This window comes from Petromyzon marinus, chromosome 29 (assembly GCF_048934315.1).
Source record: "Petromyzon marinus isolate PM22_M1 ecotype Great Lakes invasive population chromosome 29, UKy_Petmar_22M1.pri1.0, whole genome shotgun sequence".
In the NCBI taxonomy this organism is placed as follows: Eukaryota; Metazoa; Chordata; class Hyperoartia; order Petromyzontiformes; family Petromyzontidae; genus Petromyzon; species Petromyzon marinus.
The window spans coordinates 1,152,329-1,217,402 of NC_133695.1; the positions used below are offsets into that span (position 1 = coordinate 1,152,329).

Here is a 65,074-nt window from a genome sequence, read left to right on the forward strand (position 1 = left end):
ACAACAACATCGATCGCATGAAATTCCGCTCTGCGCAATCAGTCAATCGTTACTTTAAAATGTACATTCGTACCGTGAATTTTGTACATTGTAACATTTTACAGCAGAAATATGATGCATTAAACTTCGTCAGCATTTGTAAAATGAAATGTTGTGCACATTATAATGTTTTTAAAATAAAAATCGTATCACGCGATCACATATGTGAAGGTGTTGCGCAGTGGTGTAGTAGTTAGCGCACTGCGCTATGAACACGGCGATCTGAATTCGATTCGTGACCATGGCTAACATCAACGATAAGTAACATCTAAACATATCTTGGGCTCATCCATCACCAACCTGCACTCACCAGCATGGTGAAGTATGGTCAAACCACCCCCATGGCCGATATCACAGTGCGAAGCTTCATTCAGCAGTGGATTGACAAAGGGCTGTAGATGATAATGCATTATTACATTATTTAGGAGTATGTTCTGCAAACAAAGACTCACAATAATGCATTCCAAACCAACCACACTCGGTGCCTTCTCGAATATGTCAGCAAGTGACCTAAACTAAGTATTCTGTGTAAACACGGGCGCAAACACGGCGATATTGTCACAAGCAGTACGAACACTGTACGAGTTTGGTTAGACACATAAATAAAAATCAGCGGCAGTCATGCAAAGACGTTGTGTAAACGAATATACCCATTATCGAAGAGACCTGGGTTTTTGATCCCACTCTAAAAAATATGGTTGCTGTGACCCCATGACCACTCTCATGTTCAGTGACGCAAGTGAACTGCGTACATCTCCTCTCTGTCGTATGGCTGCGTCAGTGGAATATATATACCCACCGCGGTTCACGCCATGCATCACATCGCTGAAAGCTACAGTTTTGATTGAGGCCCCGTCCGACAACAGGGCAGAAATGGCCTCGTTCACGCCAACATTGTTGGTGCTGTACCTGACAGCAGGATATGTTGCAGCTTTCCCTTTTTACCCACCCATGGGTGGCTTTACCGATCTGAACCCTAAAAGTCAAGACGTCAAAGATGTGCTGGATGAATTTATTGAGAAGACAAATGAAGAATCTGAAAACCCAAACTGGGAGAAGATAGACACGATCTTCAAAGTGAAGAGAGAGGTAAATATGTTTCTGCGTGGTTGTGGTTGAATATCAGAACGTTGGGGGCGGGGGAAATAAACTAAATGTTGATTAGATGATGTATTACGTTCTAAACATTTATTTATGTTTTCATCACCAACACAGGACCATCAAATACAGAAAAGGGAGGTTGGTCATCAAAGATTTTCCCACTATATTTCCCAAGCCACAATCTCGGAAAATAAGTGAAAGGGTTGGTGGGAGGATGGGGGGGGGGGAAAGAGGGATACGAATAGTAGCGGCTAATGGATGAAGGGTTGTGTGGCAAGGTTCGCGTGAAGGAGTCAGGTCGAGAGAGAACAAGAGGGGACCGTGTATTCGATGACACCGCCACAGCGATATCTGAGACATATCCTCAGGTGTTTAAAAGTGGAAACTTGAGGTTTCTTCGGTGAAGTCACGTAGAAGGGAAACAATAAAAATATGTTTTATTATAAAAAAATAAAAACAGATTTAAATCAAAAGTTTATTCGGTGGTCGAATGTAGGGAGTGACAATGATCGACCTTACTGTACATTGTTTTAAATAAAATATTTTGTTGCTCTGCCTAATTAACAAATAACCAATGTTTGATACTGTCCAATACTTTTGTAGGAAATCAAGTTTTTGAGCTTTTTATATATATATAAAACAGCACTTCTAATAATCGGCTTGAAAGTTAATTCACGTGTAAATGATGAGAAAACCCAGAATAATTAAACCACAAAAGGACACCTCTCAAAATTATTCCTATTCGCAGCAAACATCCTACTTGGGTTGTTTGTCCAATTCCGTTGTGAGAATTCTCATCACGTGGGTGTAGATCAGCAGCCCACCTGTTGCACTGCAAGCTCACTGCAAGTTGACGTCTCATGCATGTGGTGGCACACGCCTGTAAAATAATGATCTGCACCTCCGATTAGCACGGTTGGCTACTTATGGTACTAAACAAGGGCAACATACATACACACCACTGTGGAGACAGCAGCGAGGGTTGGTGGATCATAGAAAGATGTTGTGACGCTTTGTGAGCGTCAAGGAGGCGCCATACCCTGGCTCGCCAGGAGAAGGCAGTGCAACAAGTGGACTAATCGCCATCTGTTTCCATCTGTATGGTGAGAGGGCGTTGTCTCAGAGTCATCTGGTTTCCGCCCACACGTATAATAAACACTCGTCATTAATTGGCTGAAAACATCTCGATATAAAAACCCCAATCGAGGACCCTCCTGAAACAGAGTCCGATGACTCAGTTTGGCTTTCCTGGATGGATACATAAGTACTGTACATGATATTATACAAATCGCCGGATTGCTGGTGCTGTAGGTGTATGCCATCCCCACCTCGAAAGATGCTGATGGGCTCTGCAACAACCAGCACTGTTAAAGCTTTAACAGATTCATAGGTCACGTGTTTGTGCAGTTGAGCAAGGCCATGCAAACGGAGCGCAGTGCCAGAGATAAGCTGAGAAACTAGAAGTGTTTTGGCCTGCACTGCGGTGGCACTTGCACCCGTAGCTTCAAAATTATTCTCAAAATGTGATGCGCTAACGCATGTTTATTTCAGCCAAAGTATGTTTATAAATGAAGTAGCGCGTGTAACTAAATGTCTACAAAACTCGTAAACGACAAGAGGGTACGTAGATTGTTGCAGCTATTAGGATAAATCGTATTCTTGGTTCTTTCGGTAAAGTCACGTCGAAGGGAAACAATAAAATAAAACAATAAAATTCTCACGACGTTTCGACTGCAACACAAGCAATCATCATCAGGTGTGAAAACCACAGCAAGAAAATTGGTTTTCACACCTGATGATGATTGCTTGTGTTGCAGTCGAAACGTCGTGAGAATTTTATTGTTTTATATTTTTCTGATTTTATTGTTTCCCTTCTACGTGACTTTACCGAAAGAACCAAGAATATGAATCCCTGCAGTCACGAAAGCTTTAAATCAAAAGATAAATCGTGTTTGTGCTTATTGCCCTCTGTGTTGTAATCTTCTGTAAATGTCAGTGCATGTATAAGCGTGTCTTTGTACAATGCCCACTAGGCATGATTATTCTCTACGTGTGCTAAAATTGCCAACAGCCACTCCTGCTCTTTCTGAATGCTACACTTTGTGGTGGCTGTAAAATGTATTATTATTATCGTTATTTGGTATGGGGGAGAGTTGATCAGAAACGTGTATATGTTCATGTCGAGTCGTGGTTGGTGAGTGAGCCAGTGGACAGCATGGGGAGAAATGGACAGCTTCAGAAATGCTGCCAGCAAATGATAGAAGCAGGCCAGTGGCGTTCCTATGTTATGATACACACATCGACATACACAGACATTCATCGACTCGTATGCAGCGGTGTCACTATGTGGCCCGTGATTTGTGAATGGTGAGCACAGTGGTACTGTGGACTATTAACTTCCCATTGGTGTTAGCTGGATCTGCTGTTCAATGTCCTAATTCGGCTCAATAGAGACCATTTATGGGGTTGTGACGTGCTGCGCAAGTAGATAATGATGGTTATTGCGAGCTCGTAAACATGCATGCATGTGTGTATGTGTATATGTGTGCGCGTGTGTATGTGTGTGCGCGTGTGTTTGTGTGTGTGTGTGCACCTTTTCACAGTTCATCTATGAAATTCACTACAAGGCCACAGTCAGATGGCGTGAGACAGAATGCCCGAAAACCAAAGCGACAACTTATTGTGCCACCTACAATAAAACAAATGTTGGCAAGGTAACAATTAGAATTTCAGGTTTCGCGTTTGATTGTATCCCGTGGGCATGGTCTCCATCTACAACATCGTAAACACAGCACTCGCCCAGGGCCACCGATGTCGATAAACAAGAACCACACAGTGCTCCTTTGAGCATCGATGCAACATTCATTTGCAACCTTTCATTTTACGTAACAGATCAGAAATCAATTTTGCCTAATTTGAAATGAACAAATACCATCAAAGATGTACACAAAACTTGCAACGACACGAGCATAACATACAGCGACACCCGGAATGCTATGAAGCAGGCTTTGAGATGAAGTGTCTAAATAATTAATGTGTCTGTGGTTAAGGATCATTAAACACTTTTACAGTTCAAATTAACCATATTTCATCATAGAGCAAATATGTTGTCTTTAACTTTGCATTTTAATTTATAGTTCTAGAGGTTAAATTCATTCATTTAAATAATATCCTGGGATACAAACATATTATTAAGCTAAATAATGCATTGCTTCAATAAATGCAGATCGCTGGATGTTTTTTACGTTAAAAGCTAAACTCAATGTAATTAATTAATATATGGGAATACTTCTAGAATATTCGATTATTTATTAATAATCCTGCACAACATATTGGCAAACAATTCATTTCACAGAGAATTAAATGAATCTATAAATATTGATTTTAAACTTTCGTGACTGCAGGAATTCATATTCTTTGTTTCTTTCGGTAAAGTCACTTAGAGAGAAAAAAAAACATTAAAAAATATAAACATCAGGCGCCTGATGATGGTTTTTATAAGAATCAAAGAATATAATCTGTAAATAGTTACATATGTATTTCTTTGTTTATTTTTGGAGGCTCATCTGTGTGGTCATGGTACATTTTCCTGTCAGGTAGGAATATTCTACAAACCTAAATTAGCCAGCATAGATAAGTAGGGTAAAAAAAAGTTCCACAATCGTAGCGCAGCAGGAACCACCGCCCTTAACAGCCTACAACTTTGGTTTCACAAAATCATGATGTCGGAAGGAATGTTGAAGGATTAGAGGGTGTTGATAATTTAGCTCCATCTAATTACTGACAATTAAAATCTTGTGAAACTGGAGATATCATTGAGTAATATAATCTGGGATATAGCCATTAAACAGTGGTAATCTTTTCTGTCACAAAGGGAGAGATGAGAGTAATTATAGATGAGTGGATTTTTGGTCTCTCTGGGAATCAAACATAGTTTTAGAATTCAAGAATACCTCGGAAAAGAGACCTATGATATTTACTCACTTTTTACATGGAAATGAAACATCTCAACACTAAATTCCTCAATCCTTTCATTAAAAAAGGGAGACGATTTTGAAAACCATGAGCCTCCTATGACACGCATATAACTTATTTAGGAACATTATGAGGAGATGCATAATGGCCACATTAGAAGTCAACCAGCCGTGTGAGGAAGATGAATTTAGAAAAGAATGATTGATCTTCCATAGACAACATACATTCTATCACTCGGATCCCAGAAAAAAACACAAGCACCATTGTGTACACATCGGCACAACTACACATTGAAACAATCTAGACTCCATTTACCATTCAGCCTAATGTATAACCTTGATCAGAATTAGTTTGTCCATCAATGTTGAGGTTATAATTGTACTGGATTTCTTCTGATATTCATAAGAGAAAAATTGCACTTGCCCAAGTTTGTCTAAAAAGCAAAACTAAAACCCAACGACCCCAGGTAACTAAGTTGCCAACCCTACAGAAACAAAAAAAACCCTTCACATTTTAATGCTATCAATTTTTTGTCAATTTTAATTTGTCAGATGTTCCGCACACGTGGAATGAAATTGCATAATTGTTGTATTTCGCAAACATTCGTTGTGATTCATGTTTGACTAATTTAGTTATCTGATATGAATGCAAATGCTTTTGGAAAATATCTTAAAATACTCTGAACACCTTTTGAATTTGACTTAAGGTGGGCCCACACCAGAGTTGAGAGGAGTTACCCAACCAAATTGTGCGAATTAATTGCCTGCTCATCTGTGGAGATCTTTGATGACTGAGATGTCCAAGTATAAGGGATACAGTTGCATGCGAGTTACGCACCTGATTGATCTGGAGTTCGACCCGCCTTAACACTTCGACAAATCTTAATCTAATATGATATTTGTAGAGCACCTTCACTAAAATAGCGTTGTAAAAATTGTAAATGGTGTTCTTCTACATGTTCTATATCGGTTTTGTTTATACGCTATGATGTTTTGCCCGTTTGCCATATCTGTTTAAACCCAGATCTCCCTCACAAGAGAATGTTGGTCTCAATGAGCTCTTACCTGTCAACAAAATATGCAAGTGTGTGTAACTTGCAGAACATGTTCATATAAACAATCTCTTTATTGCTTTTTCAGTCCTACATCTGCGACCTGGATATCATCTTGATGCCATGGAAAAACTATTTCTCATTTTCCAAGTCCTGCTATTAAACGCGCTTAGTATGGTAACTCATGAGACAGCATCATTAGCCTGGGCTGCTCACTGCGTCATCACTGCTCATTTTACTGGAAGAGGTCTCCCTTGAAATAGACTCCTGCTCTCAATGGGTTCATACCTGGTGTAAAGGTCTACTACTTTACTATATTAGTTTATACATGCTAGTTGCACGTGCTCTTTGAAGTCTTCCATGCCAGACCAATAGTTCAATTTACTATAACTGGGCGACCAGCTACAGTATGCCAAATTGTTCCATACTGACACAACATTACCTCGGGGACTTAAAGAAGAATCTTTAAAACAATTAAAAGAAGAGGAAGAGTAATACAAGTTTGAATTGAAATTAACTGAGCAAACCAACAAATCTGCCGACCCAGCAAAGCTGCTCTGTCCTCTTTGCAATCCATTGGACGAAAGTAATGACTGTGTAGATGTCTGTGACTACAGGTCATTCTCCACATGCATAGTATGACCAAACCGAAAGAATATCTAAGTCAACCCCCTGCGAAACCTCCAAGTGACTTCTTGACCGGAGAACGATACAGATAAGCAAACCATTGCGATTAGTCTGCAAGATGTTTGTTTTTTTGTATTTCACCAACGATTAATTCCTCATGAAATTAGGGAATAGAGACGATGCAATGAAATTAATTCTGAGAATGTGCAATAAAAATGTACTCCAAGCGTTAAAGAGTGAACAGAAAGCCAGATACGTTAAGATCAATTGTGAGTTTTAAAAAAATATTATTTGGCATAACCAAGGGAGTTCAGTGTGTTTTAAAAAATACAATTTTCATTAAATTAACTATTATAGCTGGGTCTGGCATTTTGATTAAATCACTATTTATACCTAGCCAGCCTAAAAGCATGGTTTTGTGCTAGTTGTAATGTGGTTTTAATGACAAATGACCTACCACATATGATTTTCCTTGTGTTACTGAGGATTAGCAGTGACGGACAAGGTGACATTTTAGGCGATGGATGTTAAGCTATGAAGGAGGCTCATTGTCTGAAACATTGCAGATTACTGATATTACAAAAAAACACACATACCCATATATTTGTTCAAGAAAAAAATCGACACGTTAATGAACGCCGCTCTAAAGACGAAAATATGTAATAGGCGACGTTTAAGACCAAAAGCATTATGCTAAGCATATACAATATATATCGAATATATGGGTGTGTTAAGTTTTATGTAAATTGTTTGTGAAATTGTTGCAATTGTTGTAGCAAGCCATGCACTAAACAAAGCTAGAATGTCCATGCATCGTGTAGGAATTAGGTGTGTATATGTACAAATTTTGTTCTTTCTATACAGTACTGTAAATGTTTATGGGGGGAAATGTGAAGCAAAAATTTACTAATACACTTATGACACAACGCTCAACATTCACATACATGCATTTTTACAAAATAAATCTGAAAATACAAAAACTGTTTCTCAATTCCATTTACTATACTTTAGTTTTCCAAAAAAATATTCATTTTGAGAAATATCTTAACTTAGAGCGACTAATTTATTACTGCTCTAACGTAATCGAGTACATTACAAACAATTTTGCAGGATATTCTTGGGTCTTTCGGTAAAGTTACGTAGATAGGTTCAAAGAAAATAACAAAAGTAGGACAAAAAGCAGCCATCACTTAAACTGGTTTAACTTGCTAAATTATCATGAAAATGAAAGGTTGATTATTGTGCATAGATAAAAAAATGTTTGGTCTTTTTTAGTGTCATTACAATTGTGCTATTGGATTGTCATGGAATATAAATGAATACTGTAGTTCAACCTTTTACATATATCCTTTTGCAATGATTAAACACACACATTCTTAAAGATGTCTTTCAGGTTTTTTAAAATTTTATTTTAACCACCAGTCATATATTCTTGGTTCTTTCGGCAAAGTCACGTTGAAGGGAAACAATAAAAAATATATAAAACAATACAATTCTCACGACGTTTCGACTGCAACACAAGCAGTCATCATCGGGTGTTCGTGTTGCAGTCGAAACGTCGTGAGAATTTTATTGTTTTATATATATTTAATTATTTTATTGTTTCCCTTCAACGTGACTTTATCGAAAGAACCAAGAATATGAATCACTGCAGTCACGAAAGCTTTAAATCACCAGGCATATGTTAAGTATAGCGGGTAACACATTCATTCGTGCACTTCACTATGAACCCGGCACCCTGATTTTAATTCCTGCCCATGGCAAACGTCAGTGGAGAGTGCTATCTGAACTGGTCCTGGGCCCCTGTCCACTAGCCCACACTGACCATTGTCACGAAGTACTGCACGTATAGTGTATTGTCAAACAACACCCAAGATAGGCCTTCGTCCAGCAGTGGATTGACAAAGGTTTTAAAGCGTCAACGTAGAACTGATCGTAATACTGCATATCAATTAACTGCTGGTTAGGGACCTCATCGTGCTGAGCAAGTCGTGGCGGTCATTTTACCATGCTGTACAGTACTTGCCAATGTTGGTCAGTGCAGTGTGGACCTGGGAACATAGAAGTGTAGTCCAACGTATTTTGTCGCACTACCCTCTGCTGTCCACCATCTAGCCCCGTAGTCTATGACAACTTGCGTTTTTTATAGATGGTAGTCACCTATCCAAGCTCAACCGTACTTACTCTCGTTTCTGAGATTTCGTCATCGGTGAAAATGAATAGAGGACACTGGTCTGGACAGCACTTGCAATGAATACATTGTGCAATCATTCGGGATGTTATTTATTTTCGGGGGGGGGGGGGGGGGGGCACTGCATGTTGATGCACGAATGAAGGGACTCTGTGATCCAAATGTTGCAACTTTGATCACGAAAAATGGAAAAACAAGCACCCGAGGAGGATTCGTTATTTGATGTATTCCACCAAGGTCGTGATTTATCTCTGTGGCAGCCACGCCACATGTTTCAAGCTGGAGCCACACCGATTCCCTCAAAGTAATTTCAAGCGGAGTGATAAATGTGCCTTTTTGTGTAAGTTACGTGTCAAAAACAATAATCACTCTCGCTTATGTGTCTGCTGGAAACGATGATAAATACTTTGCCAATGGCAGTGCACGACATGTTTTTCTGCCTTTGCACTTTATATTTGAATGCAATTGTATTGCATTCAAATATATTGCATTCAAAGTGTATGTTCGTGCTATGGAAGGTTATGGCAAGATGCAGGATTATAAATAAATAATATTGTTCTGGAAGGATGCACATGTAATAAGTAATTACATTGAGGTTTAGCTTTAAAAAAATCAAACGATCTGCATTTACTTAAGCAAGTCATTATGTTGCTTCATAATATTTATGTCTAAATTTATTATTTAAATGAATGCATTTAATCTCAAACTATTCATTAAAATGCAAAGTTAAAGACATACAATATATTTCTCTGTAATTAAATTACTTATTGGAACTGTAAAAGTGTTGAATAATCCTTAACCACAGAGAAATTAATTCTATAGGCACTTCATCTCACAGCTTGCCTAATAACCTTAAGGGTATTACTGTATGTGACGTTGCAAGTTTGTGTACAGCATAAATACAAACGGCCAAGGTCATAAAACAAAGTTTTGCTTCATATCTGGAGATGCATTAATGCACGCTTGTGAATATTTGTGCTGCATCTTTCTATTCTTACAAAATCTGTGACATGATTAGAACCTATTACTTATTAATTTCCTAGTTATTGTAAAACTCTTATTGACCATATAAAGTCCAGTATCTGTAGAGTTGCTCTCCCAAAATCTGAACCAGTCACGGAAACGCTGCATCCTCCATCACCAGCCTGCTCTGACCAGCGTGGTGAAGTATGGTCAAACAAGACTCATGACCCGACACACGACGTGGGGAGGCCATAATCCACCAATCGTTTGACAAAGGGCTGTAGATTATAAAATTATTAACAATTAACAATCTTTTTGATGGAGCTCACATCTCTAAACACAAACAAGGGTTCTTCAGAAAATGTTTTAGAAAATGTTTTAATTAAACATGTCACTCTGTTGTTAGTTTCGTCCACCTGCCATGAATAACTTAAAAGTATAAATACAAATGTAATGGATATGGTGCACAGTGCTACGAAGTGTTACCGAGTAGAGACTCATATCAGGAGGGTCTTGCTTAGGATGCGCGTAGTGTTACCACCTGTCTTGACTTTTCCAAGACCTTTCTACTCCTTTGTGTATTAATACACAACTAATCATACACAGCTAATAATACACAACTAATAATACACAACTCAAGACAATGCATTTAGATCTACTTCTATCCTGATAACAGTGTAGCGAGATATTATTTTCTACATATTTTCTCGTTGTTTTGTACCTCAGAGGTAACACCTTCGATATTTGGCCAAACTTTTGTTTTTTTTTTACGTGGAAGGAAACCAGTGTGAATAAAGAAAAAGCAATGCAAGTGAGGGGAAAGCAGTCAAATTGTCGTTCTTCCACACAGGCACCTCGTTGCCCTGCTAGTGCAGGTTATCAAACGCAATGCAGTATCGTGCATGCCCATAACTCCATCTCTGCACGACCCACCAACCCTCAATAAAAGTTCGTAACAATACGCCAGGGTACAAGTCCTTGTGATACCCATAGGTAACTGTGTCAACCATTTCTTGCCATTTTCCAACAGCGCCCTTCCCAAATACTTCTGCGCAAATATACAACAAAGGTACCTTTCAACTACAGCATTCCAAGGATTCTATGTCCGTGATATAGACGCCTGCAGCAATGTTTATAAAGCCTGCTAGCACCTTGACGGAAAGGGGACAAAATTATAAAAATCTTGAACGTTAACAGCTCGGCAAATGTGCCAAAAATATGAAGCCGATGCTTAAAATGGTGAGGCCACGTGTAGTATATTTAAATGTATATAATTGCTATCTGCTAGTAGTAATATTACATGAAGTATGTTGCTGTTTTGGAATTTATTGCATGACAGTGTATTTAATTCTTTGCATGTAAGTCTTCTTTTTCCTGGAATTTTCTCCACTTATTTTGGGTATGCCTTCCTGGGCCCTCTCTATCCACTCGTGCCTGTCCTGGGCCATCTCCACATCTTCTCAAGTCCTGCATGTGCCCTGGGTTCACCACTTCAAACAGCCCCTTTCCACTTCGGCCTCTCGGTCTCCACCCTGACGTTTCCTTGTGCATCACCTTGTATCTGATGCTGTTTTTCTTTCTCATGACACGTCCTAGCCATAAATTCGTACCAAAACTCTTGCTACCGACAATGCTTATAAAATATTTGCCTAAAAATATAAATCCGTGCCAAAGTGTGCAGTTATTTCCCCACTAGTAGCTTTAGTTTTTTTGGTACATTACTGTGATTAAGTAACACAAAACTAATAGATTTGATACCACTGTACAACATAAAAAGTGCTGCAAGCTAATAAATAATACCACATAGTTTTTAAACTATACTCATTACACTGGTCAGTGCTGGATTTAAAGGTGTGCACCACCACTTCCAGGCTGATGAAAAATATTGTCCTGTAATGTCTGTGGTAAGTACTTGTATTGTACGATTGTAAACTGTATTCACTCTAGCACATGGAGACACATTGATTTGAATGTGCCTCTCAACTTAAAATAGCAAATGCATAACAAGTGGAACGTGCTGAAATGTTTCAGCAAATTCAGATACCTATTTATAAGGTCATTATCGGCTTGACCACTTACAGTGTAATTACGGCTTGACCACTTACAGGGTAATAACTTTGACCATTTTAATTGCATCCGACATTCATGTTAAGCTGAATGACGTAGGTGTGTGCGTGTGTACTTGACGGGGAGGTTTGACTTTGAAAGCAAGACTCCTCCCATAGAAGTTGCGCTTCATTCATTTTGGTGCAGTGTCAGGAGGCATGCCTCCATTTTGGAACAAAAGGTCAAAAAGGTCAAAAATCGAAATGTCTTCACTTACCCGAGTGCTGTAAAGTTTGATGACTGTCGCCATTCTTCCGGATTTACACAATTGCCTGGTGGTGTTAGCAACGCTGCAATTAAGATATTCTTGGTGAAACCCATGGAAAAGATTACATTCATTTTAGCAACGGTCTCGACTGGGAAAAGGTGGCCCTAAATATTGACAGCAGAGAGGGTTTTACAAATACACAATTGTACATCATCACATTAGTGTACATTAGTGGCTGGGGAACACATTGACGTGTTTGTGTGTGTTGTAGCAGGGTTGTGATATTGTTATATCTTGCACAATAAAATGTACCAGTATTGTACACATATACTACAGTACTGTACTCTATGATGCTAAACGAACACATGTAAGCGGTAACGTGCTGTGACTTTACCTATTCGTTTAGCCGGAAAGTTATTCTATGGTTTTCACTACTCTACATCATTCTGCTCGTACTTTCAAAATGTTTTGTTAATTGATAACGAAGCTGATAGGATCACAATTCCCTCTGTCAACACTCTTGCAGCCGCAATTTCTGATACTGACATGAACTAAACATGTCAGGCTTCTAACATACCCATTAAGCAGACACATTCTGCATATTCAAATAAAATGGCCCCACCAAAATCGGGGTAGGGTGAAGCTTTAGAAAGCTGAAATGTGTTACAAATGTGGTGGGGGTTCATGCTTTTACTTTAGCGTCTTAATTTGTATTTAACTTGTCCCCCCCCCAAAAAAAAAAAACGGGGGAGGTGAGGTAACTCGCATTTCTAGAAGAGCTGAGATTTTCAACGAAAGACACACTTTAATGTAACGTTGAGGTCAAAAGAACGATTTCTGTAACGCAATGAAAACTTATGAAAGTTATGAAAACAGTTAAGTGGATATTTTTGTGATCAATCTGTGATTTTCTGATGTTGCGCTGTCACTCCGTCTAGTTCATGCCGTGTTTACCTTCATAATACACCTCTTTTACTGTATTTGTAAAGTAATGTAATAGCACAACGTGTTGGGCCCGAAACTATGTTTTTAAAATATGCTGCCAACTATTGAATAATTATGTAACATAATTTTAGGCCAAAGTTAACTGCAGTATGTCTCGTCTTTCTCTGCGGGGTACTTGCGCTACTGAGAAAGTACTGCGTGGTAAACCGGAGTTGTCTTCAGCACTTCTATGCCGCTATTAGATGCGAATCGTACGCGCCGTGAGCACAAGCAGACACATTCATTTGACAAGAGTTAATTTCACCGGTCAAAGCCTTCCTGGTTACGTTTGACAAAAAACAAGTCCCACGGGTTTGAAAAGTTTGAGCAAACGCGGGTGGCTTTTTGTAATGTCACACCTCGTCCGTCCACATATTTGTTACTGGGCGTCTTGATGTTATCAGACTCGGCAAAGTCAACCGGCTGACGTGCGCCTACGACGCGGCGCTGTTCCAGGAAGGCTCCGTGGCTTTAGAGCACTAAAACCCCCACGGGCTCGCGCTCCGCACTTTAAAAAAGGGGCTCTTTCATTTCCTGTAATAACACGACGACGACCAAAACACACCACGAGCCCAGCAAAGGCGAGCGAACAATCCGCCCGAGATGCCTTCGCTCGCTCGCGTGATGCTGCTTTGCTTCACGGTGGCCGCATTCGTCCCCGACTTAACACAGCAGCAGCAGGGCGCCTCCACACAGCAGCAGGACGTCTCTGTAGAGCAGCAGGACGTCTCTGTAGAGCAGCAGGACGTCTCTGTAGAGCAGCAGGACGTCTCTGTAGAGCAGCAGCCACAGCTGCTTGGAGGCATCCTGCCCATCGGCGTGGACAACGCCGAAATGATGATGCTGCTGGACAAGGCCCTGGCGAAGATCAACGCAGAGAGCGACGGCGACACGTGGGAGACTGTGGACGAGATCTTGGCGGCGGAGAGGCAGGTTCGTGATGCCGACACACGTCGGCTGGTTGGTTGGAGAGAGATTGTGTACATTGCCAGGCGCGTGTGTCTGTGTGTGTACACACGTGTGTGTCTGTGTCTATGTGTGTACATTGACAGGCGCGTGTGTCTATGTGTGTGTACACACGTGTGCGTCTGTGTGTCTATGTGTGTACATGGACAGGCGCGTGTGTCTGTGTGTGTGTACACACGTGTGTGTCTGTGTCTATGTGTGTACATTGACAGGCGCGTGTGTCTATGTGTGTGTACACACGTGTGCGTCTGTGTGTCTATGTGTGTACATGGACAGGCGCGTGTGTCTATGTGTGTGTACACACGTGTGTGTCTGTGTCTATGTGTGTACATTGACAGGCGCGTGTGTCTATGTGTGTGTACACACGTGTGCGTCTGTGTGTCTATGTGTGTACATGGACAGGCGCGTGTGTCTATGTGTGTACATGTGTGTGTGTCTGTGTGTCTATGGGTGTGTATATGTGCACATCGACAGGCGTGTGTCTGTGTGTGTACATGTGTCTGTGTGTCTATGTGTGTGTGTACATGTGTGTGCATGTGTGTCTATGTGTGTGCATGTGTGTCTATGTGTGTGCATGTGTGTCTATGTGTGTACATGTGTGTCTATGTGTGTACATGTGTGCAAAACAACCCGCTACCTCCTCGCGGTGCCGGACGGGCAACTCTGTCGTGGACAGTGCTGTGGGGGGAGGAGCCAATTCCGATTCCGATTGGCTCCTCCTCCCCTCATGGCGTCTGTAACCGCCACAGGGGCTAAACAGGGTCTCTGGACGGGAGCGAGGGGCTGGTAACCCCTCCACCTTCAATAAATTACCACTAAACCACGAATACAATATGTAACTAATAAGCTTGTGCCGGAGGCCCCGGGGGGACAGGCGTCTATGATGTCTCCTGGCCAAACCCCATTTGGCAGAGCCAGGAGATTGAATCTCTACCCTCGGGTCTCCTCCAGAAAAAACGAAAAGCCACTACGGATGGCCACGTGGAATGTTCGAACGCTCACTGCGGAGGAGAGGCTGCCACTGCTCTGTCGGGAGCTGGACCGGTACCGTCCGGATCTCTGTGGCATTCAGGAGGTCCGGTGGACCGGTTCTGGCTCCTGCCACCATGAGGGGTGGACAGTCCTCTACTCGGGGCAGGAGACTGCCAAACAACAGGGTGTGGCTCTTTTTTTGAACAAAAGAATGAAGGGGGCGTGGGAGCGTGGCAGTGAGGTGTGGGAAGCTGTAAGCCCCAAGCTACTTTGGGCTCGTCTTCCCATCAACCAGAGGCGAGGAGTGGTGGTCGTGGTTACTTATGCCCCCACCAAAGACGAACATCCGTGGAGGGAGGCAAAGCCGATGAGTCAGATGCCTTCTATGACCTCCTGTCACAGGTGCTGGCTAAAGTGGCCCCTCGGGATAGAGTCATCTTGTTGGGTGACTTTAATGCCCGAGTTGGTCATGATGCTGGCACCTGGTCTGGGGTGATTAGAGGGCATGGGCCAGATCAGCTCAATAACAACGGTAGGAGGCTGCTAGATTTTTGTGCAGCCCATGGGCTTGTAATTACCAACACGCTGTTCCGGCATCGGCGCATCCACACAACATCATGGATGCATGCCGGGTCCAAGCAAGAACATCTGCTGGACTACATAGTGACGGACCAGCGGATGCGAGCCCATGTCCTTGACACCAGGACCTACCGTGGAGCTGACCTGCCCTCTGACCATCGACTAGTCATCTGTAAGATGCGCCTGCCATTCTTCCACTCCAGCGGTGGGTGTACTCCCAGGACCCCATTCCAACCTAAAGTGGCCTGGTCTCAGTTATCTGATGAAAGTTGCAAGCGAGAATTTCATCATCGCTTGCGGCTGTGGTTGGCATCGTCCCCCACTCCTCCTGATGTCGAGGGTAAATGGGCGAGGTTTAGGACTGTGACTCATGCAGCTAAAATGGCTGCTTTGGGTACGCGGTCCAGACCTACCCAGAGACCATGGCTGACAGAGGAGGTGTTCAGGATGGTTGAGAAAAAGCGACAGGCCCACTGTCATCGGCTACAGAATCCCACGTCAGAGAATGAGGAGGCTTACCGCAGCCTTCGCTCGGAGGTTCGGAGAGCCGTGAGGTGCTGCAAGGATGGGTGGTGGTCGCGGGTTGCTGAGGAGGTGGAGTCTCCTCAGTGGCCCGCGATCACAAAACTCTATTTAACTCCATCAAAAAAGTAACCTGCAGCGCCACACCTATTACCATCATTAGGGGAAAAAACGGTGATCCAATCTCCGACCCCCAGGAACAGGTTTGCAGATTTGCTGAGCATTTCTGTGAAGTCCTGGGGGAGGGAAAATCCCTCAGCCAGGAAAACATTGTGGCACAAAGTGAGGATGACCCTGCTGAGGCTGCGGTGCCTCAAATATTGGAAGAAATCACCCCATGTGAGTGGCTGGCTGAAGTACCATCTGTTGAGGAAGTACTGAAGGCGATCCGGAGTTTGAGACCAGGAAAGGCAGCGGGCAGAGATGATCTCCCAAGCGAAATGCTTAGGGAGGGTGGCGTTTGTGCACAGTCTGCCCTATATGACATCACAACAACAGTCTGGACCACTGGACGGGTTCCGCAGGATTGGAAGGATGCCCTGGTGGTCCCCCTCTTTAAGAAGGGGGACCGCACAGACTGTAACAACTATAGGGGCATCTCACTCCTCAGTGTGCCGGGAAAGGTCCTGGCAAGGATTATTCAACATCGCCTTGCCAGGCACGCTGAGGAGAGGCTTGCGGAGCCACAATGCGGTTTCAGGAAAGGGCGGTCCTGCACAAATGCCATATTTTCTGTCCGTCTGCTGCAGCAGAGGTGTAGGGAATTCCAACAAGACCTACATCTCTGCTTTATTGACCTGGTCAAGGCCTATGATACCATCTGTAGGCCTGGGCTCTGGGTTGTTCTTCGTGCTTTTGGAGTCCCTGACCCTCTGCTCACGATCATTAAGGACCTTCATGATGGTGAGCGGGCCCGGGTAAAACTACGTGGCCGGGAGTCAGAGCCATTCCCTGTACACCTTGGGGTGCGACAGGCATGTCCTCTGGCTCCCACATTATTTAACATCTATTTTGACCACGTAGTTCGTGAAGCCTTCAATAGCTGTACCGGGGGAATCTCCATTTGGTACAGATATAATGGGAGGCTGATCGATGCCTGGGTGCGGTCAAGGGATGGCTCCCTATTGCTCAACCACGTTATGTATGCCGATGATTTGGTAATAGCTGCTCATTCAGAGGAGGAGTTGGAGACGCTGCTGCTGAGACTGGAGCGTGCCACTAAGAGATGGGGCCTTACCATCAGCCCCACCCAAACTAAGCACCTGCCTGGGTATTTTGAACCATCGGACACTCCACCCCCACAACTCCCAATCGGTGATGGGGCAGTTGTGGAGAGAGTGGAGAGTTTCCCATACCTGGGCAGTGTGCTTATGACCGGCTCCAGTTTAACAGCAGAGGTCTCACTCCGAATCAGTCGAGCGGCAATATCTTTTCATCGGTTGCGTAACGCTGTGTGGAAGCTACCTGGTCTGTCACTCCGCACTAAGCTTCAGGTCTTCTCGGCCACGGTCATTCCCTCCCTTCTATACGCTTGCGAAACGTGGACCCCCTTAATGGAGCATCTTCGCCGGTTGGAAACATTTAGGCTGGCCTGCTTACGGTCCATCCTGGGTTTAACCAGGCTGGATTGTGTGAAGAGCTCACAAATCCTTGAAAGATCTGGGCAAGGTCCCGTCGGTGAGCTCCTCCGGCAGGCAAGGCTGCGTTGGCTGGGTCATGTAGCCCGCATGCCTAGCCACCGCATGCCGAAACAGCTTTTGTTCGGCCGGATCGAGGGGGCTAAATGGGCGTGGCACGGGCTAGAGAAGAAATGGAGTGATGTGGTACAGGAGGACGTGGAGCTGAGTGGACTTGCCGATGACTGGTACCAGCGGTGTCAAGATCGGCCTCTGTGCAGGAGGAGGCTCGTGAAGGACGCTACTGGGCAGTTGGAGGCAGTCGCCCTCCAACAACAACGGAGGGCGGAGGAGCGACGCTCACAACAACGAGCGGAGCGCCGGGTGGCTAAAGCACAACAAGTTGGCACAGTAGGGGACACAGGTGGTGCATCAGCCAGTCATCTCAGTCGTCTCAGTCGGTCGACCCGTAGCACTTGCGGGGCCTCAACGTGCACCTAGCGAATGGTGGTTGTTGTTGTTGCACGGGATTTCGGCATCTGTGCGTGCAGGGGTGGGCAGGGAGTTGATTTGTGCCCACCACCTCTTGTCCCGGTATTGCGTTGAACCTTTGTGGTATTCGTCTACGTACTCTAACAGTATTGAGAGGCCCAGCCTTATTAGCGTGATGTATTTATATATCTGCGTTTGTGTTACAGTGAGAATGGTGGGAACCCGAGATAGAGAAGTGTTTTGATATACGATCAGATTAACCGGTGTGTTTTTACGCGTACTGAACTGTATACTGCATGATTGTATCGTCTGGTATTTTGAATATGAATGTACAGGAATTTGGACTGGGCCTACCTCCGATCAACACCACACCCTATATAACCTCTCGAGTATATTAGTGACTGACGTGTCACTGTAATAATTAAGAGACAATCACAATAACTTCATTAAAGCTGTGTCAGCCATAATTGTGCCTTTTATGAGACCGTACAGTACTGCAATGTTCCAATAACTTAATGGAAGGGCCCATCAAAGGCGGCTCAATGGGTCGTAATGGCCGCATTACTCTTTGCATGCTGTTGCATTATGGACGTTCTTTACTACATACAATGCACTCAATGTGTCATGTGTTTTGTATGTTACGGTAAAGTGAATGTGTGAGTGGAGTGGTTGCTGGTGTGCATGTGGCTCTGCAGTATGTACATGTGTACAGGGTGGCTCAGATGTATTGTGACCTCTCCAATTATTTGACCCCTAACATTTTTCCTTTGCATATTAATGTCTCTTTTAAATGAACCTTAAAATGTTAAGTTCTAGAGAATGCAATGGGGGGAGGGTCACAAGACACCTGGACCACCATGTACTGTATGTTGAACTTCTTTCGCACCGTACGTACCCCTACCGCGCTAATCGGAGGTGCAGTGTGCCAGTAGCATGCTCCAGTATAAGTCTATCGATGCATTACCTCTAAACCATATTTATTTTTTTACCAGGTTATCAACGGAATCCGCTATGCGGTCAAAGTCCAGCTGAGAGAAACAAAATGCCCCAAATCTGAAGCCCTGGAAATCTGCGAGACCGCCACTGACACCAACATCGGAAAGGTGCAGTCATTTTGTATAACTAAAGTGCAAGTACGGCACAATTCCATTGCATTACTAAATAAATAAATACACTCAAGTTTAATTTAGGTGGTGAATACGTTACCACCGATGTTTCCAATACAACAGTAGCATCAACTGCCATGTAAAAATGCATAACGGGTCACGTATTAGACAATTAAACAAATTCCACATTTGTCATTCGCACTGCATGACAGTAGAACAGGGGAGGTGGGGGAGATGCGGTCGCCGTGCCAATGCAAATGTAGAGGTCGCTGGTTTCGATCTCCCCGCGTGGCAGTTAAGCCAGAGGTGCATGCTACTTAAATGCACCCCCCGCCTCTCTTTCCCAGCAATATCAGAATCAGCACCTTTATTTTTTTACTGGAGGAATCCGATGAGCTATAAAGCTGTTTTTCTCTTCACGGATGTCCAATATGAATGGGTACTCCACAGTTTCCCATGTGGTGGGGTAAAGTGTGGGTACTCCCACACCTGTCAAGGCGTTTGGCCAGTGTATAGCGAGTAGGGTAATTACCCCCTTGGGATACTGTCCAGAGCTCCATCTTAGAGGTCCTTCCACCAGCAGGAGCACGAGCAAGCAGTTTCAGAGGTCCACCTCTACCTTTCATAATGGAACTAGGTTTATTATAAGGCAATACATTATATAGTGTATTGTAACAGGGAAACATCTCAAACATAACTCTTAAAATGAACTGTATTTGTGGTCATTGTTGAAAACAACCTACCGCTGTAAAGTATATATTTCTATTTAAAGGAAATGGTAGTGGCGAACATTGTCAAATTGATTGTGATCTTGTCCTGCAATTGAACATACATTTTAACTTTTGTGTGTGTATTGTTCCAGACCTCCATCTGTATTGTGGAAATGGTTGACCGACCATGGGATCCGGAACTGGAAGTTGAGAAGATGTGTAATTTAGACAACATGAATTAACTTGCATTCTGTCGGCATCATGACTTCATGAGCCATACACCACTGCACAGGCTATGATAATCACATGCTTTATATTCCAATTGCAATTTCTGAACATTTTGTACCATTACCCCGACAACATTATAAGGGTCTTCCTTATCAGTAATAATACAAATTTGATTCACTTTTAAATTAAACTCTGATGCTTAAACATTTTTGTTATTTTAAGTGGTATGGTAACTTCGGTTGTGGGGATGCCTTCAGCAGTGCATTGATCATGGCTGATGATGCTGCTGACTGATACGCCACCATATCGTGCATAGTGGCAGGAACTTGATGAAAATATAAATATTGGTTTTAATTGTGCTGTACTTATTGTATCCTGTAATTTTTGTGTAATCATACTTCATCCAGAATGCGGAAGCCTTCTTCCAGAAGCGAACAGACAAAGGGCTGTGAAATCAAAAATCTTGTCCAAAACATAACACCAGAGGCGTTTGGACAGTACTGTGTCTACAGTATATGGTGCAAATACCAAAAGTACTAATATTGTGGAGCATGTGGAATCTTCAATGGCTGTAGGGGCCATATGAAAAAAAATCCAAAATGTCTTACAACCCTTTGTTAATCCACTGCTGGATGAATGCCCCATGACATGTTAGTTTTGGGGGCTGCTTGAAAATTGAAAATATTGTGAGTATAAATGCAAGAATGTACTTAAAAATGCGTTTTTCCCACAACTTGATTGGCATCATGTTATTTTATTGTTTCCCTTCAACGTGACTTTACCGAAAGAACTAAGAATATGAAGTGTCCTGTTGGATTTCTCGCAGAGCATTGTAACCCATATTGTTTCAAAACATCCCATGGAAGTGGATATAGAGCTATCTTTGAGATCCCTTCATTTTAACTGATCCACAGAGTAGAGCTCTTTCTCACCACTCTCCCATACGAGAATAATGTTTATCATGACAGTCAAGCCGATATATTCTACAGTATTTCAATTCTATTCTCAGATCTAGAATTTATCCAAATTAAGTGCAAAACCAAGTTTGATTTGATGGGTTTTTTGCATGTAGGCAGTCATTGGTGACCGGTATCGCTTAAGTTCTCAATATTTTCTGGGTCACTACTAAGCGTGTGACGAGTATTGCCAGAGGTATACTGGATGTGGTGTGCTGATTGCAGAATATCCGAGTTACTGACTTGGACAAACCTGGTAGACATTTCACCGAAGTGACCAGATTGAGACCAGCAACTCATTTCCCTCAAGAATCCCGACTGACTGGATTCGATCCCAGGATCTCAGCGGCATCATCTCAGTACTTGGAAATGAGCCACCCTGCCACATCAGAATGTGTTTTCATTGCTGAAATGATCAATTTGTACATGACTAAACCAGCCATCATGAGGTTGCTTATTTACTGACTTTGTGATTTTCTTCTCTCTGTATTTTTGTTGGCTTTGTGTTATTTTGGTTTTGCTAAATAATACTGCTAGTGACACTCCACACAAACAAATGTAAACATTCATGACAATGTGTGCAGACTCAGACAGTGGTTTTACTTTGCGATTGATTTACCTGCAAAATTCTTCTCTGGTTTATACGTTACTCTACTTGATATTTCTTCATTTTGGAATTGAATATACTGCAATAAAGCTAAGGGTATGACAATTCCCATGTCTGTCAGTTCTATAGCATCCATGATCAACTGATTTAGATGGCACTTGTACCAAAGAGTATGTGAGGCCACTATAGTTCCCCAGTTTTAGATGGTCAAAAATGCCACCTTGAAACAAATGAGCCATTTGGGCCCCCATAATATGGGGGAGGGGATAAATGAACTTTCACTTCCAGAATAGTTAAAAGCTGAAATTTGGCACAAAAAAACAATATCGTTGAATCAATTCCTATAACCAGTGACATTAAAAACTAATTTTCAAATGTACATAACGACTATTGTCGAGCAAATACCATAGATACAATCCATTATATTATAACTGCTACAGTATATACATACTGTATTAGAGAAGCTTTATGGTGGTGGAAATGGCGTTGGAGGGGTAGACAACCCAGCAAACATTGAACATTTAGCCTATGCTAGTCCGATGGTTTCCAATTGCATGGCAACGTTTACTCAAAGTTGCACATTTGGGCAATAATTTACACAGTACAAGTAAACTTTGTTTTGATCAGTTTTGCACACACGCACTTTCTCTTCGCCAGCGTGAGCAATTCCAGTAAATGATGACAAAAAAAAGTGCCACATGTGCGAAATCCTCTTTAAATATTAATATTAAAAAAGTGACCGCTATGTAACCCGCCCCTGCCACTGCCCCGGAAGGAGAAAGGGGGGGGGGGCCCTGTTGTGTCCGGACGTGCACACAAACAAGTGCACCGTGTGTCGCTGTTGTACCGCATCAGCCGGTGGCTTTATAATACACAACGAGCTACTCGCTCGCTCTCTCTCTCTCTCGCACGTCGCCTGCGTCTCGCTCGAGAAGTTGGGGCCAGGTTTGTAAAGAGCGAAGGCAGTCAAGTTGAAGGACGTCCGAGCCGATCCGAGATGATTCCGAGCGCTCGTGCCGTGCTGCTGTGCGTGGTGGCGTCGGTGGTGGTGGTGTCGGTGGTGCGGGGAGAGAGAATGGTGGGAGGCTTCCAGAAGCTGAACCGCAACAACGCAGAGGTGCAGGAGATCGTCGCCCAAGCCATGCAGAAGCTCAACGACGAATCGGATAGCCCCAACTGGCAGAAGGCCGACAGAGTTGTCAGAGCCAAGTCTCAGGTAGGGCAACGAGGAGTTGTTCCCCTCTCTCTGTGCTCTTCAATATCGCCAAGGCCGGTTGTGTGTGTGAGAATGTCTCTTTAAGAGAGGCACGTTTTCTCTTGTCGTTGTTTTCTCGTGGAGCCGTACAGATCACGCGTAATGGGTTACGTTGCTGTGCGAACAGCACGCATGGCTACGTATGGTGCGAAAGAAGTTTAACAGATGGTCACGTGTGGCGAGTTTAATGCGTCTTGAGCGAGCTGCCGCTGCTTCTTAACAGTTGTTTATGAAGAAACCACCACCGTCTAGTATTCACTTATAGCATTCACTTATAGTATTCACAACGTCTAGTATTCACTTATAGTGTTCACAACGTCTAGTATTCACTTATAGTATTCACTTATAGTATTCACTTATAGTATTCACAACGTATAGTATTCACTTATAGTATTCACTTATAGTGTTCACAACGTCTAGTATTCACTTATATTATTCACAACGTTCAGTATTCACTTATAGTATTCACATATAGTATTCACTTATAGTATGCACTTATAGTATTCACAACGTCTAGTATTCACTTATAGTATTCACATATAGTATTCACAACGTCTAGTATTCACTTATAGTATTCACAACGTCTAGTATTCACTTATAGTATTCACATAGAGTATTCACAACGTCTAGTATTCACTTATAGTATTCACAACGTCTAGTATTCACTTATAGTATTCACAACGTCTAGTATTCACTTATAGTATTTACAATGTCTAGTATTCACTTATAGTATTCACTTATAGTATTCACAACGTCTAGTATTCACTTATAGTATTCACATAGAGTATTCACAACGTCTAGTATTCACTTATAGTATTCACAACGTCTAGTATTCACGTCTAGTATTCACAACGTCTAGTATTCACAACGTCTAGTATTCACAACGTCTAGTATTCACTTATAGTATTCACATAGAGTATTCACAACGTCTAGTATTCACTTATAGTATTCACAACGTCTAGTATTCACGTCTAGTATTCACAACGTCTAGTATTCACATATAGTATTCACAACGTCTAGTATTCACGTCTAGTATTCACAACGTCTAGTATTCACAACGTCTAGTATTCACTTATAGTATTCACAACGTATAGTATTCACTTATAGTATTCACAACGTATAGTATTCACTTATAGTATTCACAACGTGCATTGCGGCTCTTCATGTATTGAGTTGTTTTGTTTTTAAAGTGAATTAGAATTTTTTTGCTGTTTTGGTTTGCCCGAGCCCTGGTCTCGCGGAACAATGTTGTTGTGTTGTGATGGTGAACAATAGGAGGCGCTGTTGTGTTGTGATGGTGAACAATAGGAGGCGCTGTTGTGTTGTGATGGTGAACAATAGGAGGCGCTGTTGTGTTGTGATGGTGAACAATAGGAGGCGCTGTTGTGATGGTGAACAATAGGCACTGTTGTGATGGTGAACAATAGGCGCTGTTGTGATGGTGAACAATAGGAGGCGCTGTTGTGATGGTGAACAATAGGAGGCACTGTTGTGTTGTGATGGTGAACAATAGGAGGCGCTGTTCTGATGGTGAACAATAGGAGGCGCTTTTGATTTAAAGCTTTCGTGACTGCAGTAATTCATATTCTTAGTTCTTTCGGTAAAAGCACGTTGAAGGGAAACAATAAAATAATGAAATATATATAAAACAATAAAAAATTCTCACGACGTTTCGACCATAACACAAACGGTCGTCATCAGGTGTGGTCGAAACGTCGTGAGAATTGTTATTGTTTTATATATATATTTTATTATTTCCCTTCAACGTGACTTTACTGAAAGAGCTAAGAATAGGAGGCGCTGTTGTGTTGTGATGGTGAACAATAGGAGGCGCTGTTGTGATGGTAAACAATAGGAGGCGCTGTTGTGATGGTAAACAATAGGAGGCGCTGTTGTGATGGTAAACAATAGGAGACGACTGTTTGTGTTATGGTCGAAACGTCGTGAGAATTTTTATTGTTTTATATATATATTTTTTTATTATTTTATTGTTTCCCTTCAACGTGACTTTACCGAAAGAACTAAGATTATAATAGGAGGCGCTGTTGTGTTGTGATGCTTCTGCAGTGCTCTGCAGTAATTCTGCTTCGTGTATTTTAAACTTGTGATGTTGGCTCTGATATTTTAGTTTCTACCTGTGTGTTTGTCTCTTATGTGTGCATTTTATTCAGATTGTCAGTGGCGTACGTTACTTAATCACAGTGAAGCTGAGAGAAACTTACTGCCCCAAATCTCAGAGCCCTGACAACTGCTCCACGTACAACTCGGTCAACGCTGGCAAGGTAATCATCAGTGGAGCAATCTACATTTAATGAACGTGGGATTCAGTAGCACCGTACATATTCACTGCCAAAGTGTTTTTGTAAACATCAATATTAAAAATACACAAATACACATTTATCACTCATAAACGTGATTTTTTTTTACAGCTTAAGTATAGGAATACGAATACATTAACGACATAAAAAGATACATTCACTAAAATATGTATTTTAATAAATAGCACCAGAGTACTAGTCAAGCCACAGTTGGATGAAGGCCATGCATTGTCAGTTACGAATGTTGTTTGGCCTTGCTTCACCACTGGTCAGTGCCAGTTGGTAAATGTGACCCCAAAACCAGTTCAGATGTCACGTGCCACTGATGTTAGCCACAGACAGGAATAAAAATCAGGTTGCTGGGCTTATATATAGCATATTTATTTTAACACTTCACCTCAAGTCCACCTCAGCAGTAGACTGCACAATGTTATATTATTGTGCACAGAATGGAAGGGTAACATTTAATGACGGCAGTAAAAAAGCAACTAAAATGGGAAGGGAATTATGCACCAGATTTATGTTAAATATTCGGAGTATTGCAATTATTCACAACAAAAGGTAAAGATTCAGCCCTGCAACTTCTTGCTTATGCCATTGCTGGTGAATGTGCCTCTACTGGAGAAAGCTCTAGAGAACTCCCCGAGAGTATTTTTGGCCTACTCTTCCACACCCGTCCTGCCCATTTACGAACTGTGGTGCACCCATTTATATTGCTGGGTGGTCAGAGGTGAGGGGGATGCAAGCAACTTTCACTTTTTTAAAAACTGCTGCGCTGGGATATTGTTGGATTGCAAGTCCACTGTGCTAACCATTACACCAGGTCAGCATCCTGGGCAGAACAAATTTCATTCAACATATGCAGGTATTCATGTTGCATTTGCCATCCGTGGTTAAAACTCGTTTGTTTTTTGCGTGTCCCAGTCTCTGGTCTGTGAACTGGACATCTGGAGCCAACCCTGGATGGATTTTCTGAGAGTTCTCAAGAAATGCCCTCAGTGAAGAATGTGGCATCCATCCTATGTAAATCACGAAACCGCTTGACCTCGTAACAATGTGTGGTCTTTGTAGTTCTAAATGATTCGTAAAGCTGGTCTATACCCTCAGTTCTGTTCCCATCTTATCCTTGTTTCCTGAAAATGATCTGTCACCCAACTCACTTAGAGCTATCTTCTTAATACAAACACAAGCATTGCAAGCATATATCTAACATGGTGTTGTGTAACTGTATTTTGCTAAAATACTATAATTTGCATGCATTTTGCTCCGTTCTTAGGCAGTATTTTACACTAATAATTCTGAATTTGAAATAAAATGTTGATCTTATTTTTCTGTTCGAGTAATATTTTTTGGTACAGTTTGTTAAAGGGTCACAAATACAGTGAGACTTATCATCCATTGCCCTCACATCCATCCATGACTTCCAATTCCAAGCGTCCGGCCAATCAAATTTTCTCCCAGTATCAAGGATTGACATGGCTAAACTAACGATAAACTAAACCTTTTATTTAACCAGGTAAGGCCAGGTAAGGCCCACAGCCATATAGATCTTTTTCAGAAGCAACCTGGCCACAAATGACCACTCAACAAAGTGGCTTATCGCATGGAATTGTATAGCAGCCAAATGCTCTAAACGGATCTTTCTAAATGTGGAGGGAAAAAAACAGGAAAATCCACGTGACCGTGAAGAGAACATGCAAACTCCAAATATAAAGGTGTCAGGATTGAACCTACGACCTCTGGTATACCAGACGAGGTAGTTAACTTCTTGCCAACATTACATTACAGGAACCGCGGTTTGAAGGTGAGAAGAGAGGAGGAAGGGGAGAGTCAAAGATGAGTGGGGGAGTGAGTGAAGGATTGACCACCGATACCCAGTCAACACGGAACATCGGGCCAATGTTGGATCAACGCCGCAAGTTTACTGGGCAATGAGCCGCAGTGGGCATGGGGTGCGGAGGAGGCCAGGTCAGCCGAGCGAAGCGGACGAGTGAGTCTATGCTGTCTCATATCTGTCAACCCCTTATCAGTGCTACCTACAGTGAGGGAAAAAAGTATTTGATCCCCTGCTGATTTTGTACGTTTGCCGACTGACAAAGAAATGATCAGTCTATAATTTTAATGTTAGGTTTATTTGAATAGTGAGAGACAATAACAACAAAAAATCCGGAAAAACGCATGTCAAAAATGTTATAAATTGATTTGCATTTTAATGAGGGCAATAAGTATTTGACCCCCTCTCAATCAGAAAGATTTCTGGCTCCCAGGTGTCTTTTATACAGGTAACGAGCTGAGATTAAGAGCACACTCTTAAAGGGAGTGCTCCTAATCTCAGCTTGTTACCGGTATAAAAGACACCTGTCCACAGAAGCAATCAATCAGATTCCAAACTCTCCACCATGGCCAAGACCAAAGAGCTCTCCAAGGATGTCGGGGACAAGATTGTAGACCTACACAAGGCTGGATTGGGCTACAAGACCTTTGCCAAGCAGCTTGGTGAGAAGGTGACAACATTCTTAGTTCTTTCGGTAAAGTCACGTTGAAGGGAAACAACAAAATAATAAAATATATTGTTGTTTCCCTTCAACGTGACTTTACCGAAATAACTAAGAATATTAATTACTGCAGTCACGAAAGCTTTAAATCAAAATTTAAGGTTACAACAGTTGGTGCGATTATTCGCAAATGGAAGAAACACAAAAGAACTGTCAATCTCCCTCGGCCTGGGGCTCCATGCAAGATCTCACCTCGTGGAGTTGCAATGATCATGAGAACGGTGAGGAATCAGCCCAGAACTACACGGGAGGATCTTGTCAATGATCTCAAGGCAGCTGGGACCATAGTCACCAAGAAAACAATTGGTAACACACTACGCCGTGAAGGACTGAAATCCTGCAGCGCCCGCAAGGTCCCCCTGCTCAAGAAAGCACATATATATGCCCGTCTGAAGTTTGCCAATGAACATCTGAATGATTCAGAGGACAACTGGGTGAAAGTGTTGTGGTCAGATGAGACCAAAATGGAGCTCTTTGGCATCAACTCAACTCGCCTTATTTGGAGAAGGAGGAATGCTGCCTATGACCCCAAGAACACCATCCCCACCGTCAAACATGGAGTTGGAAACATTATGCTTTGGGGGTGTTTTTCTGCTAAGGGGACAAGACAACTTCACCGCATCAAAGGGACGATGGACGGGGCCATGTACCGTCAAATCTTGGGTGAGAACCTCCTTCCCTCAGCCAGGGCATTGAAAATGGGTCGTGGATGGGTATTCCAGCATGGCAATGACCCATAACACACCGCCAAGGCAACAAAGGAGTGGCTCAAGAAGAAGCACATTAAGGTCCTGGAGTGGCCTAGCCAGTCTCCATACCTTAATCCCATAGAAAATCTGTGGAGGGAGCTGAAGGTTCGAGTTGCCAAACGTCAGCCTTGAAACCTTAATGACTTGGAGAAGATCTGCAAAGAGCAGTGGGACAAATTCCCTCCTGAGATGTGTGCAAATCTGGTGGCCAAATACAAGAAACGTCTGACCTCTGTGATTGCCAACAAGGGTTTTGCCACCAAGTACTAAGTCATGTTTTGCAGAGGGGTCAAATACTTATTTCCCTCATTAAAATGCAAATGAATTTATAACATTTTTGACATGCGTTTTTACGGATTTTGTTGTTGTTATTCTGTCTCTCACTGTTCAAATAAACCTACCATTAAAATTATAGACTGATCATTTTTTTGTCAGTGGGCAAACGTACTAAATCAGCAGGGGATCAAATACTTTTTTCCCTCACTGTACCTTACTACAGGCCAATTCAGACCTTATTGGTCACCCCGTGCCCCTATAAATCTCAACGTTCATCCTACAAAGTCCCATCACAAGGGAGAAACACAAACAGACATTTTATTTTGCCCGTATTGAAACGGCTGTCCGCCTTATGGACCTGAAAGACTCAATTATCCTGTACAAGAATACGGTCTAAACCGTGTGGGTTGACATTTACGTGGTTGGTGCAAGTGGCTGGAATACTTTCCTTTAAAAGCCTGGCCGTATCCGTTGCACAGCTTCACTCCGCTCTGCACCTGCTTGAGAGAAGAAGCGTCATCTGTGATGCGAGTGTTGCCGCTGCTGTGCCTGATGGCAGGTGAGCTGCCCGCCTTTGGCGGCGCGATGACGGGCGGCCCTCGTCCCGCACGACCCCGACAGCTCGGAGGTACACGGCCATCGTGGACCATGCCATGGCAAAGATCAGCCAAGGATCCAGCAAAGCTGACTGGATCAAGGCCGATGACATTGCGAAGGCGCATTCGCAGGTGTGTTCGCATGAAGCTGGGCTCTTTCAAAATTTACACAAAGCATTTGAATGCGTTTTTTAAAGTGATAACGGTGTATGTTATACATATGTGTATATATGCATACACCATGAACAAATAATGGTATGTACAGGATAACCCCTCCTATGTTAACCGCCTTATACTTTCTGTTTTCTGTGATTATCCACAATTATTTATTTGCGGATAAGTAAAACCTCGGATAATAGAATTCGCGATATTGGTTCCACACATCACCACGGATAAGTGGAATTCTCCTGCACCATGTTTTTGGTAAGATAGGGAAGTGCTGAACTCTCCAATTGTTGTATTGTACTGCTGTGCTCCAACATCTGTGCTTGCCGCTTTACCAACAACCTGCACTGTCCTGCGTGGTGCATTATGGGACTTTAACCACCAGCATCACGCACTTGGCACTGGGAGGCCTTCATCCACCAGTGGATTGACACAAGAGCTGTACATGGACATGAATACTGATTCATGTTTACATTTATTCTGCTTTAATCAAGACTCTATTTATGTATTGATGTGTTGCAGTAGTCAAAATGTGTACCCGCATTTTTACAAGGCAATTTTGGTTCATTTAAGATAAATGCTCAAACTTAAGAGTGATATTTTCCACGTCAAGCATTCACAGTTTTTACCCACTTTATTATCAACCCATCTCACGTTTCAATTAATTAATGATTTATTTAACACGTGGACAATAGCTCTGCACATTCAGTGAAAATTAAGCTACTCATACTTGTGATTGTCTGTGTGCGCGCACGCACGTCCAAAAGGGCTAGGTTTATGTATTTGCCATCAAGTCGTCAGAGGCGTTCGCTACCTGGTCACGGTATCCATGAGAGAGACCGACTGCCCCAAAAGAGAAGACCGTAGAGAAATGCATAACCTACAATGACGTGTCCCATGGCAAGGTGATGGTAAACAATAAGAGTGGTGTGAACCCAGATTTTTTTCTGGTGAAGTATTTTCAAATACTACTCAGAGCATGCACGCTGTGGAGAGAACCTCATCCACCAGTTGATTGATAAACGTGCTGTACGTGTACGTCTGTACACATTACATAAATGCATGGAGATAGCTCATAATTTGCAAAGTTTTCCATTTCTGCAAATCGTGTTTAATCCCTGCAAAGCTGCACCACCTGCAATGTAAAGTTCGCCAGCCTAAGCTGCTTGTACATTTAACGTAAGAGCCATATTTATTGTTGCCGGCTGCCAAGTGCACACTCGACATCTGGAGCCAGCCCTGGGTGGAATTCTTGAAGATCAACGCAATTTCCTGCGTCTATCAAGCAACAACCTGTGGCAAATACACCGCACACTAACCGTAGTGAATCATGCACTCACATTTCACACCACTGCTTCACACCATACAGAAGTCTGAGCCAAAGAACATGCAATCCTCACGCCTAGACAAAGGCCCTTCATATAATCCTCTGAGGTGTTAAGCGATGCCAAAAGCTTGCCCGGTTGACTTCGTCTCCACTTTGCTGACGCTCTCAACACGGAATGAGCTACTCCGTGTACAGCTAAGTTGAGCGCGGGGAAGGCCCAGGACAAGTTCAGATACCATCCATCGCTGGGAATCAGACCCAGGATGCTGGGTTTATACAACAGTGTGCTAAGCATTACACGACCATTTCTCTTCGCAGCAAAGACAACGATCGCCCATATATTCTGAAGAGACCGCTGGGGAAAGCTCCCTTTTCAACACACATCACTGCGACGCAGAACGACCAAAGCATTATGATAAAAGCATAAACTCAAAATCCTCTTTACAACAAATATGGATTGCGTAATATTCACTGACACCACTCACATGCTAATCACTTCGTAATTGTTCGCTTTTTTACCAATGACGAATTCAATATTTTTCAGTAACAAATAAATGTTAGTTGATCATGCGGATTGCGTCGTTGTTGTCTTTTTGTGGATGCTGGGCAGAGTGTAAAACACAACTTGTGTGTGGACAGTGTGTATTTACTGTACTGTGATGTGGTACATGCAAGCTTAGAAGAAATCTCAACACGTGAGTCAATAACACGAGTCGCTCCACTTCCCTGGCCTCTCTATTTGCTGTGAAGGAGGACCATTGCCCGAAACGTTGCGGTTATTTCTTTTTTCAAGGCAGTGTTATTGACGAACGTGTGGAGTTATTTTGTTAAATTTTGCTTGTACACTACTGCCAACAAAGCATCACCAAAAAAGGTTGAGAAGAGGTGGCTGGATGTCTCTTTGAGGTCTGAACCATGGGCCTGCACTGCTGAGGTGGTCAGTTTAAATCTGGAAAGTCACCAGATTAAACCGGGTTCTCAAGTGTGGTGAGTGGATGATCTCAGCCCACTCACTTATGACAATCTCATGGCAGAATGTGATAAAATGTGAAATCTACAGTGCAAAGGATAAAATGTCCACTTGAAGGATGATTTGGGAGGGGTACTGTGCAACTTCTCATCAGTTCTCTGAGACGCAAAACATGGTAATAACTGCGCTGTGAAATCTACAAATGGACTCTACATCTCATTGTTTTTAGCAACACAATACGAACTCTGTTTATCTGGGATACACGGGGGGAATGGGTACCACGCTTCCAAATATCCGGAGTCCCACCCAGAGATTCGCTCCCAGGTGCCAGACAGCACTGCGTGTATGGAAATGTGAGTTCATCTTCTTTGATTCTTTCGGTAAAGTCACGTAGAATGAGAATAAAATAATAAAATAAAACAATAAAATTCTCACGGCGTTTCGGCCACAACTCAAGCAGCCTTCTTCAGGTGAAAGAGCAGAACTGTCGGGACGACAGAGCTTCAATTGATGAAATGCGAGTTCCGCTGAAATTGGCCACTTGCTTCCGAGGGCGGTGGGCAGGGGAAAGGCAGCTGGCTTGACGCGATGTGAGCAGAGGCCCCGGAGGATCGCATCTCAACGATGCAGTGCAGAAAGTGCTGCATCAGAATTGGCAGGTCCTATGAATAACTCAATTTATTCATAAACTAAACTTTTATTTATTTTACCAGGTAAGGTCCACTGAGCCATGTCGCTCTTTTTCAGAAGCGACCTGGCAACAAATGACAGCTCAACGAAGTGGCTTATCATGGCTTTTCATTTTGAAATGTATAGCAGCCAAATACTCAAAACGCATGTTTTTAAACGTGGAGAGAAACCCGGAGGACCCAGAGAAAAATCCACGCGACCACAGGGAGAACATGCAAGCTCCAAATATACAGGCGTCAGGGTCGGGATCAAACCCACGATAGCCTGCATACCAGGCGAGGTAGTTCACATCTCGCCACTGCATGAAGATGTATGTATGTTGAACTTCTTTTGCACCGTATATATCCAACTGTGCTAATATTGAGGTGTGGGAAATGTGAGTATTTGGAAGTATTTGCCAAATAACTCTTGCTATTTGGTCTGGACCCCGGATATTTCGATGGCCACGTCTCTCGGATACATGGAAGAATTCACACAGAATCGTGTCATCTCTAACTGGGAGGTTGACTGGACATGTTTACACTTGGGACAGGGGCAGCAGAGTGACTTGAGGAACGATCGTCAGAGCCTTGAAATGACATTACACCACCATGTGGCTACAATGTAGCACTGCCGATATCCTGGTCGCAGTTCACAACGGAGTTGGGTAGAACTTTTGTATCGGAAAACGCTTGGACGATTTGTGATGAACACTGAATAATAATATTTTAGTATTGCCAATTACACTGTTCCCAAACAAACCTGATGATAAAAGTACCAAGAGTAGCCTACATTCTTCAGAAACGAAACATGATTTAAGCATTACACTTCTCTTTCAAAAGCCTCTGTTTTCTTGTTCAACAGAGCATTGAGGTGGTGCCCACATTCTGTTTACAACCCCTGAACCAGCTGTGTAAATTCCACATTCCCATGGTCGGGGTAAATAGATGCATAGCACAACCACCTTTGGCTACCTTTACGATACAGTACTGACTGCACAACCACCTTTGGCTACATTTACGATACAGTACTGACCTGCACAACCACCTTTGGCTACCTTTACGATACAGTATTGACCTGCACAACCACCTTTGGCTACCTTTACGATACAGTACTGACTGCACAACCACCTTTGGCTACCTTTACGATACAGTACTGACTGCACAACCACCTTTGGCTACATTTACGATACAGTACTGACTGAAGGATGAGGCGCCGAGTGAAATCCACAAGCAGAATTGAAACTCGTGGCCTTCCTGTTGCGAACCGCTCACTCTACCATCGAGGCACCTGGCCGGATTTAATACAAATTTAAATTATAGCTTACATTAATTGTGTTGCCAACTAACAAACTGCAGGCCGATTTATCATGAAGTTTTCTGTGTAAATAAAAAAAATCCAGGATAAGTTTTCACTAGAGGTTCTAATAAGAAAAACACACCAACACACATTAATAATGGTATCTACTAAAACGGCTTACGGATTAGCTGGGTCCCTGCCCATCTAATTACAGTGCTTCAATGTTTCTGAACACATTAAAACAATTTCCATTTGAACCGAGTGTCGTGTTAGATTGACCTTTTGTATTTTGTGGCTTGGTCCCACGTTCCTCTTCCAGCACATTTTCCCTTTTCTCTGGCAGAAACGAAAATACATTTTAAACAACATTTCGTATATTTAGTTTCACTTAGGAGTGTGGCAAGAATCCATTATTTCGAATCAATTGTCGTGTTTAGAATTCCAAAATGTTGTAATGAAGGGATGGTGGGCAATGGTCGATGAATACCAGTGGAGTGGCGAACGTGCCCAAGGGGATATCTGCCGCAGATATTGAATCAGAATCGGTATTTAAGCCTTGAGGACTGTAAAGCTTGGACAAGTTTTGTCAACGGCTCACCGCCTGGCTGCCTTACAGCTGATCTGAGATGCAATTTTCATAAACAACGCAATATGAATGTAATAATCCCGCTGGCTCAGCAGTTTCACTGCTGGATTATTTTGTTTTATGCCCGAGGACGACCGCTTGTGTTGCGATCGAAACGTCGTGATATATTATTTTTTGTTTTATTTTATTTTTCTACCTACGTGACTTTACCGAAAGAACCAAAGAGTAATGTTAAAAAAACATTCTGTATCAACATTGTACTGTCACGGAATAGGATAGTTTTATCCTCAAACCTTAATTTATAATAAAAAAAAACTGCCAGTATTCATTCCCTTGGTATAATTATCGCGACTATGGCTATTACCGTGGAAATGTATGTGCTGGAGTACCTTAGTTGCATACATAATTACCTTCAAATAACAAGTCTAGAGGTGGCTCTGAAGGATCATCATTCCCATGCAAGGGGAGTAGCGTGCCTCCACCGCCTTGTTCCATGCAAAACAAATGTTAGATGTATCTTAATTCCATGAGATTACAGCTTCCAGCCTCATCAGAGCTCCCAATAGCTACACAAATACATGTGTCCAAAAAGTGGTTTGTTATTAATCTGTTGAGTTATTATGGTTATTTGTGCTTATGCACCACTGCCAATTCAGTATCGCCAAAAAATAGTGTTTATACTTCACTCAGTTGTGACAGCGAGCATATTTTAATGACCTATTATTAGTAGTATTAGTATGGTCATGCTTGTTTAGGCAAGAAGGCCTGAGTCTCAATACTCTTCTTTCAGGCGGGTCCTGCCAAGGTTTGTTTTTGTTACAGATGGGGGGGCAATGATGCTGCTGAGTGTGATCCCGATTGAGTGATTTGCAGGTCATATTTCATCGCTGGAATGTTTGACCAATACCAGTGACATCGTATTAGCTAAAACAATATACTTGTAGAAAAAGCAGAAAAATGATTGATAATCCACCGTGATCGCTCTACAGAGGTGACAAAGCATGTCACGTTGATCTGACAAAGGGTCAAGTACTCGTGTGTCTCAACGTACAGCAACTTCGAGATAAAATGCATGCTCTAGATAGGAACTGAAATTATTCAAACTTGTGTAAAATAAATATAGGAAAAAAAATTCTACCGTTGTATTTAGGAGTACGTAGAACAATATGCCAAAATATGTTATGAAACTATGGGATTTGGTAGTGTGTGGGAATATCTATGCCATTAAAAAGATTTCTGAAGAAAGTGACAGAACACGTTATAAAGTACAGAATAATTATATGCTCTATAAAATAGACTTAATGTATAAGATAATTATACATAGTCGTATGTACATGCACGTTTGCAGCAGTCCTCTTGATACAGCCAGTCGACTGGAAGACTTTGGCTGCTCCATCAGATTCTTCTTCTTCGTTCGTGTGGCTGCTGATGTCGATGCGGAGGAACGACTACAACGCCACATTCAGGTGATAACCGCGTCCAGAGCAGCGGAGCCCTGCATCGCTGTGGTGTCTCCTTCGTATTTGTGGATCGGGCAGTGTCGTTCTATGTTCTGGATGACCATAGTCGCACACTGCACAGTTTTACATTTCGGCCACTGACCATAGCTAACTTGATTGAACACTGGCATCCTTTCTTTAGCAGTCTTGAACAATGGGAGCCTACCTTGCTAAAATCTGCTGTGGCTCATGAGTATAAACGTCTCAATGGATGGGACAGTTACTGCAGTGATTTAGTCGATTCGTTAACAACAAAACGACAGTCGTGTGCGTTATTTCGTGATGGCTTGGACCACTTTAAATCTATGGCAGCCGTCCCCACATGCTGTGCCTTCTGAAGGTGGGAAACCCCCCACAAGCCACGCCGATCGCGACACCTCCGGTGATGTCAACGGCGTCACCAAGTCCCACGCATAACCTCCCGTCCAGCGGCACATGTGGGAACGGAGGTAAGACTTGAATACCCACTTATTGGCATGCTACCCTATTAGCCGAGTGCATCGCACCGATGCTCGGTAGACTGTGAACTCTCACTTCAACACAGCAGTCGGACATCCCACAGCTAGAATTAAAACTCATCAGCTGCAGCAGTCGTCATCACGAGCTCACAGGATTCTGCATCTTCAAGTTCGCTCTGCGGGCGCCCCCAAGTGGCAACTGGCTGCTATAGCGTTGCTTTATGAGCAGCAGGGCACAACTACACACAGTGGTATGACGAAAACGTTTTTTTCATTTTACCAGGTAAAAACACACTGAGCTCCATAGCTTAAATGTTCATAAGCGACCTGGCCACAAATGATAGCTCAGTGAAGTGGCTCATCTTGTGGAAATGTATAGATCAGTGCGATACAGTACTGTACATGTATTCCACAGACACTCTAAGAATGTTCTAGATTTGAAGCTTTCGTGACTGCAAGGATCCATACTCTTTGTGTTTTTTTTTACCTACGTGACTTTACCGAATAGAACCAAAGAGTATGGATCCTTGCAGTCACGAAAGCTTCAAATCTAGAATTGATAACCTCTACGGGGAGGGCTTTCACCTATCTGTTAGAGCTTTCAACAGACAACGGGACAAGAAGTCAGCTCATCGAGACGCTGACCTTCCTCAAAAGATGCCGCGACCACAAGCTTAAAGGACGCGACCTGGGCTTGGCTGTCTTCACTCCAACGCTGTCCTCTGGACAGTCCGGTCCCTTGACCTGATGAAGGCCACTTGTGTTGTGGCCGAAACGTCGTGATTTTCTTTTTTTACTCTGGGCTTTACCACATCTTAGATATCTCACAACACCGGAATAGATTACTTCTGTACATATAAATCCATTCTCTTGAGTGGTGTAAATAAACAAACTCAGGACTTATACTGCCCCTGGAAGACTTACAGATGTTTCAGGACAAGCAAGCTTCCTCAATGCGAGGACGACCTGGGAAAAGTAGGTGGCAACCTCGAATGTCGTGACAACACAATTTTCAGAGAGCACGAGTCGAATGTGTATTTAATGTGTCCCTCTTCCACTTTGTGTTAACTTATCACTTGGCTTGTATATGTTAAAGAAATCGTCTAGGTCCCCTGCCCTTACAAGTCCACTGTGCTGATCACATACTCAAGAAACACCTAGATTCTTCACCGACATTATTAATATTTTCCACTGATAAAATTGCCCAAACAATTAAATAACATAGCTAAATATACAGTATATACACACACAGACGTGCATCTACTACATTTTGAGCCAGGACACTACTGGCATGAAGGCCAAGCGATGTGAGATGTTCCACCAATAGGTGGCACGCTGCTAAAGCCCTGGAGCCGTGCGACTTCTTTCGTTTTAAGAGTTTCCATAAACAGAACTCTCATTGTGTCGCCACATATAAATAGGAATGGTTTCGTTTACAAGCCTCTTGCCTTTCCAGGCCAATATTTGTTTAAGCGAGCAAACTCTGTACCGGGTTTTATCCCTATGGATCTCATATAAGCAGTCTAAAGTGTCTGTGCAGTACAGAAACAGTGGCAATATTTGCACAATATACGTGAAAAGTGAACGTTGATTTGTGAAATAATACTGCAATAACGAGTTAAAGTTGGATAGGTTGTGGAATATATTTATTGAAAACAAAGATTATGATGCATTTGACAACGCAATCCACGTTTAACACAAATAATATATTATCAATTTATAATATTTTTCACAATGGTCATTTGAATACATTTCTGTGGTTCCATGTCAAGTGTGTAGAGTACAAAAGCCAAAAATCAGTCAATATCGAGGTGGTGGTCGCGCCTCTGTTATGAATACGACTGGCTCCAGCGATGTGCCCGGTTCACAGCTGCTTGGTAACGAATCACCCACGCCGTGGTTGTGGTCCACTAAAACTGCGCGGACGAACACAATTTTTTGTTGTTGTTGCAAATTGGTGTTTACTTTTCAAGTTAAAATAAATTATTTGTCAGAGCTTTGTTCCGTAAACGTGCAAAGGGGCTTTGGTCCTTAATTACCACTTGACAGGTAACATAAATCTGGGAATGGCACCGATTTGCTTGCTCCTGTGCATACTTTGTGAAACATGTGAAACTGATTCATTTACACTCAACTGCGAACACAAACAAACAAATGATATGAAAATGCTTTTGAAACTGGAAACTAAACAAAAAAAATCACGAGGATATAATATCGGTGCTTTTATTGCAGCGTATCCTGATGTACTGAACTTTGTAATACTGCAAATTAATTTATGGTATTATTTTAAAGATATAAATCACTGTACTCGATTATGTGTGAGTCCGTGCGTACTTTTAACATCCTGTGCTCAAAACGTTTCCATCAGTGAGTGGCTGTGTGTATGTGGGGAGCGGTGGCAGAGTGGTTAGCGCACTGCTCCACAGACCTGGGGACACAACTTCGATGCCCTGCGACGGCTAACGTCGGTGATGAGTCATATCTCAACTGGTACTGGGCCTCTCCTAGGTCAACTCAGCCTAAAATGTATGAATACCTTGTGCGGTGTAGTACTGGCCATTCGACTGCTGTGTTGGCCTTAATATGTACTCGCTAACAATGCTTGCTCCAAAAGCGTGTTAAATACGGCTATGTGGGAGTTACTAGTCTTTATTTTCCCAGCCAAGTTATTCAAAATAATGTTTCAAATGTATCACTATACTGCACGATGATTGGAAATACTGTGCCTACATATTCCAAGTAAAATATAAATGTGATTAAGCTTAGGTCATAAAGAGTATTTTAATTGAGAATGTAATGTATGTCAACGAATTAGGGTATTAAGAAAGCTTACGCAATTCAATTTGATTCGGAGTTAAGCGTTAACTGTAAAGCTCACCATACAATGTTGAATGAAGGATGACTAAATCAGACCATAGTGTGGCCTTTGCAATCCTGAGTTGCTCTATTGCAACTGCTAAGAAGGAATTTCTCGTCCGTTTGTTGGAATCTGTTTTGCTACTTTTAATATCTTTTGTTTTTTAAGACGGTCACATGAGCAGAGTCATGGGATGGTATTTCATCAGAATAACAAAAGCGACCCAAGCTATTTTATGCCATAATTTAAACCAGAATATCCTTCCCAGAAATTTACTTTTCATCCTTAGTGCTGAGGCCTGTTTAGGGTAGGGAGAGCACAACAGATAACAAATAAGGACAACACATTGATATGTGAACTAATATTTGCTCAACAGAAGTTCTAAAACTATTTCTTGCTAAATTAACTTGGCAGAAAATTATAATCGCGCGTACACTTTTAATGTATGTTGTAGCCCATGACTTTTCACCAGACCTACAAACACCTCATGGGAGTTAAAGTAGGGCCAACCTAAATATTCCACTGCTACCAACAAAACATTTTACAATTGTTAAAGTTTTAATAGAAAAATTATATAAACACATTCTTATTTTAAAGTTTAGCTGGAAAATATTTCGTGTCGATTTTGATTTAGCCCTGGCCATTCGCAATAGACCAGTGGATGACGGACTCCCGATGCCATGTCAGTCATGAGCGATTATTTTTACATACTTCACTATACTGGTCAGTCGGGGTTGATGCAGGGAAAGGTTGCAGGACCTGTTCAAATGTTACCCGCCTCTGATGTTAACCGTAGCCTGGGACTCGAACCTCGATCCTCGAAGTTCACAGAACGGGAGTACAGTGGTTAGCGTGCTAACCACTGTACTCCCGTTCCACCCCCAAGGTTGATTTTATACACAGTAAAGCACATTCACATATTTATTTATCCACTTGATAAATGTAACTGCAGAGTACCACAAATAACATTAAGTGCATCCGTTATATGGAGATTGTTGACTACACCACCGGGCCGCCTGGCTTCGCGCACCACTGTCTGCTATGTTGCACGGCAGGCTGCAGGACCACCCATCATCACAACTGGATACTTCAGCGGCGTCCCGACAGTCGTGGGTCTATGACTTAGAAACAGGAAGAACATATTCCCAAATGTATCGTGTGTGTAGCTGATGAAGGAAACAAATATCAGTTAAGTAGTCATAATATTATTATTTAAATCAATTGTCAAATCCACTGCTGGATGAAGGGCTTCTGATGCTGTGTCAGCCAAGGGGTCAGTTTGATTTCACAGTAGTGGTCATTGCGGTTTGGTGTAGGCCAATGTCCAGCACCGGTTATCGCATCACTCACGAATGATGTTAGCCGCAGCTGCGATCTCAACTCAGGCCGCCTGGTCCACAGCACCGTGCGCGAAACCGCCGTGCCGCCGTTTCACCCCCAGAGTAAATCAATAGTTCACAATCCCATCCTCCCTCTGGGTGTCAACGGTATTAGTATCACGGTGTGGGAAAGTCACTAGTGGTAGTCCACGTAGCCCGATGGAAAGGCTGATCCCTGGTACAGGAATTTAGACTTTCAACCACTGGCTCTGGGATGCCAACGGAGGTACCCCCCCTCCTTCTCGACCCCTCCAGTCCCTCTCCCCATGCCCCCTCTGACCGGAGCTGCCTGGGCTGGCAGTGCATGTGGTTCGTGTGTGCGGCGGTGGGTGGGGGGAGGGGGGTCCTATCAGTTATCGCAACAGGGCTCTCCAGAATGCGTAGCATCTCCCCTGCCGACAGTTCGCACGTCCGGCAGGCATGCCGCTTTAATTCGCACCAAAGCGCCACCGACTGCCTCGCCACAAATCACAGAGGCCGAGCACAGGCGAGGCTCCCGTGGCTCGTGTGCGGCGGCACGCACTGCTGTCTGTCACGTGGCTGTACTGCAGTGTTTAAACGTCAAGTATACGGTTCATGCCTTTTGCCATGCAGGATTGCAGCAGCAACAACAACGAAAAGTGCCATCTAAATGCGGTTACTCAGACGACTGCGTGAATGTCACCCCTCGGCTTGCGTTACACGTCTCCTGGATGTCGTGGTGTATGTGAATGTTACAAATAAATCAATACTCTGTGGGGTTTAAATATGTCATCACCTTCAGGCGATAATACTAATAAAAATAAAACGTTGCACTTGGCTTCAAGTCAAAATATAAATCACCATCTTCCGCATATTCTTGGGTCTTTCGGTAAAGTCACGTAGATAGTTCAAAGAAAATACAAAAATAACAAAAAAAACTACGACGTTTTGATCGCAACACAAGCGGTTGTCTTCAGAAGAAAAAAAAATACTCCGCATGCTTATCTCACCGTAAAGTAAAAAGCGCCTTAACTAAGGCGCCTTAACTAAGGCGCTTTACAGAGAAATGAAGAGCGGTTGGACGCGCGTGTGAATGTCCCGGTGGAGGTGAGATGAATGAAATAGATGAGAGGAAGCAATGAGCGAATCCGTGATACGTGAAATCGGTGAAAGAGAAATGGATGCAAGTAGATGATGATGATGATGATGATTGGATACAATGCACGGGGAATGAGTGATCGGCACGTAATGAGAATATGAAGAGGGAACAACAACGGTGGCGGTTGTGAGGGGGGATATGAAGGGGTCGTGGGGTGACCTAGGGAACAAAGAATGAGTTTTGAATGAGGACCTGAAACTCGTGAGCGACGGTGACCCCTTAATGTGGAGGGGAATGTTTGTTCCAGTGAAGGGGAGCGAGGAGAGAGAGAAAGCGTGGGTTAAGCACAAGGAGAAGCAGCGACAGAGAGAGAGAGAGAGCAAATATTGACATAGTGCAATGGTTCGCTCATCGGACTTGCAATGCAGTGATTGGTGGTTCAACCTCACAGCGTGGGCAATTTCTTAGATGGATGGGAAAGTTTATTTTTTGTTTTTAAATACCCAGCAGCATAAATGGATACTGCACCCCCACTGTTAATCGATTAGCAAGTTGCCGGGAGCAAGTTGCTCCTGGTGGGATGAAATGTGAGCGCTCCCACCTCTCTCAAGATGTCTGGCCTGCATTGCAAAGTGGGCCAAATTCCCACTTAGAGGGATTCTTTAGAGCCACCTTAGGGTGGAGGTCTCTCTGCCAGCAGTGGCCTGAACAAACAGTTGCAGTTATGCGCCTTAACCTGCTTCACAATGCAGTTTGATTATTCAACAGTGAAGGTGATTTATTTTCCCAATTTACCTGACACCAAAGGTAGTGGCTTACTGCCATTATTAATGCTGTAGGTGTGCGTATTTAACACCGATATCATATCATACGATGAAAAATGTGGCAGTAGTTTAGCAAATGTCAGTGCAATTGGGAATCAGCCCAGAGTCAGATCAAGATGCTCAGTTATGCAATGGTCGACAAAGAATGTAATTTTGTGAGGCCAACCATTGCAATATTCACCCCCAGAATTCTAGAAACTTCTTCTTCACCACTTCCCTCTACTCCACGAGCTCACGTATCCGTCACCCTCCTTGTCTCAGCACTGTCTTGTTTCTCAGCAGGGCCCTTGTTTATTTCAACATTGTGCAACTTCGCGACGGCTTTGGAAAATAAAAACTGTGATGCAATTTTGGAAAACTTGCAAAATTCAATAATAGTTACATTTTTTTTAGTTCCACATATTTTTGTACAAATAGTTCCAGACGTTCCAAACGTACGGTGCGAAATAAATTCAACATACAGTGAGGGAAAAAAAGTATTTGATCCCCTGCTGATTTTGTACGTTTGCCCACTGACAAAGAATTGCTCAGTCTATAATTGTAATGGTAGGTGTATTTGAACAGTGAGAGACAGAATAACAACAAAAAAATCCAGAAAAACGCATGTCAAAAATGTTATACATTGATTGGCATTTTAATGAGGGAAATAAGTATTTGACCCCCTCTCAATCAGAAAGATTTCTGGCTCCCAGGTGTCTTTTATACAGGTAACGAGCTGAGATTAGGAGCACACTCTTAAATCACAGAGGTCAGACGTTTCTTGAAATTGGCCACCAGGTTTGCACACATCTCAGGAGGGATTTTGTCCCACTCCTCTTAGCAGATCTTCTCCAAGTCTTTAAAATTTCGAGGCTGACGTTTGGCAACTCGAACCTTCAGCTCCTTCCACAGATTTTCTATGGGATTAAGGTCTGGAGACTGGCTAGGCCACTCCAGGACCTTAATGTGCTTCTTCTTGAGCCACTCCTTTGTCGCCTTGGCCGTGTATTTTGGGTCATTATCATGCTGGAATACCCATCCACGACCCATTTTCAATGCCCTGGCTGATGGAAGGAGGTTCTCACTCAAGATTTGACGGTACATGGCCCCGTCCATCGTCCCTTTGATGTGGTGAAGTTGTCCTGTCCCCTTAGCAGAAAAACACCCCCAAAGCATAATGTTTCCAACTCCATGTTTGACGGTGGGGATGGTGTTCTTAGGGTCATAGGCAGCATTCCTCCTCCTCCAAACACGGCGGGTTGAGTTGATGCCAAAGAGCTCCATTTTGGTCTCATCTGACCACAACACTTTCACCCAGTTGTCCTCTGAATCATTCAGATGTTCATTGGCAAACTTCAGATGGGCATGTATATGTAGTGCTGTGAATTCACTCGGACGACAAGCGTCTCTTTTTCCGCCGTCACCTTTATTCCATCGTTCCGTACACACAGTAATTCTCTTCGCGCTCCGCCAACTCGGACACTCCGATGTACTTCGGCATCGTCCGTGCATCCCCTTCCACACACAGTGTTTCTTCCTCTATCACTTCACACACAGTGTCTTCCCTTCCACACACAGTGGTTCGTCTTCTATCTCCTCACACACAGTATCGCCACTATCTCTTCACACGCAGTGACTTCCCTTCCACACACAGTGGTTCTTCTTCTATCTATTCACACACAGTAGCCTGTCTGTCTATTCACACACAGTGACTCCATCTATCTATTCACACACAGTGACTCCATGTATCTATTCACACACAGTGACTCTATCTATCTCCGCTAACGCTAACTCTCCCTATCGCTATTTACTCTCTTTGGGGTTCGGCTCTCTATCTATTCTTCCCTAACATTGCCAGCTGTCCTCTTCGTATCTCTCCACCTCTCGCCAACAACTGCCCAGCAACAACTCCCCCTCTGTTCAAATCACCTCGCGTTTTATCACCTTTCGCATTACCCTTAATTAATTGCCACGTGGCTCGCTGGCCGTTTTCCGCCAGCTCGCACCTGTCCCCTCCGTCAGATATCGAGACTCGACCACCTGTTCGACCTCACATGACCCGTTCTCCTTGTCTGTCTGTATGTACTGTATGTGGCCAATTCCTATGCGTATTGTTTACTCCACTACATCACCCCCCCCCCGTGATGAAAGAACCTAGCCGTCCCCGGCTACGACATACTCGAATTGGAGTAGTGGAGTAAAGTGGACGGAACGATGACAACATATATACATAACGCATTTGCAATACACAACCATTTTGTACAATCACACAACGACACGCACACAACACCTTTATACAGAATTCCCAACCCCCAAAGTCAATGTATTGTATTCCTCCTGGAACGGGTTCCCGCTGCCGGTCCATCTCCCCTGCACGGGATACCCTGCGGTAAGGGAGGGCCTCGCTCGTCTTGCCAATGAACCCTGCGCCCATCCCTGTCCCAGCGACACTCAGCTGGCGGGGCTGTCCGTCGTTCACGGTCGGGACGGCCATTGGTCCGGATCTGTGGCCGTTCAATCGGCGTCCGGTCGGTAACCCTGCCCAAAAAGGGCGATCCTGCAGGCACACGCGCACTTGTGACCTCCCCACAGATTCGTCGGACACAACCAATACAGGCCGCTCTCGGATGGGGGATGACGCATCATACGGTAACACAAATTTCTTCAGGCGCGACGGGTGAACAAACCATGTCCGACGACCGAATTTTATTCGCACACTCTGATCCCGTAAAACCTCCACAATATCAACGGGCCCCTGCCAGGGGTGGTGAAACTTCGGGGACGTTCCCACCGGCACCATGGGGCAGTGCAACCAGGCTTTATCTCCAACACTCCACGGCTCTCGTGGCCTCTGCCTGCCGAACAATCTTTCGTTAGCGGCTTGTCGTCGTGCCGTATTTTGCAATGCAGCCTCTCGGGCTTCCCTTAGACGGTCCAAAGCTACCTGCATCGGAGCAGGCACCGTCGTAGATTTCTCCCATTTTCAAATCCCCAATTTTACAATAGCCGGCGCTTCCGGTTCCCGTCCATACATCAGAAAAAATGGCGAGTACCCCGTTGAGGCATGTGGGGCCAATCTATACGCGGCCAGCGTCGCTGCAACATGCAGATCCCAATCATCTTGAGCGGTGTTTACTTGGTGACAAAGCATGGACGTCAGCGTCCTATGCAGCCGCTCAACCATCCCGTCAGTCTGCGGGTGGTACGGGGACGTCCGGATCTTTTTGGTCCCCAGCGAGTCACACACGTCCTTAATCAATTTCGATGAAAAATTTCTGCCTTGGTCAGTAAGCAATTGTTCCGGGGCCCCCTTATCTAATACGTATCCATTCAAGAAAGCCTCAGCGATCGACGTCACTGACTGGTCTACTAGCGGCCATGCCATCGGCCAACGAGTTAAGTATTCCACCCCGACGAGCAAATATCTGTGCCCTCGGGGGGTGACGGGGAACGGACCCAAAATATCTAGTGCCACAATTTCGTTCACTCTCAAAACTTGAATCAATTGCAAAGGGACACGATATGGCCGTGCCGGCGCTTTCCTCCATGCACATTCCTGGCACGCTTTTACATGCTGTTTCACATCGTTAAACATTCCCGGCCAGTAAAATTCACTCCCCACCGTCAACGCGGTCTTCTTCTCCCCCAGATGCATCAATTTCTCATGTATCTCGTTAATCAGTTTCCCCCGCAACACCTTCGGGACAACAATACAAAATTTGTGTGCTTCCACATCCCAGCGAACAAGCAACCCCTCCGTTAACATCAAAAATGGCCGATCCCCTTGAATGAGAGGCACGCAGCCTCATCCTGGTCAGCGAGGAATCTTCCACCTGCAGTTGCTTCCACTGCTTCAATGACAACCCCAACAGTCCAATTTCTGCTCCAGGGATTATCCCTGGCACCCCCGAACCCGCTGCAGTGACCGTTTGCGGAACCTCCTGCAGCGGCGGGCCGCAACGCAGCGAGCCCTCTGTGCACCGACACGTCTCAGCCGGTCGCGGCAACCTCGACAAAGCATCTGCGTTTACATGGTGCGTTCCTTTCCTATGCTGGATCGTGAAATAATACTCGTGGAGGGTCTCAATCCAGTGAGCCATTTGCCCCGACGGCTGATCCACGCGCAGCGAGTACTGTAGCGCCGCGTGATCAGTGCGGATCAAAAATTCCCTGCCGTATAGATACGGTCGGTACTGGCGCACAAAATGGACAATCGCCAATAATTCCCTATGCGTCACACAGTATTTTTGCTCCGCCGGCGATAACACCCGGCTGCCATATGCCACCACTCTCTCGACGCCATCAACCATTTGTGACAAAACCGCGCCTATGCCCGTATCACAGGCATCCGTGTCAAGTATAAATCGCTTCGTAAAATCCGGGTATCCCAATGGCGGTGCGTCCAGCAGTGCGGCCTGCAACGCTTCAAACGATTTTTGTTCAGCAATCCCCCATTGAAACTTCACACCTTTCCCGGTCAGCATATGCAATGGTCGAGCAATCGTGGCAAAATCCTTAACGAACCGCCGATAATACGACGCAAAGCCCACAAAGCTACGCACTTCCCCTGCTGTTTTCGGCACTGGCCATGTACGCACACAACTCGTCTTTTCCGGATCAGTGGCCACTCCTGACGCGCTAACGACGTGCCCCAAATACTTCACTGATGTTCTTAACAATTGGCACTTCTGTGGTTTAAATTTCAATCCAGCGCGCCACACTCTGCCAAAAACGGCGCGCAGCCGTTGCAAATGTTCATCGAAATTCCTACTGAAAACAATCACATCATCTAAATATATCAAGCATGACTCGAACTGCAGGCCCTACAACACGAGTTCCATTCATCGCTGGAAGGTCGCCGGCGCTGAGTGGAGTCCCATCGGGAGCACGTTAAATTGATACAATCCTTGTGGTGTCCGAAATGCCGTTTTAGGTCTTGACTCCTTATCCAGGGGCAATTGCCAAAAGCCCGACAACAAATAGAGGGTTGAAAAGATTCTGGCGCCGGACAGGGCGTCCAGTGAATAATCAATTCGTGGAAGCGGGTACGCTTCTGCCACCGAAACTTTATTCAATTTCCGATAGTCAACACAAAATCGCATGGTTCTGTCACGTTTTTTAACGAGGACAATAGGGGCTCCCCACGGGCTGGACAATGGGGCGATAATATCCTGCTCTAGCATTTCATCAACAGATCGCCGAATACATTCTTTCTCAAGAGAACCTACACGATGCGAATTTAGCCTGATCGGGGGTGCGTTCCCCGTGTCAATACGATGCTGCAACAACGTCGTTCGACCCACGTCGTATTTCCCTGAACTGAACACATCCTTAAATTTCACTAGCAATGCATGCAAACTCGACCGTTGCACAGGCGATAACTCTGGGTTTTGTTTGTAAAGATCCCTTAACCATTCCGGATCATCCTCCTCCCTTGACAACATTTCATCCTGTCCCGTAGCAAAACATGTTTTTGTTTCTGGACCCGGCGCACCCCTTGCGTGCGCCAACGTAGTGCCACCTTGAATAACAACCTCTTCGTGCCCCGCGTTTACAATTTGCATGAAGGGATCACAATAAGTTGGTATTATGGTCAAAGCTCCTACCACGGTGGGCATTCTCGACACAGCATTTGAGGGTGTCAACAGCACTCCCTCCTGTAGCTCATCCCAAGGCAATTCCTTCTTTAACCGTTGCGGTACCAATATTTGCGATGCAGGCGGGACAAGCACGGTGCGGCTCACCACGGCCTGCACCACAGCGTTCGCCACCGCAAATTTCGAAGGCGTCCCGAAAAATTTCATACATCTCCCCGACGGTAATTCCAAACAACCTTTTTCCACTGAAATCTTAATTGGCATCTTTTGCAAAAAAATCCATGCCCAACAAACACGGTACCGCCAAGGTCGTTGAAACCAAAACACTTCCTGTCACAATAACCTCCCCAATTTTAATTGTCGCAACCACGCAGCCCATAATGCCCAAACTACCCCCGTTTGCCGCTACACATGGCCCTTCCACTGGCGCTAACGATCCAGGCGACGTCGGCAGCGACCGAAAAGTTTGCAACGAAATGAGAGTTGCCGACGCCCCAGTATCTACAATAACCCGTACCATAACACCCTGAATACATGCCATCACATCCGACAATCCCGGCGCGGCCCCCAACACACGATGTACCAATGCGCCCCACATATCCCGGCCATGCGTACTATCCGAACCCGATGAATACGGTTGAGATGACGCGGATGAGTGATGTGGTTAGGGCGGCCGTGTATTGAATGCATCTCGACTCACCCGGGATCCTTGGTCTTGGGGGAACCGCCCGCTGTAGTTTTTCGGCGCCCACAGAGGACCACCTCTTCGTCTCCAGCAGTCGCGGGCGAGATGACCCCTCCGCCCGTACTCGTAGCATGTCCGATGCACGCCGTCTCCATATACCCTGGGACGACGCCGTCGTTCTCCGGTTGACACCCCGGCCGCCGCTGCCATCGGCGGCGTCTCATCCACCACCACCGCCACCGTGCTCGCAGCCCCGGCTGCGCTACCGCCGCCGCTGGTTCGTCTCGTATATCAAGGTTGACTTGTATGTTCCTGGCGATCAGCAACGATGACACGTCGTCGTCATCATCCTTGTCCGGGAGCGACAAGACGACTTTCAGTTCCTTCGCCAGCTGTAACATATTTTCTTGCAGCAGGGAGTCCCAGCCCTCCTCGTCCATCGCCGGGTACACAACTTGGGCGAGGGCCAGCAAGGCGCTGCGGAATGCCAGAGGGGACTCCGTGGCCTCCCATTTCCTCTGTTGTAATCGACGATTGGCGACCGTCCGCGGCTCGTAGACCTTCCTCATTGCCGCAATAGCACCGTCCAATGTTTTTCTGACAGCGGCAGGGAGTCCGTTAAAAGTCGCCAAGGAGTCATCATCCAATGCCGTCGGCAGTGCTCGTAACGCGGCACTCTCCGTCCAATTCAGGGACTCGTAAGCTGCACGGAATCTTCGTATGAATGCCGTCCAATCTCCCACTTTGGCCTCAAATCGTTGGATGTGTAGCCGTCGTGGCGGTCCCTCCGACTGGTCGTCTTCGTCGTCAGAATCTTCCAACCGCTCCGGCTGAGCGGCAACCTCCGGCGGTGGACCCGGTACGGGTAGTTGAATGCGGTTCTCCGTCAAGAAGTTCTGGAATTCCTCCGACAACTTCTCCATCCTGGCCTCCCACTGGGTCATTAGGACTCGCCAATCCTCTGGCGATCCCGGGCCTTCAGCACCACCCGAACCGCTGTCACCGTCCAGAGTACTGCCGGCCATCTGGCCGGGCTGCAAATCGTCGTTGTCGCTGTCGCCGCCCGAGTCCACTTGCACATTTCTTTTCTTTGCCGCTTTCCTTGACATCGTGGCGTGTTCCGTACTTTTTCTGACACCAAATGTAGTGCCGTGAATTAACTCGGACGACAACCGTCTCTTTTTCCGCCGTCACTTTTATTCCATCGTTCCGTACACACAGTAATTCTCTTCGCGCTCCGCCAACCCGGACACTCCGATTTACTTCAACATCGTCCGTGCATCCCCTTCCACACACAGTGTTTCTTCCTCTATCTCTTCACACACAGTGTCTTCCCTTCCACACACAGTGGTTCGTCTTCTATCTCCTCACACACAGTATCGCCGCTATCTCTTCACACACAGTGACTTCCCTTCCACACACAGTGGTTCTTCCTCTATCTATTCACACACAGTAGCCTGTCTGTCTATTCACACACAGTGACTCCATCTATCTATTCACACACAGTGACTCCATCTATCTATTCACACACAGTGACTCTATCTATCTCCGCTAACGCTAACTCTCCCTATCGCTATTTACTGTCTTTGGGGTTTGGCTCTCTATCTATTGTTCCCTAACATTGCCAGCTGTCCTCTTCGTATCTCTCCACCTCTCGCCAACAACTGCCCAGCAACCACTCTCTCTCTGTTCAAATCACCTCGCGTTTTATCCCCTTTCGCATTAGCCTTAATTAATTGGCACGTGGCTCGCTGGCCGTTTTCCGCCAGCTCGCACCTGTCCCCTCGGGCAGACATCGAGACGCCACCACTTAACACTAACAGCCTCTCGACCAATCACAGCCCTCGTGCCACGACTCCCTTAATTACTTCGGGTTGTTTACGCCACTCGTGACTCGACCACCTGTTCGACCTCATGTGACCCGTTCTCCTTGTCTGTCTGTATGTACTGTATGTGGCTAATTCCTATGCGTATTGTTTACTCCACTACATATATGTGCTTTCTTGAGCAGGGGGACCTTGCGGGCGCCGCAGGATTTCAGTCCTTCACGGCGTAGTGTGTTACCAATTGTTTTCTTGGTGACTATGGTCCCAGCTGCCTTGAGATCATTGACAAGATCCTCCCGTGTAGTTCTGGGTTGATTCCTCACCGTTCTCATGATCATTGCAACTCGACGAGGTGAGATCTTGCATGGAGCCCCAGGCCGAGGGAGATTGGCAGTTCTTTTGTGTTTCTTCCATTTGCGAATAATCGCACCAACTGTTGTCACCTTCTCACCAAGCTACTTGGCAATGGTCTTGTAGCCCATTCCAGCCTTGTGTAGGTCTACAATCTTGTCCCTGACATCCTTGGAGAGCTCTTTGGTCTTGGCCATGGTGGAGAGTTTGAAATCTGATTGATAGATTGATTGCTTCTGTGGACAGGTGCCTTTTATAGAGGTAACAAGTTGAGATTAGCACTCCCTTTAAGAGTGTGCTCCTAATCTCAGCTCGTTACCTGTATAAAATACACCTGGGAGCCAGGAATCTTTCTGATTGAGAGGGGGTCAAATACTTATTTCCCTCATTAAAATGCAAATCATATATATAACATTTTTGACATGCGTTTTTCTGGATTTTTTATTGTTATTCTGTCTCTCACGGTTCAAATAAACCTACCATTAAAATTATAGACTGATCATTTCTTTGTCAGTAGGCAAACGTACAAAATCAACAGGGGATCAAATACTTTTTTCCCTCACTGTACATACATCTACCACTAAGCAATTAGGTTGATTCAATCCAATCACTCGCTCAGTGTCGATCAGTCGCCTCCTTATCACTCTTCTATCGCTCCTGCCATGGTGACTGTTCCACCAGACATCCCTCAATGATTCATCCACTCGTGTCAGAGTCTGGATGGAGCAAACTGACTGTTTCGCATCATCCACACAGTGTCCATCTACCACGCTGCTCATTCTGCGTCTTCCCTCGCACTGCTCGACTTTGGAATTCCCTCTCTTCGTCTGTTTTCCAATTCAAGAAATGCATCAACTCTCATCTGTTACACCTGCACCAACTCTCATCTACTACACCTGCACCAACTCTCATCTACTACACCAACTCTAATCTATTGCACCTGCACCAACTCTAATCTATTACACCTGTATCAACTCTCATCTACTACACCTGTATCAACTCTCATCTACTACACCTGTATCAACTATCATCTACTACACCTGTATCAACTCTCATCTCCAACACCTGTATCAACTATCATCTACTTCACCTTATCAACTCTCATCTCCAACACCTGCACCAACTATCATCTACTACACCTGCACCAACTATCATCTACTACACCTGCACCAACTCTCCTTCAGTCGTGATGTTTGTTACTGGCCACTTGCCATTTTGAGCCTGTGCTCAGTAATAGTGATGTAGAAAAATAATAATTGAAAGCCCTTTAACTCCTGATAACCGTATTCTATGAACACATTTTCCATCACCTACTTTTGGAGAATTTGGATGCCTCTACTTTGCACATCAAGGTTTGGTGTCGGCATGATCTGTGTTACAACTTTACATTGAAAACATGAACATGTCGAACACATGTTACTCAAGTGAACACTCATCGGTATGCCAGTCCTTTGGCCTTGTGAAGTATAATGTAAAACAGAAAAAGGGGTTCCTTTAAGTGGACCAAGCTGCCCATTCAAACGCGCGGCTTTGAAGTGTGTGGTCATTCATAACAGAAGCTGTCAAATCAGCACTTATACAAAGACACAGCTTCGGCGTGCAGAAATCCTCGCGGGGACTAGCATCATATCAGAAAAAAAGCACTCCTCCGTTGACTGCAGTACTTCCTGCATGAAAGCAGTGAAATGTAGAGTTGATATCATCTGAAATGGAAATCTGGGAGAGGACGTGTCACTTGCTCTTGAAGCGGGTGGGATGTTGTTCAAGGCGGACTTTCCGGGGGGATTTATTTTTTATTCTGCCCTGCACTTGGCAACGAGCGCTGGCCAGATGTTGTGCTGGCTGATGCGCTGCGGGAGAGAGGCAAACAGGAAACACGTGAAGATGGCAGTCTTGGCTCACAGGGGAGGAGGCAAATGGGCATCGGATACGATCGTATTTATGAAATAACAATATATTTTTTAAAAATATTTTACTCGCGTTATTTTTGTTAAACATTTCAATGGTGTTTTTAAAAATTATTATTATTATGGATACAAGGAATTATTTCACTTCGCTGCGATAAGATGTTGTCTACACATTTGACGGCAGTTACTTTAAACGAATGGTGACGTTTTTAAATGCTGTAGTCATCAAATGTTAGAAGGTAAAGGCGCAGCAGCCCTGCCAATATTTTCTCACACCACTGCCGGCGGGAGGGCCTCCAATAGAGGGAGCTTCATATACAGCCGCTCTAGAAAGTATTTGGCCTACTCTTCCACACTGGCCAGACGTCTTGGAAGATGTGGGATCACCCACGCTTCACCACACCACACGTGACCTACCCATGAACTCACCGTAGTACAGTATACCAATTTATATTGCTGGGTGGACAGAGTTTGAGGGATTGTGACAATTGGCGTGCCGGGAGCTCAAACCCAACCAGTGAGCTCTGGATTGCAAGTCCAGCTTCCTTTAATTCATTACAGGTACAAGGAGTTGACTTACTATACCCTATTTGGAATTTGTTTCCACATTGTGACCAGTAACTTTAAATTAATGAACGAATAACATGGGGGTGGGGGGGGTGACCATCTGGTGACCTCTTTAACGGTGTTATACTGTATAAATAAATCAGAATTTTACTCTGCGTCGGTCTATCTCGGGGGAAAAATCAACCTTTACATAAGCTCTTTAAGAGGTACGGAAGACACCTTTGCAATGTTAAATAGCTGTGTTTAAATAAAAACAATATGGAAATTATACTGTGCTGAACATCTCATGAATAAAATTAAAAACTGCAAAAGTGTATATTCCGTGTTGGGTTACATGTGTTGGACAAGGCTGTTTGGCGTCTTCGAGGGGCTGAACTATTTGGAATGTACTGAGACGCATCTCCAAAAATGTAGTGTAAAATCACGTGATTACAATACGTACGTTAACCAAAAAAAGTGCTCAACATTCCTAAAGTCAACCGAATGTAAGTTATATATACAGTGAGGGAAAAAAGTATTTGATCCCCTGCTCATTTTGTACGTTTGCCCACTGACAAAGAAATGATCAGTCTATAATTTTAATAGTAGGTTTATTTGAACAGTGAGAGACAGAATAACAACAAAAAAATCCAGAAAAACGCATGTCAAAAATGTTATAAATTGATTTGCATTTTAATGAGGGAAATAAGTATTTGACCCTCTGCAAAACATGACTTAGTACTTGGTGGCAAAACCTTTGTTGGCAATCACAGAGGTTAGACGTTTCTTGTAGTTGGCCACCAGGTTTGCACACATCTCAGGAGGGATTTTGTCCCACTCCTCTTTCCAGATCTTCTCCAAGTCATAAAGGTTTCGAGGCTTACGTTTGGCAAACTCGAACCTTCAGCTCCATCCACAGATTTTCTATGGGATTAAGGTCTGGAGACTAGCTAGGCCACTCCAGGACCTTAATGTGCTTCTTCTTGAGCCACTCCTGTATTGCCTTGGCCGTGTGTTTTGGGTCATTGTCATGCTGCAATACCCATCCACGACCCATTTTCAATGCCTTGGCTGAGGGAAGGAGGTTCTCACCCAAGATTTGACGGTACATGGCCCCGTCCATCGTTCCTTTGATGCGGTGAAGTTGTCCTGTCCCCTTAGCAGAAAAACACCCCCAAAGCAAAATGTTTCCACCTCCATGTTTGACGGTGGGGATGGTGTTCTTGGGGTCATAGGCAGCATTCCTCCTCCTCCAAACACGGCGAGTTGAGTTGATGCCAAAGAGCTCCATTTTGGTCTCATCTGACCACAACACTTTCACCCAGTTGTCCTCTGAATTATTCAGATGTTCATTGGCAAACTTCAGACAGGCATGTATATGTGGTTTCTTGAGCAGGGGGACCTTGCGGGCGCTGCAGGATTTCAGTCCTTCACGGCATAGTGTGTTACCAATTGTTTTCTTGGTGACTATGGTCCCAGCTGCCTTGAGATCATTGACAAGATCCTCCCGTGTAGTTATGGGTTGATTCCTCACCGTCCTCATGATCATTGCAACTCCACGAGGTGAGATCTTGCATGGAGCCCCAGGCCGAGGGAGATTGACAGTTCTTTTGTGTTTCTTCCATTTGCGAATAATCGCACCAACTGTTGTCACCTTCTCACCAAGCTGCTTGGCAATGGTCGTGTAGCCCATTCCAGCCTTGTGTAGGTCTACAATCTTGTCCCTGACATCCTTGGAGAGCTCTTTGGTCTTGGCCGTGATGGAGAGTTTGGAATCTGATTGATTGCTTCTGTGGACAGGTGTCTTTTATACAGGTAACAAGCTGAGATTAGGAGCACTCCCTTTAAGAGTGTGCTCCTAATCTCCGCTCGTTACCTGTATAAAAGACACCTGGGAGCCAGAAATCTTTCTGATTGAGAGGGGGTCAAATACTTATTTCCCTCATTAAAATGCAAATCAATTTATAACATTTATGACATGCGTTTTTCTGGATTTTGTTGTTATTCTGTCTCTCACTGTTCAAATAAACCTACCATTAAAATGATAGACTGATCATTTGTTTGTCAGTGGGTAAACGTACAAAATCAGAATTGTCATCCATCACACGTTATCAATATTCTCCTTTAGCAGTTAATACAAACCATGTCTTGGCAATAACAAGTGCAAGGACACCGTCGAGAAATGTCATAAATTTTAGATTTCCTTGAGATTGCTAAATTGTTCAAATTATATTAAAGGCAAAGTTACTTTCTTGCTCACGTCACTTGAGGCGGCAGGGCCCCGCTAGATGGAGCGCGGGAGGGTTTTCTCAATAGGGTACTGTATTTGGCCTACTCTTCCTCGCTGGCCAGACGGCCTTGCAAGAGGTGGGATCATCCACGCTTTACCCCCATCAGACGCGACCTACCCACTAACCACCCGCGGTTGCACGACACATTCACACGGCTGATGGACAGAGGCGGACGGGGTGGGAGGGATTCCAGAAACCTGAACCGTTGTTTCAACTTGCCTCGGGTCGCGAATCGAATCGGCAGCGCCTTTGGATTGCAAGTCCACAGCGTGCGATCAATTGCCTCCATGGCAGCGTGCGCCTCATTGGTACCGTCACACCATAGCTATGAAAGCGTGTTTATTTATTCATGTCGGCGAGTATTGCACACCGGGCAAGACATGTTTACATCACCTGAGGGTCTCACTTGTTGTGCTGACATAAACGCATCGAGACCACGGGAACGCCGACCGCGAGCCAGCAGCACCAACGCAGCACGCTGGTGCGCAGCCACAGGAGAAGAATGCCCTGCTTGTGTCGGGTGCGAACGCCTCGAGGAGCAGGTGGGCGGCTTGGCCACGGCGCCGTGGGCCCTCTCGCTGCGCAGCGAGAGGGCCCACGGCGGCAGCTGGCTTCGCCTCCTCCCCGAGCGACACACAACATTGATGATGATCATGAATGGAGGAGTGAAGTGGGGGGAACAGTGGTGGTGGTGGTTGATGGGTGGGTGGGTGGCTGGTGGGGGAGTGGTGCCTTGGACCGGGTGACCTTTCGTTGCCGTGCCTGTGGGGAGGCTGCGGGTCCCTCTCCGGCGAGAGGAAGGCAAGTCGCGCAGTGCGGAAGGGCTCGGTATGGACAGGCGGCGTGCAGAGGCAGATTTACCGCGGGGTCAAGCCGCCTGCACTCAAGCAGGGACTGCTCCCCCCACTCGGTGTCGTTTATTATTCACCGCTGCTGCTGATGCCACTCGGAGCGGTTATAAGAAGAACACAGAATGAGAATGAAACGTGAAATACAAGAAATTGCTGCTTATGCCTTTTTTTGGCTCTTAACCTTAACCTACTCACCCAGAAATCCCCTGAATGTATAAAAACAATATTACATTGTGAACAGCAGTGTGTGCAGCTAACTCTAAACGTGGGGTTTTTCTCGAGCAGAACTTCCACAATATGCAACATTGTCAGCGCTACAAGGCTGCATACTTTGCTGTGCAAGGAGAAAGTGCGCGTAATAAATGACACTTACTTACCCAGAAGAGTCTCAATGAGTCTTAAAAAAAAACGATTCTCATAGTGGTCCTACATTAAGACGTTCGCCCAATTCCATCGGCCGAGTAGAATGAGACACCCAAACCGCGCGTCCACGAGGGGATGACCCTCGTCAGCACTGCCACCTCCACCAGTCTGGTGAAGCAGGGTCAAGCAACTCCCGGGAAGGGAAATGAGGAGGCCTTCATCCAGCAGTGGATTGCCAAGGGCTGTAAATGATTATTATTAATGGTACTGCACTTAGTCGGGCTACAAGGCTCAATGGCTTTGCCTTCTATTGCCTCTTTGTATATAGTACACTGTATATACAGTTGGCCTTCATCAAAACACAACCATCACAGGTCATATCCCATAGCCGGCTCGTGTAACATGTTTAAATCTTTCATAAATAATTATTATGAACGTGGTACAATATTTAATAAATGAATAGAAAAATAACGTGTATTCACTGAGAGAATGCATCACGTACATATCCTGTTTAAAAATTATTTTTTAAAATATATTATTAAAACTGGTTTATTGCTCTAAAGACACTATAAGATAAGCACTCTGCAGCTGTGAAAAAAGCAAGCATTAAAAAAAGTTGACCCCCGAGTAAGCGGGCAACGTTCTTCCAACGTTGGTTGGCATGCAACACGTCAATGCAATGTTGGGCCACGTTGCATGTTCACTGAGCAGTTTTGTGGGACTTACATTAAACGCAGTCTCTTTAATAATGCTCGCACATAGTACTACTCACTGCTGTACAAGCTGTTGTGTTGCTATGTTGTCATGACCATGTGATATTTCTCAGTAGATCCAGTATAAAACCGGCCAGGGAGCTCAGTAAACATGGACTGTTGGGCCAACGTTAAGCCAACGTTGAGCCAACGTTGTTAGTGCAACGGTTACAACCACATGCTAACGGTGACCCAACGTTGTGCCACTTTGTTGCGAAGTCAACAATAGTCATTCGGATATACTCACCCCTGCCATAGGAATGTGGAAGTTTCAACATTGGTTTAGGGATGTAAACAGGAGATGAACACCGTCTTTGCCCATTTGAACAGGAAATAACTTTGACGTTGACTAATAATATTTATCAAAATTATCCCGCCTTCTGATCAAGATGGATAGCAATACAAACCTACACATACAGAACTTCCCTTACCCTCCCTTATCTCCGGTGCTGTGGGGGGCGAACATCGCGGATCTTATTATCCATGGGATTTGTCTGCAAATGTACTCCAAAAAAATGTGCAAGCAATCGCAGATAAATAAGTGAATATTCTTCATGACTCATCTTAGCTGTGGAAAGATTGGTGTTTAATAGTTCTGAAATAATATCCAAAGTGCATTTCGGGAAAATGGGCATGTCATGAGTTGGCATATGATCCACGGATAATGACGATTATGAAAAAGTGGTGCCATGAGTAATAAGAGTTGAAGTTGACCCCCTGCAGCTCCTGTATCTAAGAGGAGTTGCGGGGTTGATAGTGTCGCATGCATGAGTCCCCATGTATCGTGCGTATCAAGATTGAAAGTCGTGAGTGCGTTTCATACTAAACTCCGTCCTGTTTACTTTGATTATATTCAACAGCTTTCGATGGTGACGATAACAAGTGTTCCTGCTGGGATATATTTTTCGTATTAAAAAATTACAAGCGTAATTTAGTATCAAAATGTTTACAAAACACATTCTCTGTCAAAGGAGAAACCATCTGAAACTCGCACGAAACAAGAGTGCCTCCCCCATTTACAGCACTGTATTTGTTTAAACAAACTTTGATGCTGTTCGGAGGAAGTTGGAAGAGAAACAGATTTTGTAAAATGTGCGCGTGTGTGCGAGTGCGCCTTGGGGAGCGGTGGCGCAGTGGTTAGCACTACGCTGCGATACGAACCCGGTGACCCGAGTTAGATTCCCGCTCACGGTCAACACCAGCGACGATTATATGAACCGGTCCTGGGCCTCCCCTAGGTCGACTCAGCCTCGAATGAGTACCTGGTGCGGTGCGTAAGCATCGCCACTGGGGAAACAAAGGCGGCCGGGCGTGGTGCTGGCCACCCATCCCCTCGTATGCCGTGCCGGCCTTCACAGGTGCTACTCGCTAACAGCACTTGCCCCTACAGTCTGTTAAGGCTACACGGGGGACATTTGTCTTTGTACAGTGTGGCGGATTAATACATCCTTCCTCTCCTGAGTATTTTCACGAGTTGTCTCTCTGAGTCACGCTTGAGACATTATGCTACATATTCATGTATGAACAATGATCCTCGAGAGGCTGCGGGTGCGATTCCAATCCATTACATAGAACCAGTTGATTGTGCTTTGCTAATTGAATTTGTAATGTATATATCCACCCACATGACAATTTCCATTGCTTTCCATGAATCCAGGGTGCTGTCGTGGTGTAATGGTTAGCGCAGTGAATTTTCCATCCGTAAAAACACATTCTCCTGCGGAGGGAGCTGGTAGGAACGTTGGGTTGCTCGGTCAATGGCCAGGGTCAACGGCGGCACCATGTGGTGTATTCCGCACAATATGCCCGACTGTGAGGGCGGGCACAAGCCGGCGTGAGTAGGTTACACGTTGAGTTTGATAAGGGCACCACGGGGTGACCAGCCCCTCCCCACCCAGCCCCACCCCTCCCACCCCCCACCCAGCCCCACCCTCCCCACCCTGCCCACCCAGCCCCACCCCTCCCATTTTTGGATGCACGACGGACGGACGGACACAATAATCCCCTGTGGGCTGGTGGTGTAACCAGGAGGTTCCTACCAATATAATAATATTGAATATTGCCACAAGACTTGATCTACAGTCGCTACCGTCACTCAATCACCTTAAATAATAACTCCTTTAAAGTGAATTCCTGCCAAGCTGCCACTGCATAAAAAATTTGATGATTTGTGAATGTTTTTTTGCCTGTAAGTGACCTGTTATATTTTCTATGCCTTTTTTCATAATGTTTTGTTTTCTATAGATGCTGCGTTAGTTTACACAGTGCAATATCGTGATTGTTGCAATCATTACATGGAACTTTAAATTTGATGTTTCTTAGGGAAACTATTTTACCATTTGCGTTTTATGCCTTATTTGTAATATGTTCTTAAATATTAATCCTCGCTTTAGTTAAATATTTAAAAGATAATGTTGTAATACACTCTACATTACGAGATTTGTTGCCATTTTTTCTTCAATACAAATATGTTTTATTTATTTTAAATGGTCTTGCGACCCATGACGTGTGTTAGGTTTGCCAAGGAACCGATGTTTCGGTTGATGCAGACCGATTCAAGAGTTTCTTAGCTCACGGAGTGTTTCGAAATTAAATGAAACTGATCCAGTGGGCCACTGGTTTGATTCTATCTTTTGGTGGGGCAGTTGAGATAATGCTGCAAGCTTCTGAAATATTAACCCCCCTCCCACCTCTGTCTACCCAGCAGTATAAAACATCACATTCAGTGAATAGGCAGGCCAGTGCCGGATTATCCTAGTAGCACAAGTAGCTGCTACACGTTGTAGTAGCTACTACACGCTACTACACGTGTAGTAGCTACTTGTACTACTAGGATAATCCGGCAGGTCGTGAGTGGCGGGGTTACATGGGTGTAGCTACTACACATGTGGTAGCTACTACACATGTGGTAGCTACTACACATGTAGTAGCTACTACACGTGTAGTAGCTGCTACTACACGTGTAGCTACTACTACACGTGCAGTAGTAGCTACACGTGTAGTAGTAGCTACGGCCCCGCACTTTCAAGGGTCCCGCGCTAACGCTTTCAAGCTATCAATTCCGGTTGAGTGATTCTGCACTTGCTCTATTACTATAGTACTATACCGCCTTCAACTTTTTATGAACGACTGGGTGTTTAAGGTTCGCGATTTATCGTATTATCTGGCTGTAAAGCAAATGAAAAAATACAATTACTTTATTATGCAAGTAACAAAAATGTGTGCTTTAATATTTACGTCTTTTTTTAATTAGGGTCCCTTTATTACATATGCTACAGGCCCCGCGCTAGCTTAATCCGGCCTCTTCCAACACGTTTGCCGAGCGTGGAGGAATAAAATACCAAATCCTGTGTACCCTCTCTAGCTCCCGTGAGTGGATGTCGTTCCACCATCAGCGGCGCGAGCCAGCAAACTACAGGGCTTGCACCATTAACTTTTTATTTGCATGCCTCTAACTATTGAAGGTTTCAAAGTACAGTAGCTGGCTCATAATAGGGAACTGTTCACATAAAGATTTGCCAGTGCTGGCATAATAATAATACAGTAGACGTTACAAGTTTCATTGTTTTCCATGTGGCCACTAATGAATGAATGTCTGTGTCTGGAATGTTAATGTGTACCTCTTCAGTAAATTCTTAGGATTCCACTTGTATCAGCAGTAGGGTGCCTCCTATGTACAAATGCACAATTAAAGACACATTTTATACGTTTTCAGTTTAATATCATTGCACGTGAATGTGGGAACTGGTGCAAATAATTTTAAAACTAATGTTTATCTATATCTAATGAATCACAATGAGTCAAGTACATTTATTGCCATTCTGGCACAAATCTGCCACCCCCAAAGCCTTTTGTTAATTTACTGCAACAAAAAAACAGATGCCGTGCCGGTCATTGGGGGTTATTTTAACCATACTTCACCACACTGGTCAGTGCTGGTTGGTGAAGCTGGGACCCAGGACCAGTTCATAAATAATTCACCACCAATGTAACCCATGGCCAGGAGTTTAACTCAGGTGGCCAGGGTCAGTACACGAATAACTGTGACACGTACAACTCTTCATCATCGGCCATGATCAATCCATTCCCAGTAAACATTGGGCCAACGTTGGCCCAGCGGTTCCAGCCACTGCCAACATTTGGCCCAACCTTGCATGTTTACTGGGTTGCTGGTTTCAAGGCCTCCCGAAGCTGCCACAGTCTCCCATGGTCTTGTGGTGCATCCAACCAATAACGACTGGCCACCACGAACCAGTAGGACACCCACAACTTCCAAAGTCTGGCTGCATCCCAGACCGGTGGGGGGAGGGGACGGGGTAACGTCGCATAGTTCAAGAGACCAGGACCCAGCATTGTGTGTGTTCAGATCTCGGTGTACCGACCCCATCCTCCCCACCCACGCCTTCCTCCCTCCAGAAATTCCAAGGCACGTCAGTCAGTGGTCTACTTTTGAAGGAGGAAATCCTTCACGAGAACTGGAGAAAAGAGGCAAAGGAAGAGGAGGTTAAGGGTTTATCACGAAATAATCTGCTGGAATTTTGGGTCAAATGCCCTAGGTACAGGAAAGATTGTGGACTTGAACCTGGTGATCTGAGTTTAATTCCCGGTCACGGTTAACATCATTGGCGAGTGATATCTCAACTGGTCATGCACCTCCTAAACATTCTCCAACTCACACTTATCAGCATGGCGAGGTAGGGTCAAACAACCCCCATGACGATATGACTTGGGGAGGTTTTCATCTAGCAGTGGATTTATAAAGGGCTGTGCTTTTTCACATATATAATACAAGTACGAGAAAATGTGCTTTGCATATATTGTGCAGTAATATTGAAAGGTTATACACATTGAGAGATTTACGCAATTTAAGAGGCGAAAGTTTCCGAGAATTCCCGTGGCAGTTGAGTCTGATTTTGATGACAGTAAAAAAGAAATGAGTGTTCCTCAGCGCTTTCACTTTTGAATAGACCACAAGAGAAAGGACATGACCCTTCCATGGAGCATTCAAAATATAGCACAATGTGGAAGTCGTCCAATGATGCTGTTAAATGAAACAAATTATTTGTTGATGCTGCTGTGTTAGTGGTAGTGGCTTACAAATAATAACAACAACAAAATCCCAACACATTCGTCGATAACAATGTGGCCTTAAAATAAATGAATAAATATACAGTAATATGTTATATGCTTGGCTGTGGCCATTGTGCATAGCACATCAATATTGAGGTTAGAGGAGATGGAGTTAATAAGGGTTGGGGACTAGACTTAACACCGTGGAACTTGATGAGAAGTTGCATTTTAAAATGTACTCGTGGTTACTGAGTAACAGACACATCTATCAATAATCATATACTGTCTTGGGATTACCAATCTGTAGCTTGTAACAAATTGATAGATCCAATGAACCACCGTTTGTTTAAAAGAGGCTCCTGCTTACAATAGCTACAATAGCTACTACAAATTGGTCTATAAGACGTTGCCTCTCCTATCACAAAACACACAACTGCTTAAAATATGATGGCATGACTGTCGAATGCTCCTGCTCGCACCAACCAATCAATTGCCACCATACCCACCACTCCCCTTTCCCAGAGTGCATTGTTGAAGTATCAGCAACACTTTTTTCTTCTCCTTTAAAACCAAATTTGGCACCATTCCAGACATTTTTCCCATGAAAAAAAAACCTTACAAATAATAAACATTTGTATTTTTTTTACCCACCCAATGTATATTGTGATGTATATATTCAGCAGCAGGCATAGCTGCTGGTGTGTATGCAATAATACGAACTGTTAAGCAATGTTGCACGTTATTATAATGCAAAACCCTTTCCCCTTCTCGTATGTCACTAAGTAGCCGGAAGTCATTAAGGAGGTGAACTGCCGTGATGTTCCAATCAGGAAGGGCTGTGTTGCCACGGTGGGGGTTACATATACATCTTTAGCAGAGCCCAGTAGCCGCCACTTACACATGTCACGGGATTCCTACACCTTTTCCTCCCTCATTATCTTGCTCCATGACGCAAACAACATAAATTACACGCCACGGAATGCAAAGAATTTAGCTCTTGGGATTTAATTTTTTGTTTACTTTTCGGTAAAATGTTTCCACTCCTATCTGTGAGTCTCAACATGTGCCAGATAGATTTTTTTTTTACGATTTGCCAAAACCAGATATAAACCGATAAAATGTGTTGAACATCCACAGTTGCAATAAATCTGAGGTGATTACTGAAATGGAACGGAAATATTTTTAAAAAGTCATTCAGAATCGCCGTAAGGTTCGTTTATCGCGAGTAATATGCTACAATAACGTTGCTGCAGAGTTTTGGATGATGTTGCATTCCCTAAGTTCAGACGTGGGAAATGCAAGTCCCTGCTTTGAGAATGAACATGGTTTGCATATGCATACGTAATACTCTATAACATTTGTATGTGAATTTACATAGAGCATTAAAACTATTTTAACATGTATACTTAGACGGCTCTATTCCTGAAGGATTTTCAGCCAACTTTTCAATACATCGGTAAAAAGAACCCTGAAAAACGCGTCTATTTATTTATTTTAAAGTGTTTTAAAAATGAGTGGAGTTAGTTATTTTTCTATCCATGATTAAATCTGGCTGTCACCTGATGAAGCTAGTTGTAATTACTGGCGAAACGTCGTTCTCAGTTTGTAAATGTTGTTGCTTTGCTCTCCAACACACCGGTGTGCTGTACTAGTAACGAATTGGCACGTTCTGTTTTCGTGACAAACCTTACTGATTGGCTCTGTCGGGTGGTGGCGGGTTTAACGACACATTCATATATTTACATGATCAAACCCCCCAAAAAACAGTTTTATGGAAGATAATTACGTGTTAATAATTATTAATTTTACGTCCAATAATGTTTTTTTGTTGCCGACTCGAATCACTAAAGGTTCAACTCTTTCTGATAACTTTTGACCTGTGAAAATTACGTGACACTTATGCTCTCATGAAATCGCCATACCCAGGTTACGAGGCGTCGTAATTGTCTGTGTGTGAAAAGTAAGCGCGCTTGGACAGGACATGTCGCTCGACTGGACGATGGGGCGGTGGTGGA

General features: G+C 44.1%; 1 protein-coding gene and 1 long non-coding RNA gene across 3 annotated transcripts; both read left to right on the plus strand.

Moving 5' to 3' along the window:
• The first annotated feature begins 734 nt into the window (after positions 1 to 734).
• LOC116947381 (uncharacterized) lies at positions 735 to 7,773 on the plus strand. Its single transcript, XR_012945599.1, has 3 exons — positions 735 to 1,128; positions 3,744 to 3,854; positions 6,255 to 7,773. It is a non-coding gene; the product is annotated as an uncharacterized LOC116947381 (long non-coding RNA).
• Positions 7,774 to 13,084: 5,311 nt separating this feature from the next.
• Positions 13,085 to 31,812, plus strand: LOC116947379 (cystatin-like). 2 transcript variants are annotated; one of them, XR_012945598.1, is made up of 6 exons: positions 13,085 to 14,178; positions 19,385 to 19,495; positions 20,361 to 23,215; positions 25,426 to 25,536; positions 26,497 to 29,880; positions 31,559 to 31,812. XR_012945598.1 is itself a non-coding variant. In XM_032963040.2 (5 exons), exons 1-3 carry the CDS (start codon positions 13,849 to 13,851, stop codon positions 20,448 to 20,450), a joined length of 531 nt encoding a protein of 176 aa, XP_032818931.1. In that variant the 5' UTR covers positions 13,101 to 13,848; the 3' UTR covers positions 20,451 to 23,215; positions 25,426 to 25,536; positions 26,497 to 26,898. The 2 variants fall into 2 exon arrangements, 1 of the variants encoding a protein (XP_032818931.1); XM_032963040.2 differs by lacking the exon at positions 31,559 to 31,812 and having other exon boundaries at positions 13,101 to 14,178; positions 26,497 to 26,898.
• The last annotated feature ends 33,262 nt before the right edge of the window (positions 31,813 to 65,074 follow it).

Excerpts from the sequence above, each read along its gene's own strand:
- LOC116947379 (XM_032963040.2), top strand. The coding sequence starts at position 13,849 with ATGCCTTCGCTCGCTCGCGTGATGCTGCTTTGCTTCACGGTGGCCGCA. Across the intron at positions 14,179-19,384 it reads TCTTGGCGGCGGAGAGGCAG|GTTATCAACGGAATCCGCTA; the intron begins GTTCGTGATGCC and ends TTTTTTTACCAG. Across the intron at positions 19,496-20,360 it reads CTGACACCAACATCGGAAAG|ACCTCCATCTGTATTGTGGA; the intron begins GTGCAGTCATTT and ends GTATTGTTCCAG.